This window comes from Theobroma cacao, chromosome 2 (genome assembly GCF_000208745.1).
Source record: "Theobroma cacao cultivar B97-61/B2 chromosome 2, Criollo_cocoa_genome_V2, whole genome shotgun sequence".
NCBI lineage: Eukaryota > Viridiplantae > Streptophyta > Magnoliopsida > Malvales > Malvaceae > Theobroma > Theobroma cacao.
Window position 1 is genome coordinate 32,705,715 of NC_030851.1, and position 71,442 is coordinate 32,777,156.

Consider the following 71,442-nt stretch of genomic DNA (forward strand, 5'->3'; position numbering starts at 1 on the left):
CCGTAGCTCTCCTAAGGAGCACCGGAGCTCTCCTGGAGAGCTCGATTAAGGCTCCCCAGGGAGCACCGATATAGTGCTCTCCATAAGTGGTCGACTGGTGTAAGGACATTGCCGGTTGGTTTGAGAGAAAGAAAATATTAAAAAAATGATATTTTAAACATTTTATACTAAATATTAAGGTCATTTAAATTTTTAAGTTGGAATATTCATTTTAAAAACAAAAAAATTTTTGTGTAATTTCAAATAAAACTTAAATGATGAAAATATTTTACTTTATTTTTTGTTGTAGGTTACTGAAACTTTGTTTCTGAGCTTCTGTTTACAGCTGAGTTTGATTGGTGTTGAGCTGAATTTGGTTTGATGCTATTCTTCGTACTAATCTTACTAAGCTTACTGCATCGCTGCTGCATATCCATTAGAACCCGAAGGTAAAAGTACACAGCATGGAAATTAAGCATGCTTCAATAGGAACATTTCTTTTCACAAACAGTTGAAACAATTACATTATTGAATATGATGACAATTTCTGAACGGCCCAATCCCTAATGCATAGCAAACTACCGGACAAAGCTACGAGCACATCTGAGAAATATTTCTCTTTGACTAACACTCCATCTCTATCCTACACTGTGGGGACGGCTAGAACAGCACAATTTGATATTCTCATTCGATTTGATTAGTCAAATCGAAATACATCACCATGTGATCTTTTAGGATATAATATTAACGTACATGTCCTTGTTAATCGGTGATTCATTATTTAAGTTGTTAATCTAAGTTCAAGCCTTTTTTTTTATTTTACGTTTTTGAATCTAATAAGGTTAATTTAAGCGAGAGAATGTAAATTCTAGAGCTCAAGTTTAACAAATTTGTTGGCACGATTAGATTTAGGCTATTTATGTAGTGCTATTCACTTGCTAGATAATCAAACGGTTTCTGTTAAGTTGTGGTCTAAGGATCTTGTCAAAAGAGGAAAAAAGAGAATGAAAAAGAGAAAGGTAAAAGATTCTTGTCTTAATTCATGGGGATGAATTAGAGAGACATGAATTCCGCAAAGCAAAGCAGCTTTAACTGTTCCATGGTATAGGCAGATTTACTTCTTTAAATCTAGGGTGTCCCGACGAGGGCATTTTGTTTTTTTGATAATCGCATTTAAAAGCTCAATCAAAGGGCTTAATTAATTAAGGATTGGTGCTTATAAATACTTGTTAATGTGAGAAAATATATGCTAATCGAATGCACTGTTTTCATTATATTCAAATGAGATAATTTATTAATCACTTATAATTTTTTTGAAATATCAATAAACACCTTTTTACATTTTCAATTAATTATTGCATTAAAAAATCAACGCAAAAAGAAAAATCTAGATGTTAAACATGGTCCATGTTTTGTCTCGTGATAAGAAGAGGAAGCTGGAAGCTTATCAAAAAGGTACGTAAAAAAGAGATAAAGAATCGCTTGCTTGGTGGGGAACTTGTCGTTTACTCTTCTCCAGTTTTGTTCAATGATTTCATTGAGCCTTTAAGTATCCATCGTTAATTTTTCTTTTTTGTTTTGTAGTGAGGTACCCTGTATTTTGAAAGATCCCTTTCGTTACCTTCACACCTCCGGTCCCCAAGTTGGATGATATTTATTTTTGGAATTATGTAAAGTCCATGGTTCAGGGTTGAAATCCCTTGCCATTCCAAATACATGTTAAGTGGGAAGGTATTGAACAAGAGCTAGATAGGAGATATTTGGGTGTTGGAACCGACCTCCCAATCCCATCTCTATCTTAAAACACAAAATCAATCTCAGATATTATTATTATTATATTTTATTTTTATACCAATAATAATTATCACGATGGTGTTTAAATTAATGAGAATCTTGGATCTATCAATGAGTACAGCCGCATGCATTTTAAAGTTGCTACACCCCAATTTACCTACGAACATAGAATGGTTAAAATAAATGACAAGCTGGGGATCTTTTATTTGCGTCTTCATGGGCTTTTGGCTTTTTTTTCTTTCTCTTTCTTCTTTCATGCTCCCTGTCTTTTCGCTCCGCTCCATGCTAATCTAATCTTATGGAGACTCTATCCTCTAGTCTTTCGATTAATGATTAATTCAAGTTGTTTATTATAGATAAGTATTATGTGAGTTTTATTCACATCTGTCTTACAATATTATTTATTTTAATAACCGATGAATAATGTGATATTAAAACTTTATTTTATATAATAACCTTATCCAAGTTAATAGTATGTGTGCTGATCTACATCGTAAAAAGGGATCAATCTTCGTAGATTTTATTTATGATAGAAATTAGATTAGATGAATAAATAGTAAATAATTTTGACCTTCAAAAAAAGATCTGAGAAATATCACAAAGAGGAAGGGTAAATCTCGAAATTCCCTCCAATAGCAAGGACAATTAAAGACCAACGATTTAAATATCATAAGTCGTCACCGCTCACGGACCCCATGCGTTCCCTCCCTTCCCTAATATCGCACGTGACAAGCCCCCAATCCTGAACTTTTTCTACGTGTCCTTACTAACAGCCGCCACGCGTCCGCCGATCATGATAAATCGCCGTACAGGACTGCTTGAGGTTAGGCTCCTGATTTCAATAGTTTTGATAGTTTCCACTCACTGGAGCTAAAGCCCATACTCTCAATTTAAATAATCAATTCGCCAATTCGCCAAGTACAGAAAATACTTCAATTCTTCTTGATTCTTCTCTTCTTCCACCCAGAATCTGATCGTATATTCACTCCATCTCTCTCATCCAGATTGCCAACTCTTTCAAGGTAATTTCACGAATTCATTCTCTCAACACTTCATCATTCTTAAAACCTTGGATAGCCAGAATTTTACTTACATATTTAATTTTATAGTTTTTTTTTTGGAAACTATGAAAGAATTAGTATGTTTTATACGTCGAATGCTGTCCTTTTTTTCTTTTTTGGAGCGTCGGTTTCTGTTTTTCTCCGTGTAGTTACTGAGCAGGTGTTAAAGAAAAAAAAGTTGATCATCATGTATTTGGAAATAGCGTTTTAATTTATTTCATCCAGAAAAATGGTTAATAATTATTTTTTTGTATTTTACAGTTTTTACATAAGTGCCGAATTCTGATTGAAGAAATTCTTCAGAGATACGAAGTCTTATCAAGGAAGATGAGTAATACCTTAGGCCATAACTTGATACAGCCGCATTTCCTCCGTCCCACGGTATTAGAGCATCCAAGCAAACTCAAAAATTCTTCTGGCGTCCCTACAAGTACCTTCTGTGCCACTGCTTCCCTGAATCAATCTCCAGCTCAAAGACGCAAGTATCAGATATCTACGAAATTTTATGGTAACAGTTTGAGTAGGAGGAAACAGAAAGTCGCCATGGGAAGCCAACGGCCTGTTACGTTTGTCCCTCGAGCCGTGTTAGCCGCTGATCCAGCTTCTGAGGTAATCTTTCTTTGCTTGTTGCTTGCTTATGCATTCTGTTTCTGAATTTTATAAATCTGCAATGCAACTATAATGGTGAATTTGTTAAAGAATTTATATTCAATTTGATTATTGGACCTATATTTCACGCCTGTAATTTTTTTCTTTAATTTGAATGAAGACTATGCTGAGAAGTATGGTGATAAAATCTGTTAAGACCTAACTTTATACCCCAAGTTTGGCTTTCATACTCAAGTTGCAGCCTATGATATCAACCTTGCCTGGCTTCCAGACTTCCAGTAGATTTTTGAAAATCTTAGTTGTTAACAGTCGTCTTCCTGTTTTTCGATTTCTTTTGTTAAGTTAATGGTCCTTAAAATTTCCAATCAAAGTAGATTTCAATATGCAATAAATAATTTCGTATTGGTTTTCCTCGTGATTGATCTTTGTCAAAGTTGTGTGATTATTCCAGTGAAAGTAAGTCTGGTAAGTAGTAAGCATAAAATCCTGCCTCTCTCTCTCTCTCTCTCTCTCTTTATTTTCCTAAATATTCTCTGGTTATATATTCTTTCACGTAAAGGATTTCCTCAGGCCAATTTTTCTGTCATATTTTAACTCTTTTTGCAGCTTATTGAGGAGGTTAATTTTTTTTTTGTTTTTGTGTTTTTTCCATGGCATAAAGTATCACTTTGCTCCAAAATGTATTGTATTACAGTTTGTCTTTTGTTTTGTTTTTGTGCTTATTATGCTAGTTTTGCTAATCCCTCTATTGAACTTTGTTCACTTTGTTCTTTCAAAGTTAAAGATTAAAGGATTCTTTCACTGGGTCAGTCTCTACTCTTAAAATCTAGGATCAATTTATTGCAACTTTTGTGCTTGAGCATGAAGGCATAAAACCCAGCTATGTCATCTCCCTTAGTGGCAAGCTATTGTAAGTTTGGACAAGCATTGACCATGAATTGCATAAAATAAGATTTCATGATCTGCACAAAAGAAGTTATTTTGTTAAGTATTTTCTTTTTCTGTACTCAGATATCTAAATGTGGCTCCCTGTTTTCTTGAAGATCCTTTTTAAAAATACTGTTTCTGCCTTGCTTGAGAGGAGATGCATTAAGAAGCATGAAATGAATCATATCTTTTTTTTTTTTTCTTGAAGCAAAGTCAGTCATATCTGAATTCAGAAATTTGCATGTGTTGTTAGGTTCATTGGCACACAGTGGTGTTGTTTTATTTATCTAAAAATTTTGACAAATTCTTACTTTGCTGCAGCATCTCGGAAAATTCAAAGTTGATGGGAATATTGAATTGCAGGTAGTAATAGCTTGGTGTTAAATACTTTTAGCTACTTTTAGCTAACCCATATACTCTTTGTAAACCACTAGCTCAATTGAGCTTAGCTTGGTATTTGTAGCTCTTTGTGTCTTATACTAAGACAAGATTCTCCCTTTTTTAACTGAGCAGGTCGATGCTAGTGCTCCCATGTCAGGGTCTATTACACAAGTAAATTTTAGAATCATGTATAACAGTGACTCTTTGCTGTTACACTGGGGTGGGATACGCGGTAGAAATGAGTAAGTTCACTTTTACCAGTTGGTGATTTAGGAAATGACATTTGATTATGATTTTTAAGTGTTGATATTGGGTTTCCTTATTACTGTTTGAGAAACCTTTGTTCCTTTTTTTTTTTTGTGACAGAAAGTGGGTACTTCCTTCACATCAACCAGAAGGGACCAAAAACTACAAGAACAGAGCCCTAAGAACTCCATTCGTGAAGGTTAGTGCCAAAAAGTGACAATTCACATTTCACTAATGCTAACAGACAACCAGTTGTTTATTTTGTCTACATATTGCTTTTCTGTAGTCTGGCTCCAGTTCATATTTAAAATTAGAAATTGATGATCCCCGGATACAAGCTATAGAGTTTCTCATATTTGATGAAGCCCGAAATAAATGGTAAATATCCATTGGTTTTGTTTTTACTACATTCATTGCTTTTCGAAAAGCTATTTAAAATTCATTTGTTGTTTTTTCCCCTATTTTTCATTTGCAGGATAAAAAATAATGGTCAGAACTTTCACGTAAGCTTACCCCGGAGGGAGACATTGGTTTCAAACATCTCACTTCCTGAAGATCTTGTTCAAATTCAAGCATATTTGAGGTGGGAGCGAAAGGGTAAACAGAGGTACACCCCGGAGCAAGAGAAGGCAAGTAATAAGTTTAACAATTTTACATTGTATTTGTTAATATTGTTAAAGTTAAGTCCTGCATCTCAATTTGTTCTTTTTTTTTTCGTCCTTTCTTTTTGTTCCATTATTTCTTCTCTTATCGGGTTGAAGTGAATTAATTGGTGTTTGTTATGCTCTTACATATGTAACTTTCCTGTACGCTCCTTGATTAGCCCTTGGAAATAGGTTTTCAGGGATTATTTTTTGCTTTATCTATTCTGAGCGTTAATGTTCCCTGTTTATGGAATGAATTAACACTTACAACTAATTTTTCTTTATGTACTAGGTTAGAAGCCTCACTGGTGTGGTTTTAACAGAATTTTTTTTATGGAGTGGAGCAATTTATTTTGCAACATTTGATAAAATTTTAAAGCATGCCCCAGTATTGGCTAATGAAAAGTATTGGCTGCAATATATTAACCAACTCTTGTTTAAGAATTCAAGAAATACTTTGCATTCTTGTTTTTATTTCATTTCAGACTTTTCAATAACTATTGGAGCAATCTTAAGAGAAAAGCAGGATTATCTTTTATTAATGTGTATATGTAAAGAATGAATTTGTAGCTTTCTTCCTCCTTCAAGCAATTTGTTTACTAGTATCAAATAACTTTCCCTTATCATAGGAGGAATATGAAGCAGCTCGTGCGGAGCTATTGAAGGAAATAGCCAGGGGTGCTTCTGTGGACGACATCCGAGCAAAACTAACAAAAAGAAATGGCCAAGAATATAAGGAGACTTCTATTCATGAAACAAAGAACAAAATACCTGATGATCTTGTCCAAATACAATCCTATATACGGTGGGAGAAAGCAGGGAAGCCGAATTATTCCCCAGAGCAACAACTTGTAATTTCTGATCTCTTTCTGACTGGATTTTCAGAGTCTTTTTTGTTTCAAGTCCTTATTTATTAAAGCAAATAGGATCAGGTGATACCTCATTTAAATTTTAAAGGTTAATGAGGGTCTCAGCCATTGCTTGTATTGTAAATTTACTGAAGCAATGTTTCAATAATTAGAGGGAATTTGAGGAAGCAAGGAAAGAGTTGCAATCTGAACTAGAGAAAGGTATAACTCTTGATGAAATTCGAATGAAGATTACTGAAGGAGAGATAAAGACTAAGGTCTCAAAGCAACTGCAGACCAAAAGATATTTTAGTGTTGAACGAATTCAGTGCAAGAAGAGGGACTTGATGCAGCTTCTTGATAAGCATGCAGTAAAATCTGTAGAGGAAAGTATATTTGTTGAACCAAAACCATTGACAGCAGTTGAACTCTTTGCTAAGAAAAAGGAACAGGGTGGCAGCTCTGTTCGTAACAAGAAAATTTACAAACTCGGTGGGAAGGAGCTTTTGGTAAGCTAACACATATTTCTTTGATTTTACCTTCCCTAGTTAAGGATGTTCACTTGCAAAAAGTTTTTAAAGTTTCAACTCCTTCCAATTGTTCCAGGTACTTGTAACCAAATCTGCTGGTAGCACAAAGATTCACCTAGCTGCAGATTTTGAAGAACCACTTACCCTTCACTGGGCTCTATCCAAGAAGGCTGGCGAGTGGCTGGTAAGATCCCCTAAACTGTTACACTCCTCAGGTAGACATTGGACTTTGGAATTGAATCACTATTTCTTTCATGTAAATCTGAAGACTACTTTATGTGAACATTTTTCAGCTACCACCTCCTGGTGTTCTCCCTCCTGGTTCAGTTTCTTTAGATGGAGCTGCTGCATCACAATTTTCAACAAGCTCTTTTGCGGATCTTCCTAAACAGGTTCACCGAGTAGATTTCAATCTTATCATGCGTGCCTTAGGGCTGAAGTCTGATAATATACGCAAGTTAGGTTTACTGAGATTTAACATATAATAAGATGCACAAAACTGTCCTTTTATTTCTATCCTGTATCATCTTTAGGTGCAATGCTTGGAGATACAGATTGAGGATGATACTTTTAAAGGGATGCCTTTTGTTCTTCTGTCTGGTGGGAAGTGGATAAAAAATCAAGGCTCCGACTTCTTTGTGGAATTCAGCCAGAGAATTAAGCAAGCTCAAAAGGTTGTTTCTCCCCGTGATTTTTAACCAAGAAATTTTTTGGGTCTATCTATATGTTTTGCATATATTATTTTCAAGTTGGTGGTGCCTCCCTGTATGATTAACTGTATTTTTCTTAAGAAAACAAAAGGATGCTGGTGATGGCAAAGGTACTTCAAAGGTTTTGTTGGATAGAATAGCAGAGAAGGAGAGTGAGGCGCAAAAGTCTTTTATGCACCGGTCAGTGAACTTCTGGGACTATGACTTTATTTTGGTCATCAACTGTATCTCATTTTATGATATTTTGGAGTTTTTTTTGGAATAGTTATCCTTGTAGCATGCAATGTATGTATAGTTTGCCGTTTAGCATCTGAAAGTCTACATGGGAATAGTTCTAAGAGTCCATGCCATTTGGAGCTGTATCCTTCCTGGAAAATGCGGATAATTTGTCCATATTATGCGCATATTATTGATAAAGCTAGTTACTCAAATTCAAATAAATGCAGTTTAATGTGTTCTTTTTGAGCTTTGATCATTCGTTCCTCAGACACCATGCTTTGAGTGTTGATTTATGATTATTTGAATCAGTAGGGCGTGCAAAAAATCCAAAGTGTAATGTGTTTTAGGAAATTTAGATTTACACGGTTCCTTATTTTTTCCGTATCTTCAATATTTGAGTTCTGATCATTAGTTCCTCAAACACCATGCTTTGAGTGTTGCTTTATCATTATTTGAATCAGTAGGGCCTGCAAAAAATCCAAGGTGTAATGTGTTTTAGGAAATTTAGATTTACATGGTTCCTTACTTTTTCCGTATCTTCAATATCATTAAAATATTTCAACTCTTTTCAAATTGGTTGCAAAGTGTATCCAGGTTCTTCAAATGTACTTGAACTGCTGTAGTCTCTGGCAAATGGATGTTTCCCTTAACTATCCCTCTACGTCCCAAAAGGATCTTGCTTAAAGCCTTAGTTGATTCTTCATTATTAGACTCTCTCTCTCTCTCTCTCTCTCTCTTGCTAAAAGCAAGACCATTGTTTTATTAAAATTTAGTTCAAACTGTGATATCTTGCATTGTAAGTTGCCTAGATATATACATGACATATAACTATTCTGATGATCATTGTTTCATTAAAATTTAATTGAAATTACGATATCCTGCATTATAGGTTACCTAGATATATACAGGACAGATAACTATACTTGTGATAGTGGAATGATAGTAAAAAGGAGGCATATAAAGAAAGATGGATGGCAAAGCATATTGTTTTCCAGCCTTACCCGATAGTTAATATTTTCAAAATGCATGCAAACCCATGTTATTTAATATTTTCCCTTCAGTTATGCAATAATGAACATCTTTATGATGCTTTCCATCGTGATGATGGTAGAGCTTTCGAAATCTCTCTCTCTCTCCCTCTCAGGCACACAAGTTGTTGTCATGCATGTCTGTTTTGCTCCTTCATATTTTGTTAATGGTTTCATGCTTAAAATGGAGGTTGCAATTTCACTCCAGCTGATTAGTCAGTTAAGTTTTAAAATCTTTGAAATCTCTCGTAATGTACTCACATTTTACTTCACATGCGATCTTACTAAGTTTTATGCACTGTGATTATGTTCAGTTTTCCATTGTTCTTCAAGGAATAAGCCTTGCTGTTTCCCTTTTTTAGGTTTAATATTGCATCAGACTTAATGGATCAAGCCAAAAATACTGGTGAATTGGGCTTTGCCGGGATCTTAGTGTGGATGAGGTTTATGGCTACAAGACAGCTCATATGGAACAAAAACTACAATGTGAAACCACGGTACGAATTAGATTAAATTTTCTGGGTGGTCATTTTTTTGTTCAAATTTCCTGCTCTCATGCATGATGATGATATGAATGAAAATGTAATTGTTATTTTAATTTGTGCAGCGAGATAAGTAAAGCACAGGACAGGCTCACTGACCTGCTCCAGAGTATCTATGCTACTCATCCACAGCATCGGGAGCTTTTGCGTATGATTATGTCTACTGTTGGTCGTGGAGGTGAAGGGGATGTGGGACAGAGAATTAGAGATGAAATACTGGTTATCCAGGTAAATCTTGAAGAACAGGTTACTTTCTTTTTCACTTTCTTATTTTGTATATACATGAACCGTATCTATCTGTTTCAGAGGAACAATGATTGCAAGGGAGGAATGATGGAGGAATGGCACCAGAAGTTACATAACAATACCAGTCCAGATGATGTTGTAATCTGTCAGGTATCAGATAGGTGAATTCACTGAAAATTCTTTAGTAGTTTGCATCAGCTAACAGAACATTTCTTGCAGGCATTGATTGATTACATTAAAAGTGACTTTGACATCAGCATCTACTGGAAGACTCTAAATGAGAATGGAATAACAAAGGAACGCCTCTTAAGTTATGACCGTGCTATTCATTCTGAACCAAATTTTGGAAGAGATAAGAAGGATGGTCTTTTGCGCGATCTTGGGCATTATATGAGAACCTTGAAGGTCTGTTGCTTGAACCTTTATGGTTGTATACTTGTATTCATTATAATGTTCCTGATTTGCCATCAACACCTTGATGTGTGAAGGCATCTAGTCACACATCGCTTTTAAGGACTGTCATCTTTAGCTGTACTTTTATCTCATTATCCATGAAAGATGGTACATAGAGATTCCTGTTTTCGCTTTTGAGGCACAATTTTATGTTTCTTCTGTGCTCTTCTTATGCTGAAGTAATTGCCATCAATTTTTTTCCTTTGGCTCGTATATGATGCTGCATTATATAGATAATTTCTATCTAATTGTGATTTATGTGTAGGCTGTTCATTCAGGTGCAGATCTTGAGTCTGCCATTTCGAATTGCATGGGCTACAGAGCCAAGGTAATGTGAGAAATAGGCTGAGATTGCCTGGAAAAAGTATTTTTGTCAGCATTTGACAAGAGCTTTGTTTGTGTTCAGGGTGAAGGTTTCATGGTTGGGGTGCAAATAAATCCTGTAGCTGGCTTGCCATCAGGATTTCCAGTAAGTTTGACTTTAACCCTGCTTGATTTTTTTTCCCAAAACGTTGCTCATATATTTGAGATACATTCATGGCAGGAATTGCTACGGTTTGTCCTTGAACACATTGAAGATAGAAATGTAGAAGCCTTGCTTGAGGTATGTGATGTTGGATTGGATATCCATAATCACTATGCCCATTTATTTTCTCTGATATACCTTGCTTAATTTTCCTTCAACCTTCTCTCGCAGGGTTTACTTGAGGCTCGTCAAGAGCTTCGACCAATGTTGTTGAAGTCTAGTGATCGTCTGAAGGATCTTTTGTTTTTAGACATTGCCCTTGACTCTACTGTTAGGACGGCTATTGAAAGAGGTTATGAGGAGCTGAATGATGCTGGACCAGAGGTGAATCTTGTTGTCTTCACCTTATCCTGTTTAGATACATTTAGTATTTCTGTGCAATGCTCTTCACTAATTGGTATCTCTATCACAAGGTTTGGTGGATGATTTTAGTTCCAATTATGATGTATATGAATTCCTGAGTATGGTTTCTTTTGTACCTTGCAGAAAATTATGTATTTCATCACTCTGGTTCTTGAAAACCTTGCCCTTTCATTCAATAATAATGAGGATCTGATCTATTGCTTGAAGGTAAGATACTTTGTCATACAAAATTATGATGGTTCTTATTTCTTAGGGTATCAAAGGATGCTAAGTTTATAAATTTCTTGGGGAAAATTTGATTAATGGTAACATTTACTTATCTTTGTCAAAGGTTCTGTCAAAATTCATTTCAAATTGTATTAGAAGATGATAAAGAATTTAATCCTAAGCTCTGAGTGTAGACTTCAAGATGAATCTTTATAGTTTGAGAAGTTCTCAAATATCTCTGCTGGAAGATAACAACTCTTGATCAAGTACTACGTTGCTTTGTGGAATGAAATGTTGACATAGAATGCTAAACACTGCATTCTAGCTGGAAATTTTTCATGCAGTTTTTTCATAGGGATGGTTTGACAGTCCATTTTCTTCAACTTGCAGAGCAACCTTAGAAACTTAAGGAAATTCACTCTGCTTTTAATACAGGGCCAAATAGATAACAAATTTACTAAGTCACTCTTCCTTCTTCCAGTCACTAATGGTCAGATGCACCATTGAGAAATTAATTAGCATATTCACATTCATGGATTGCCTTTCTTATACTTCGCAAAAGGAGAAAGTTTCAAGAGCTGCATGAAAATGTTTTGATTATTGCATGTCATCGTACAAACGTCTCTCTGTATGTTTAGATTATGGATAATAACTATTACTTCATTACTTATGCAGGGATGGGATCATGCCATAAGCATGTCCAAGAGTAAAAGTGCTCACTGGGCACTTTATGCAAAATCAGTACTAGACAGAACTCGCCTTGCACTGGCTAGCAAGGCTGCGTGGTACCAGCATATTTTGCAACCATCAGCAGCATATCTTGGATCATTGCTTGGAGTGGACGAGCGGGCTGTATGTTATTAATTGTTTTATATCCCAAACTATGTTTGATCACTGTAAATTTTCTGCAGTTACCTTGATGTTTATCTCATTAACCAGAATGGTAAGATAAAGCGCATTCGTTGAATTTTCTTCCAGATCAACATATTTACTGAAGAAATTGTCCGTGCTGGATCAGCTGCAACTTTATCTTTACTTGTTAACCGACTTGATCCTGTTCTTCGGGAGACTGCTCATCTTGGCAGGTTGGTAGATAGTCATTGGCCTTCCAACTGACTCTTAATTAGAAAATATTGGCAGTGAAGCAATTGCTTATGCAATTATATCTATGCTCAATTCATGTAATGAGATTTTGGCATAGGATTAAAGTAATATCAGCCTGTCATTTAGTGGAACTTTCTAATGCAACTTTTCTTGTCCTGCAACAGTTGGCAGATTATCAGTCCAGTTGAAGTTGTTGGATATGTTGATGTTGTAGATGAGCTGCTTGCTGTACAGAATAAGTCTTATGACCGGCCCACTATTTTAGTGGCAAAAAGTGTTAAAGGAGAGGAAGAAATTCCAGATGGTACAGTTGCTGTGTTGACACCTGACATGCCAGATGTTCTATCACATGTTTCTGTCCGAGCAAGAAACTGCAAGGTGATTATTTGGTGCGTGGAGATTTCTGTAGCTGATAATTGACTGTGTATTGACATGGACATTTTATCACCTGCAGGTTTGCTTTGCTACATGCTTTGACCCTGATATTCTGGCTGACGTACAAGCAAACAAAGGGAAATTGTTGCGCCTAAAACCTACATCTGCAGATGTAGTTTATAGGTAGTGCCATGTCTAACTTAATTCTGAATATGTCTAATACATCATGTATCATGATGCGAAATTAAACAAATCCCTTGTTTTCATATAAGCAAAAGTAATTTAAATCTCATTCTCTCTTAGTGAGGTGAAGGAGGGCGAGCTAGCTGATTGGAGTTCAACTAACTTGAAGGGAGATAGTCCATCATCTATTGCTTTGGTCAGAAAACGGTTTGGTGGTAAATATGCCATATCTGCCGAGGAGTTTACACCTGAAATGGTTAGGCTTGTAAAATCAGATTCACTTTATCTCCATAACTTTATTTTGTTCTTCTTTCTCTTAACTTACGGAGTTACAATGCGCTTGAATATTGAACTTTTTAGAACTCTTTGGCATGCTGTAGCTCTTAACTATGTTTATGAATGGTGTATGTCTAATTTATGCATAGGGACATTTTTTTTACTAGGTTGGTGCTAAATCACGCAATATCTCATATCTAAAAGGAAAAGTACCATCTTGGGTTGGGATTCCTACATCAGTTGCCCTACCATTTGGAGTATTTGAGACGGTTCTTGCAGATAAAATAAACAAGGTTATTCTTATCTCTAAGCTTCAATCATGCCTCCCTGTTTTCTTAACGCATGCACAACTGCGATTCGTTCACAATAACCTCATTCAGGGTCAAATTTTTCCATTTTGTTAAGTAGCTTTTGAAACCTACATTGGTATCAAAATCAAGCTCCTGGATTTTTATTGTTGTGTGACCAAATGAGATTTTCTTAACCAGATTTCGCAAGTAAATTGGTGATATCTAAGTTTCTGATTCAGAATACAGGCCAGAAACATCTAAATCCTAATTCCTTTACTGCCTAAATTTATAAGAACAAAAACTCAATTAAGGCAGATATTTTGCTGTTATTTACCTACTTTGGCTTCAGATTGGAGTGTGAAATTTCTTAGAGCACCGGTGCCTCTAGGTCCACTATGTCTGTAACTTAAAAAGGATTGTAAAAAAGATTATTCCAATAATAATAATTATTATAATCAATTTGCTGCTGCAAAATATCTTCACTGGTGTTGTTGGCATTTAGGATCTCTGCTTTACTTGTCACGGTAGCCTTCTTGTCTGACAGGTTCTCTCTCATTATCTCCTCTTTAATTCAGGAAGTGAATGAGAAGTTGCAAATATTGAAGAAAAAGTTAAGAGGAGGAGACTCTGTTGCACTTGGGGAGATTCGTCAGACAGTTCTACAGCTGGCAGCACCACCCCAATTGGTATGTATTTTACTGGTTGAGCCTAAGATGTTTCTTCTGTTAAGCCTTCATTGCCTACCTGATAGCATCATTAGAAGCAGTGATGACAGCTTGAAACGTGTTTTTGTGGAATTATTATCTGGATGGAAAATTTTAATTTGTCTAAATCCTCTGCTTGACCAAAAAACCTCCCTTCTCCCTCTCTATTACCAATATCTCCCATGTGAATCAGAATTTTTACAAGAATTTTGTGCCATTCCTTTCTTGATAATCTGTAAAAAATTGATAGCACTTGAATCAGATTTTTTTTGAGAGGCCATTAGTCAGATATATTTCAATTTCTTATTACCTTTAGGTGCAAGAGCTGAAGACCAAGATGAAGAGTTCTGGAATGCCTTGGCCTGGAGATGAAGGTGACATTAGGTGGGAGCAAGCATGGACTGCTATAAAGAGGGTAAGCAGTTTTTCCTGCATGGAAGAGAGCATATCCTTAAAATTTTGATTTCTACATTGTCATTTTATTTGAAAAGTGTCTAATCAATAATTGTACTCCACTAACTGCAATCATAGGATTAGGACTAGCAATATCATTACATTACCTTTAATGTCCTGTTGGGTCACCTAGGCTAGCACGGTGTGTGCTAGGCAGGCACCAACTTCCTTAATTTTTTGCCAACTGCTATATTCTGTGATTAATTTCACTTTCTCTACACTGAAAATGAATTAATTCTTAGTTTATTTTCTTTCATTAAAAATTGACTACCTTGATTTCCTAAATTATTCTTGTTTTCACATCCAATCCAAAGAGCTGATAACTAGCACAACTTTTACTTGTAACTGGACCTTAAGTGCTTTGCATTAGTCTTTTAGATTTCTAATTTGATGTCTAGCATTGATCTATTTACATCCATTCTGTTTAGGTCTGGGCTTCAAAATGGAATGAGAGAGCATATTCCAGCACCAGGAAAGTCAAACTAGACCATGACTATCTCTGTATGGCTGTACTGGTTCAGGAAGTAATCAATGCTGATTATGCATTTGTTATACATACTACTAATCCATCTTCAGGGGACTCATCAGAGATCTATGCTGAGGTATGTATCTCCATTTATCATTTTTTGTCCTGCTCTCATGTTTTTTCACCTTGAGGAAGAAAAAGTTATTACTGGCACTTCATTTGACATAGGTCGTGAAGGGACTTGGAGAAACTCTCGTTGGAGCTTATCCAGGTCGAGCTTTGAGTTTTGTTTGCAAGAAAAACGATCTCAACTCTCCTCAGGTAAAACATGCCTGCAGATTTAATACGAGATTTTACTTGATTTGGATACTGAAGCATGATATATATGAAGTTGCTATTGTTTATGCTATTAGCAAAGTAATGCAGCATAAGAGAATCATCAGTAATGCCTTTTATCGTATTATTGACAAAATTAGATTAGATCACGAAGCTACTATCATCTCCACTAATGATTTCCAAGATATTTCAGGTATTGGGATATCCTAGCAAACCGATTGGTCTCTTCATAAGGCATTCCATTATCTTCCGATCTGATTCAAATGGTGAAGATCTAGAAGGTTATGCAGGTGCTGGCCTTTATGATAGGTAATCTCCATTCAAACTATCATGCACAAAGAGGGAGATGTAGATATTATTTGATATGTTTAGTTTTGTTTTTCCATTCCTCTGCTGGGGCCCAAAACAGAAATTGGGATTGTGCCATCCTTAATGGATAACTGGTGATCGATGTCTGACATTCATTTTTGCAGAGGTACATTAGAAGCTGTGAACATTTATGGCTGGAGCAACCTCCATCCTTCCTTTTCTTTCAATTCCTAATCTATAATTGTAACTGGTCACCAGCCTTTCATGGATGCGTAAAAACTTTTCAAAAGGCTGTGTTCATGCATGGGGCTTTGGTTATAGATTGTTTGCTAGTAACTGCTTTGCTAGTGCCTAGAGGTACCTATATAGGGCCATTTATTAATTCTTTGAAGATACGTCAGAATCTTTGAACATTTACAGCAGGAGCAACCACCACCCTTCCTTCTTCAACTCCTTAGCTATGCCTGAACACTAATCACCAGCCACTTTATCAACAAATAACGACTTTCCAAAAGGTTGATTTTCATGTATAGATCCTTGATTTAGATTGTTTGCTAGTAGCAAACGTTTATTACACTGAAAATGCCACTCTTGCCTAGTCAAGTACTTTCATATGATTTTGTGCTTCATTTTTTTTGTCAATTACCATGCTCAGTAATACATTTGTTTTTGTGCAGCGTGCCCATGGATGAAGAAGAGAAAGTTGTGCTTGATTATTCATCTGACCCATTGATAAATGATGGCAACTTTCAACAATCAATCCTTTCTAGCATTGCTCGTGCAGGAAATGCCATCGAGGAACTGTATGGTTCTCCACAAGACATTGAAGGTGTCATCAGGGATGGGAAAGTCTATGTTGTCCAGACAAGACCCCAGATGTGATCCCTCTTGTTTCTTTACAATATTTCTTCTTTTGGCAGTGTTTTTGCCCATGCCAAGGTTGTAAAAATGAGAAAAAAAATAACAGACAGCAGCTGAAAGAAAAGGAGAGCCGATGAAAATAAAAAGGAAAATAGTTGAAAATAAGAGTAAAAGAAAATGGGAGGAAAAGAATAAAGACTATTAAACCAGAGAACTAGAAGATCGTACGTAATATTTACCCAGGGTGTGGCCTGCTAGGTGCTTGCTGGCACCCTGCTTCAACGCTTGTAGCAGTAACCTTATAGTGGTAGGGGATGGGAATTGCCTATTTGTTTGGTACCTTCTTCGCCAGGACGTTGTAATATGAAGATACCCTCTTATATACGTACCGCAACTGTTTTCAATTGCATGTTGTTATCGGGTGAGATAATGTTCCGAGGTGAATGGTTCAAAAAGAAAATGCTTTCAGGTCAAATTTAAGTAACAAGTCATAATATGTATTAGCCAGTTTTAACTGTTTAAGATGCTCCGTTGAGAATGATTGGAAAATCGGAACGTAGGAACATTTTAATTTAAAGAAAGCAAGAGTGTGCATGCAATTTTCAACATTTATCAATAAACTACTCTAAAATGAAGTGTTTGAAGTTCATTCATCCTCTCGAACATCAACCTGATACCTGCCAAAATATTAACCTGAAAGGGAAGAGGAATAAGTGTATATTATTTCTTTTTAAATTTTTTGTTTACCATTTAACATTTGTTCAATAAAAAAAATTCAAATCGGTGCACTGTTTTCTACATGCAAGCTTATAAAATAATGCCAAGTAGTACAGAAAAGTGATAATGATTTTGGATTTGTGGTTAAATGACAAGTTCTGCACCTACAGAAAATACATCAATTTCCTAGTAAGAATTACCTCAAGAGTTTGGCGTGCAGCTAAATGACAGCATCTAACCCAAGCTACTACTTTTATTTTCATTTTCTAACTTGTTTTAATATGTTCTCTTTCTTATTTATTTAATTTTTTAATTAAAAAGAAAAAAAAGAAACTCCTTTAAGATGATGAAGTTGCAAAAAGTGAGCCCCTCCAGGGGATCCGCTTTTGATACTGATATTGTACTCTCTCTACTGTTTCTTTATGAAGTATTTGTACCAATTGCAAAGTATAAGAATTTGAGAACAGTGTTGCGGTTAAAGAGCATAATGATCACTCCTCACTTCAGAGTTGAGAAAATCCGATCATGTCCGCTCTGCAGCAGCCTGCAAGGTGTAACTCAAAGACATCTTGGTTGGAAGCAAACCTTACTGAACATTTCATTTATTAAAATCTTTTTAGACAGCGTGGTATTTAAAACATGCTTGAATTTTCTCACACAAATGCTCTGAGATCCCAACGTCAACAAATTTACATTCAAACACAATTATTCATCCCTTCCACAAGCAAATTTATTGATAATTGTTGCTACTAGCTGTTATAGCTAGACTGGACAGCCCTCTGCGGCGAAACCTGATACATCCATCCACACCTCATTTATGCGCCCAGTGGGATGTTTTGAAGCATTGTACTGCGCAATGCTGTAGTTATAGTTGTTTTCCGCTGCTTGCTTTAACCCTGGCAAATGTTTACCAAGGCTAGAAAGCAGAGCATCTTTCTCTTTGTCGACGTTGTCGTCCCTGGCATATCCAGGAAACATTCTGACTGCAATACAGTGACTCTCCCACTTGTCCAACTGCAAATTCAATTCAGCGGAGGGCTGTGGAGGGGACGTTTGGTCAAATGTTGGAGGCAGATAATACCTTACAATATATGCAGACCCGTGGGCTGATGGGGTGACGCTTGTTAAAACAGGAGCAGTCATTAAAAATTGGGTAGCGTTAAGGTTATCCCCATGAATATACTGATACAACCTGAAACAAGCAATACAATGATAAAGAAAGAACAAGGTGAGAATTTAATAGTGTCCACATTTACTAGGGAAAAGTTAGTAGGAGGTGAATATACGAGTAGGAAACCTGTGAAAGCCATCTCTGGTGGAATTCTCAAAGGAAGTCCCATAGACAAGAGCAGACATCCAGGACATTTCTTCGTACAATCTTACTTCAAAATCAGATTCTAAGTGCACCACTCTGAATTGTGGAGATTCAATCGTGTAGGCTGAAATTAGCACGAAACACTTAGCACTTGGATAACTTACTGCCGCTGTCATTGTCACTATCAAGAGAAACAGCTTTTCCATTCTTTGATTGTTTTTTCTTGCTGTATAACGATGAGTGCCTTAGCCCTGGCTTATATAACCAACAGAATGCCACTTGGGATGCCGGTTTTATCCTTCTTTATGCTGTTATTTCACAATACACATAACTGCAGTGTCATTAGTTAAGGCCCCATTGTTTGATTGGCTTTTCTGGTTTGCGCTTCCACCTTTAGTTAATGTTCATTATTCATGTTTTTTAATAGAAAAGGATAGCGATATAGCAGCTATAGCACATTGCTCAGTGAAACTGAAGGAATGATGAACTGAGAAAATTGTGATTTGACCAGTAAGTACTACCACCTTCAGTAAACCGTAGGTATGAGCAAAATCTCAAACAGAAATCTTTCGACTACTAGAGTAAATAGCATTAGTATTGATTTAAATTTCATGTTACAGCAGGGAACAGCTGTTGTAATTGACCAACAACGGATGCCTGCCATGCCACCCCGTTTTCCCCTAGCAGGAAAAAACGGAAGAAAACGTGATGGAATATCTTATTCTTATAATAATCATACTATCGTTTAGTACTTTTTATTTTGGTTGGTGCGAGTGATTCATCAGTACACCAAATATAAATGCAACAATGATAAGGTGACATCTGAGCAGCAATATTTGTCACAGCAGAACAAGTTCTCCCCGTTGGTTTTTTCTTTAGACTGGGAGCGTAAAGCAAATGGAAATGGTGCGCATATAAGAGAGGACAAACTATATATGTTGTTCTCGACATGTAAGAGGAAAAACTCTGTAATTGACACTTGGTCATCCAAGCATCATCCTCCTGATCATGTGACCAAATCACACAAAAATCTGGTATAGATTACTCTTCAAATTAAGACAAGTGAAAGAAGGCAGACAAGGAGAATCAAGATCTGATTTATGGCCAATAATCAAAGCATTAGTGGCCTCTGAGGCTCATGGATTTAACTTTGTCAATTTCTGCCCCCACTTTGCAAAATCTTAAGCAGCTGAGCAAAGTGCAGTCTATCTCTAATCATTGAGGGTACTAATTCATTTAATTGGTCCCTAACAACCTCAAGTTGAGCAACTAAGCAAGTTGATAAGTCATTTTTAGTACGATACTAGGAAGCAAAAACACAAGGGAAACCAAAAACTGGTTAATGATCCACTTAAATGTATATATATATTGCAAATTTCTACGTGGATGGACCAAAGGGATCTAAAGTCTACAGGTTAAAGATGCAGTCAACCAAAAAAACAGATGATGGTATTCATAAGAAACTAGTGGCGAAAACGTGCCTTCAAAATCTACTGATTAATATAAGTTATCTTGGATTAGTGGATGATTTAAAAAATGGCAGAAAATAAATAAAGAAGGAAAAAAGAGGCTGTATATGTACCACCAAAGGAGTGACGTCTGTCTATCGGTGAAGTCCTAGCTGAAAAGTGAGCCTTCATTCCAGGGTTGGATTAGCAACTTGCCACTTGTCATCAGGATAACAATATTATTATTTATTACTTCAGCTTTTATATGTATATATATACATACATATGAGACGGTGAAAAAAAACTTGAAAAATGCAGTTTTGTGATGAAAAAATGGTATTTTTTTCTTATTTATTTCCTACTAAATGAAGGAAAAGAAAAGAAACACTAAATGTTTTTTCACTCCGTTCCCTTCTTACCAAACATATTGTAAATCCAAAGAAGGAACTATTAACTTCCTTAAGCTATTACGTTGTTGAACTTCTCGTAGAACATAATAAATTAGATGGAGTAGACAGCTTTGCTGGTTAAAATTTCATGGGTGTATGTCCTGTACGCATGCATGATTTAATTTGGGCCTCTGGGTTGAAAGTAGTGATTATGAATTCCAACATAATAGTATGCTTGAACTGGCTCTAGTTGTTGGTCTAAGCCCCCTGGCTCAACCCTGCTTGCTTAGTCCCAAAAAAATGAGCTACACTCGGTTCGCTAAGCCCAGAGTCCGAATTCCCAGTCAGTTCGAAGCAAAATGATTAATTGGGACGAGATGGATTCTTCAAGGAAGCCTTTGCTTATCCCATCTGGGCCCAACTGACAGACCCATTAGCAGACAAACGAGAGGATCCTAGCCGGTTACCTCTCAGGCCTTGAATGACAAGAAGGAATGAACTAAGCAAGAGTTTTATACCACGCCACCACTTGGAGGATTGATATGATCAAGTTGCATGTGCAAGTAACATTAGATGAAGCTGATGAGCATGATTAAATATCATTATGTGTCGTCCCCATAACAAAGCAACGTGAAGAGACTGGCAGATGATGTACTTGGTTATACCCAACATCATGATGATGCATTAGCAAATATGGTCCATAAGATGATGCCTTAAGCATGCCTCAGCCCCAAAGAAAACAAGAAAATAAAAAGATCAGATTGGGTGCAAAATCCTCCTTTTTCCCAACAATTTCCACCCTCCCAAATCATGGGTTTTATTTCCTTTTAGGCAAATAAGCATTTTGGGCTAGAGGGGATGTGGTCAGCGACATCTTTCAAGGGGAATGTCTCTTTGTAAGCACTTTTGAGGTTATATTTCTACCTTGATTAAGCTGGGAAAGCTGACCATGCTCCCTTGGACGAAATCATTGCTCAACATCCATGTCCCCATGCTTAAAAGCCTTTTGCAACCCCTCCTTTTATACCCTTTCAAAGAGCTTTTTGTATTTTTTTTTTAAGAAAAAAACAATAGATATTGCTACACACAAATAGAGGATGAGAGAATCAAATGAAGCGCGTATCATATGGTAGAATGCAGATACAGTGTTTGTGAATTGATGAGTTATAAGCTTTAAACAAGTACCACTCTTCCTCATGATTCTATTCTCTTCTTTTCATGTGGGTCTTAAGTGGAATTCGCTTTACTGTTATTCCACTTTTTAACTATTATTCTCAAGCTCGGTTCTTTGATGCTATTCTTCTTACGAAAATTGCCAATTTATTTTGGATTTCTTGTTTCTTCATCTTTATCTTTTGCTTTATGCTTTGGTTGCTTCTGCGAAGATTGAGGAAAAGAGTTTTACAACTACAAAAACCATTTAAATTCCAGTTAAATTTGAGAAAGATTCTAAATTTGTTATGTACCCTCTTAAGAGTAAAAGCATTGTCCGAAGAGTAAAGGGTTCCTCGTCGAATCCCTTATCCTATAGTCTCAGTTTTCCTGTTTTAAGTGGGATGGAATAATTATGTCATAGCTTGTGAAGGTTCCTTTAGGACTTAATTTGAAATGAAAGATGAGGCTGACCAAAGCTTTGTCATCCCATCTTACAAGTCAAGAAATTACAACAATGTCATCATTACAAAGCGCCCTTTTTTTCCTTTGGAGAGTTAGCCAACAGCCAGCAGCCCACTACATTTGTGGAGTTAAACCTTACATTCGCTTTCACATTCTATGGTCATGAGTCCTTTTTCGAGGCTTCCAGGGTTGGAATTCTGTCCTAAAAAGCTCACCTTTGGTTCTTTGTGGGGTTCTTAAAGAATCCAGTCCTAGTCATGTTGTCTCTAAATCTAAGCCATCGTTGCAATGAAAGGTCTTGGTCAACTGGCTTGTAAAAACCATAACAAAAAAGAAAATGGGTCTTTGGTCAATTGGATCTCTCAGCTTTTAGACAGGACCCATGTTGCTACATGGACACAAGATAAAAATGGGTTTTCACTGGGCCGGGGCTGCCGACAGGGAAACCTGTAGCACCAGCTTAAAGGGAAATTTGCCAGATCAATATGAAACGTAGTGTACTGATTTTACATTATTATTGAATATCTTTAATGAAACATGAACAAAGGAAAAAATATATGTGTATATTATATCTTTTTCTTTTGAAGTGACCTTACATGTCATTCACTCATCATCTAGAGTCAATGCAAACCCAATTACATAGCCACTTGAAATGTCAAAAAAGGGGACCTTTGGCTTCCACTCTCAAGTGTCTATTTAACTGTGGAATGTGGACCTTGTTTGAATACTTAAACATCCTTCTTTCCTTTTCATGTATTCGCCTTGAACCCCCATTTCATTCTCAACATGGCGACACCATCATTATATCTTGCTATATTTTTCCATATAAAAAAAAAATGAACAGTAGAGAGATAAGTATTCATGGACAAAAATCAATGCTGCTGCTGCTCAGGTCTTCCAAGTTACTACGTTGGGAAATTTCTACATCTTTCAATGCTTCCTTTCTTTAAAATATTTTTTTGATTATCCATTAAATCTAAATATTTTAACATGATCACTAAAAACGTAACCAATCAAATTATATAATTGGCAATCTAAAACCTTTCAGCTCAAACACCACTAAACTTTTCTAAATCTTGGACCATTTCTTATGGACAATAAAAACTAGTAAGGCTGACCTAAGTCTACAACCATAACAATGATGACTATATGTGCTTTATTTTTTTAATAGTATTTAAAGAATAATAATCTGAGTACCCAAATCAAGGCAATCTCTTAATTTGACAAATTGGGCTTGTTTATACCATCTTTTGGGGTGTTTCTAACAATTTCAGGTTCAGCTTTTTTCTTCTCTGAAGATGATGAAAAGGGTAACACTGAATTTTAGTGTAAAGATTACATCACATGGCTCTTCGGAACACAATCACCATCAGCCCTCTTCTCCCCTCGAAAGAGGCAATTATAAATTCCATATGCACTCGTCTAACTTCAATGGTTCAATTTCCTCTGCCTCAGAACTCGGAAGGTTTCTGAAATCAATTAATTAAGTTACATAAACGGAGGGGAAAAGAAGATACTTGCTTCAGTTTATCTAGATTCCTGTCGTGAGGCCCTTTATATATATATATATATATATATTAAAGAATTAATTACTGTTTAAGAGTTTGTATTGATTTCTTCTTTTTTTTGTTCTTTGGGGAAGGAATTGAATCATAGTTTAAGAAAGAGGTTGGCCATGCAGGAGAAGGCAAATCTAAGAATAATAAGGTCACCTTCGGCATAAGCTAATTAATCAAAACTGAGAGAGTCCCAGTTACAAAAAGATAAAGCATTAGGGACACAGCGTGCTAATTAACGTTTTGTTTTGCTTATAATTGTATGCCAAAAAAATATTGTATATACAAAGTGTTGAACCTAATAATTGTATTCATCTAATAATTACTGTAAGTTAAACTTTTTCTTTATAAAGAAATTTTCATGTGCATGATGTGCCCCCGTCAAAAAAGCAGCTGCATGTTGCTTTAGCAGCCTTTTGGTGTCAACTTTCAAAGGATTTTGACATGCTTAGTTTCTTGTGTTTTGATCCCACATTACAGCTTTAAAAAGCATGTTTTCGAATTATGCCACTGGGGTAAATCACATTTCTTAAGTTGAGTTCGGTACATTAAATTTTAAATTTCTTTGGTTCATATAAAATTTTAGAGAAATATATATATATATATATATATATATATATATATATATTAAAATCCTGTTTGGTTCAAGGAAAATTTGAAAGGAAAACAATATATATTTTTCTTAGATTTTATTTTCTCCTGTTTGATGGCCGGGAAAATACGAAGGGAAAAATCTGCAATAACTTTTTGCTCCAACTTTCATTCAAAAAACATGACGAAATTGGGGGAAACATTTTCCAGCCCATCGCGCCTAAAGATCTGACTTTTCTATTCAATACCCCGTTTCTATTAACGACCAGGTAGTCTTGCCACATGTCCATATTTTATTGGTTCGACTTTTTTATTTTGTCTAGATCTCACTTCTGTTAAGCCCACGGCATAACAGCGAGCTCATTTTCCTCGCTCTTTTCCGGTGAAAGTGAGAGAAAATAGTTAACTATTTTAAATTTTAGTCCATAGAATTTTCACTAAGAAAATTACGTATCAATTTTTCCGTTTAGGAATTTTAGATTTACAATATAAAATTTTAAGCATTAATTGTCGAAACACCAAAATAGTTTAAATTTAACTTTTTTAAATAAAAATATATGTAATTATTATAAAGTTTAAAGTATTTTAATTTGTACAAGTCTTTTTAGTGTGAACATAATGGTGGTTCCAAACTTTTGAGTTGCAGTGCCTACAACTTTGATCGATGAATTTAATTGCCGCAGCTGGAAAACGAAGGCATAGTGGATAGCTGCACTGAGATATCTTCATTATTTAGCCAATTGAGACAATGTGGGCCAAATTTTCCATTTACTTTGTTTGCAATGGTGGGTGAGTGAGTCTAAGAAAGGATTTATTGCAACAAAATGTAGAGAAAACTTAAAATAAGAAACTAATTGACTGCTAGGCATCATTGCCAGAGCCCCTAAAAAGGGGATAGATATGTAGGGGAACGCTGGGAAAGGCAAACGCTGCCTTTGTGCCCTTACCACTCACCATCCGTCTAAGTATTTACATTCATGTATTCCTAATCAACAGTCTAGAACTTTATTATTTTGTTTTTTTGAAAGTTAATCTAGCACTTTATTTATCAACAATATTATATATATATATATATATATATATATATATATTGAATTACTATTTGAAAGAATAAAATAATACTATAGTAAATAACTTTGGAATTGTACCCTCCGGTACTCCTCCTCCACTTTGGCATTACCTCTGAATCTGATTAATGCTTTTCAGAAGGAAGAAAAAAAAATAAAAGAAAATCGATTTTACGATGGACTAATGGCTTTGACCATGACATCATTGTTTTAATCTAACAGCCTTCGATCGGTTTACCTTTGCAAATGTTCTTTTCATCTTAGAGGTAGCATAGCTCGATGTCTTGTCCCTTATTCAAATTATTGGGATGATTGTTTTCCTTGCAATTCTTTTGACATCTCTGTATCTTTAGGAAGGAGCAAAATACAGCAATCTATAGCAGCATTAGCAAACAAATCAAAGTCGAGCCCCTAAATACAAACACAAACGAGACATGGGTGGAACCATAATCAAATTGAGCATGCAATGCATTTGCATGGGTGTCTGCATAGGCATGCAGTGGCAGTGCACATAACCGAGTGCGCGTGCCAACACAGTAGCCCCCAACACATTAACAAATTGGCTCTCTCTCTCTCTCTGAAAACGACACTTTTAAAAGTTGTTGTCACGTAACCGAAGAGAAAGAAAATTCCATTGGTTTTAAGACGACACACTAAAACCACGGATAGTGATGATTTATCTTATTTATGTTTGACTGTCTATGAGTTGACCCACCAAATCTGCAATCCTCCATCTCAGGCACATGTTGATTACTGTAGTGTTGGCAACAACTGATAATTTTTATTTTTATTTTTATTTTTTTGTTGAGAGGGTTCTAATTATCCAAATCCTAGGAAATTAATGTTAATCTAAATTAAACAATCTTAGGGAAATTAAAGTGGGTAAGCTTTAGCTTGTTAAATCTTTATAATGGTTTATTTGGGAGATAATAAAAACAGAGTAGCTGACACAAGGAACATCTAGGGAAGTGAGAAAGGGAACACCCTAAAGCAAAGAACTTTGGAAACCCAGAATCCAGTGTAATTCCTGTCCTCAGAAACCAAAGTAAAGAATAACAGAAATCAGTGCCATTTTTCCCTATAAAATTAACACAAAAGCTAAAGTTTCAGTCCTTGTATTGGAGACTGGAAACACAACCCTTCACCTCTCTCTCTCTCCAAAATTCTTTTTTAAAATATTTAAATCCTAAGCATGATTTCATCACTTCTTAGTATTTATATCGCCACACCCACATGGGCAAAACTTTAAGAAAACTCAACCCCATTTGTGTGTTTTTCTAATCAGGCAAATGCTTAGAAGTTCAAGCCAAGGTGTCAGAACATAAAAACCGAGACATTAGAAGCTGTGAGAGAAGAAAGAAGAAGAAGAAGAAGAGATTTTTTTTTTTTCAATTCCTGGGTGTTTTCAAGAGCTTTGGAAATGGTGAGAGAGTGAAGTGCTCGACGAAGTTTTCTTACAACGGTGATCTTGTGTTGGATGGATTTGGAGGGAGCTTCATTTCTAAAGGAAAAAACTAGAAATAGATGGTGCTGTTTCGGTCACAGAAGAAGACAACACCAATGTACACAAACGGAAACCGATATAGCGCAAGAACCAACAAGAGGAAATTTCTCAAAAATGGCTTCTTGCTGTTGTAAGATCTCACCAATCATTCCCATTTTTGTATTCTTTCTTCTTGTTTCTTCTTCAATTTGTCCTGTCTATGCGTCGGAAACCGGCAATCTCCATGCAAGCAATCAAACTTTCCGGCCAGAAGAAGAGTTACAAAAGTTGACAATAATAAGAAAACGTCTCAAAAAGATCAACAAGCCAGCAGTCAAGACAATTCAGGCAATTCCCCTTAATTTGCCTCAGCTATTGATCCCTCATTAGGCATTGACTTCCTCTGTTTTTCGTTCTGTTTTTCTCTAAATAGTTTGGCTTTCTTCTTTTTCATATTCTTCGGTTTGTTGGTGCAGAGTCCAGATGGTGATTTCATAGATTGTGTTTTATTACATCATCAACCAGCCTTTGATCATCCTGAATTAAAAGGACAAAAACCATTGGTAATTAAAATCTTTCTTATATGCATTTATTTTTGGTTTTTATGACAAATGAACTTCTATGGAATTTAACAGCTTCAGATATTCTTGAATTTGCAGGATCCACCAGAAAGACCAAGTGGTCATAACCCAAATGGGATGGCGGCGGAAGATTTTCAGCTGTGGAGCATGTCTGGTGAATCATGTCCGGAAGGAACAATTCCAATCAGAAGAACAACTGAACAAGACATGTTAAGGGCCAGTTCTGTAAGAAGATTTGGAAGGAAACCGAGAAGACGTGTTAGAAGAGACTCAACTAGCAATGGCCATGAGGTAGGTACCTTAACAAATACTACCTTGGAATACAGAAATTAGTCCTACAATGCTTTTTTCTTTGCTTTCCTTTTGTCCTTTTTTTATTCTTTTTTGTCCCACAAGAGTTTATAAAAACAGCACCAACAATCAGCTAAGGCCATTCAGAAGACGGTAAACAAAGTAGTCAAAGTGAATAGCAAAACGAGGCTTGCCCATTGTCTCCTTTTCCATGCCTACTTAATTAAAGATGACAAACTTATTGAACTTATCAAAGAAAAAGAAAGAGGAAGAGGATACCCGAAAACGGCTTTTTCAATTTTCTTTTATGTATTTTCTACTGCTAAAACCGAAAAGCTCATTTGTTGCTTCCTTCTCTTGTTTTCAGTTGGTTTTTCAGTCTGTATTTCTCTAAACCCTAACTGAAATCAGTGGAGAAGAAAAATTCTCTGTGGTAGAAAGAGAGCTAACAACAGTCCATGAAGTGCTAATCATTCTTTTTGGAAAGTAAATTAAAAGCAGGAACAGGTGTAACATGGCTCAAACCATGACCAAAATAGTACAGCGTGATCAATTTTGTAGTCCTCTTTAGCAGAAAATGGAATCTTTGGTAAATAGCTTCTTCTTTAATTCTAGTTCGGTGTTTAAACGCAGCAGTGAAATTCCTATTTGTAGTCACTGCAGACTTTCATGGTTTCCCCGGCTAACTGTATCAGACTTCACTTATTTCTACGTACACTGATTTTTTCTTCTTTGTTAAGTCATCTGCAATTCTCTATTTTCTTTTACCCTTAGCTGTCACAGCCCGCATTTACAAATTTCTTTTTTTTTTTCCTGAAAGATTATAATATTTAACTTTTAAATACACCTATAAAAGTGAATTTAATAAATTTCTGTGAAAAAAAAAAAAGGATTTAATTATGATGGTATTGGGATACAGCATGCAGTTGGGTATGTGAGCGGAGATCAATATTATGGAGCAAAAGCAAGCATAAATGTGTGGGCACCTCGTGTCTCCAATCAATATGAATTCAGCTTATCACAACTGTGGGTCATCTCTGGTTCATTTGGCGACGATCTCAACACCATTGAAGCTGGCTGGCAGGCATGTATAATTACCCCTATATATTTAACTAGCTTTGGCGTCTTTTAACAACAAAATCTTCAATATTAAACTTGTTTCTTTTTTAGCAAAAATTTGTCTATAAAAGGTTCAGCTACCAAATACTTGGAGATTCAAAGTGTTTTTAGAAATGAATTATTATTTTATAAAATTCAATAAATAAGATTTGAAGGTTATCACATATTTTATTAAGATATATTTAAAACATTAATAAATTAATGTAATAAATAATAAAGAGACACCATAATCCCGTTTGTAAAATTTAAAACTTCTATTATAATGTAATTAGCAAGTTTAAAAGTATTTTTAACCACTCGTTAACATTTCTTAAATATTGGTATCCTAGTAATATATTAATTAAAGCTAGGTGTAAGCAGAAAACATCAATTATAGCCGCAAAGTAGTATTTGTACACATTGAATTCTATGCACTTAATGGGTTTTCACATTTAGGGCATTTATCACAGTTCAACGACCTCTCCCTTTCGTTGTAGTTTTAATTTTGTATTTGTAGCAATAGATGCTAAATTGCCAATTCATTCCTTTGTTTTTTTGAATGCAGGTAAGCCCAGAGCTATATGGGGACAATTATGCTAGATTCTTCACTTATTGGACCGTAAGTATTCTAAAATTATTTGGAAAAAATTCTTTGCTTTATTAAGCTCTATCTTAAAGCATAAGATAAATCATTTCAAATTAATGCTTTAGCATGATTTTTTGCAGACGGACGCATACCAAGCAACTGGTTGCTATAATTTGCTCTGCTCCGGATTTGTTCAAACTAATAATAGAATAGCAATTGGAGCTGCAATCTCCCCAACATCATCATACAATGGCGGACAATTTGATATCAGCCTCTTGGTTTGGAAGGTAAATACTAACTTGCAATTGCTATATAATTTCAAAAGAAGAGAAAAGTTTGAACTATATTGGTGGTATTTGGTAAAGTAAAGCTTGGGTTCAACATTTATGCGACACACGTGCGCTGTGATTTTGCATCATGGATTTGGTCGTGGATGTCCCCAAACTCTGGACCATAGGATCTCAATACTTTTCTTCAACTTAGAAAACGTCCATGAAAAGACGCAAGGGCGGCTTGTACAAGTAATAACGTAGTATAAGTAATACACACCATAAATATTTCCTTTGGTACCAAGCATTATGATATGTGAGAACTTTATTCATGGCTAGCTCTATTCAAGCACTACAATGGTGCGCTTCCCCGCGTGCACTGTTAAACCGGAATAATGCCCTTAATTCCCAACTGCTTTTTTGCTTTGCAAGATTCTATTCTTTTCCAAGTAAAAGAGCTTCTTGTGCCCGACCCCCTTCAACCTTTTTTCATTTTTCTTTTGGGGAGGGGAGGGGATAATTTTACGATCAACTTTGTGAATAAGAGAATCATTAATTCTACCATGAAACTTGCTTTTCGTAACCTTTACTTTTAACACACTAATTAACTCAACCTGTATTGCAATTAATGCAACATCCTTAATGCGTGCGAAAAGGAGAAAACTTAACAGCTTTTAAAATACCGTATTTGGTGTAGGATCCAAAGCATGGAAATTGGTGGCTGGAATTCGGATCGGGGATCCTGGTAGGATACTGGCCATCATTCTTGTTCACTCACCTAAGGGATCACGCAAGCATGGTACAATTTGGTGGAGAAATTGTGAACTCAAGGCCAGGAGGCTTTCACACCTCAACAGAAATGGGCAGTGGTCATTTTGCAGGGGAAGGCTTTGGAAAGGCATCGTATTTTCGAAATTTGCAAGTCGTTGATTGGGATAATAACTTAATCCCATTGGCAAATCTCCGGGTCCTGGCAGATCATCCAAACTGCTATGATATCCAAGGAGGGATTAATAGAGTGTGGGGGAATTACTTTTACTATGGAGGACCTGGAAGAAATGTTAGGTGTCCCTAAAGGGATGGGTATAGGATGGAAAATATTTTTCTTTTCTCTTTTTAATATATAGTTTTTTTTTTCTTCAATACTTGTTGGGTGATATTGGGTTTCTGCTGGAGATCATCCAGTGAGTTTGGGCCTATGGGGTATTCTTATAATTATTTTTCCTTGTTAATCCAAATTTTTTTCGATTGTTCTTTTTTCTTTCAACTAACAGGTGTCCATTAATTATACCACCTTTTGGGACTGTTGTGTAAATGTGGAAAAAATGATGGAATATAATGAATACAGTATGGGTTGTGGTTCCTCTCTTCCTTCTCTTGTCCCTGTTGGGAAGATTTTCAAGGGTGCAAAGGTTTAGATTAGAAAACTGGCACTTCGTATTCAACATTGGCAACTAAATGATTAAACAAGGCATCTAATAAATACCCCAATATGGACCACTGAAATGGAAGGAAATCTAACCACATTGTTTTATATAGTTAGATGCATTAACCATGCACATGCATTTTCCTTCACCATTGCTTCAGCTCATACAATATCACATCTCTCTGTAATGTCGTTTTCTTATGTTAAGATAATGTTTTGGATTAATGTTGGCAGCCATTATTGCCCCGCTTATGATATCTCTAGATTACTACTTAAATTACTCAATAGCATTTTGCCTTTTAGTTTACTCTGTAATGAAGTCAAGCCACTAGCGACAGGAAACTACATACTGGTTTGCAGTTGAAAGTGTGCCATGCATTGATTTTATGCGCACTAACCATGTTAAATGCTTAAGCACTAATATCTGTGTTGTGTGGTCACATAGCTAAATGACTAATTATCTTAATTACTATGTGTTTTCCTTATCATCTTTTTTTTCCTTTATATTTATGTTTATTATTAGTCAATTATAATTTGCAAAGACCAGAAAGGGTTACAAGCTGGAAATCAAGATTACATACTCTGTAATTGCTTTCATACCAAGGGAAAGTCAAAGAAAGTGTAAAGGACAACCTCAGGTGCAATTTCGACGTGAACAAGTAGAGCTAGAGTTTTCAGTTAATGGGCGAAAATCTTATATAAAATTAAGTGTTTAATTTTTTTTTTATACTAAACAATGAATCCATATCCAATATATCAAGTAATTTAATACAATAAGCATAAAATTATAAAAAAAAAAAACATAACTTAAAAAAAATAATTATTTGAGCTGAACATAAAAGTTCGTGTTTGTGATGCTGTAGCATATTAAAAGTTTAAACTGCATGTTAATTTTTACACAAGTTTAAGTTAAGAGCTTTAATATAGGAGTAACAAGTTATACAAATTAAAATTGATACAATAAATATTGGTATTTTCTCTTTAAGAGACTTCATCAATAAATTTGTCTTTCAAAAAATAAATATTGGTATTTCAAATAATTTAAATTGTTAAGAAAACAACCTATAAAAAGTATACTAGAATAAATTCTAATGGAAATTGAAGAGGAATTGGTGATTAGTTAATTTCGAATGTTTTTGAAAAAGTTTTGACTCGACACACACGATTCTTTTTTCAAATTGATTTTTACATAAGTAAATTAAATTATTTAAGAGGAGAAATGAACTTTGTATGTAGTTGAGTCAAAAACCTATATACATATACTATATATATATATATATATATATATATATATATANAACTAATATATATATATATATATATATATATATATATATATATATATAATACAGTTAAGATTTGTTATTGATTATTTAATTATTGATTAATGAGAAGCATTAATTCAACGTTAATTACTTTTCTAATTTAACAAAAAATAGTATATAAAATTATCAATATAATACAGACATAAAACAGCCCGCGCGTACTCCTTTTCCAGTGCTCGAGGTCAATATATAGCATACCAAAAATCATGGATGAGTCATTAATGATCATTATCTCAACTTAACAAAATTAGAGCATTACTCGATCATTTCTTTAACGCCTAGTGGCTACAACAACTTTTAGAACCGAAAGCTTCTCAACCCTTCAATCTTCAAAGGATAAACACCTAGAATAGTTTGCATTCATTTTTAAGATTAATTAAGGATGCTTTCGGCTTTGGATGATGGATTAATCCTACCAACCGGCAAATGGTGCAACGCGCATATATTCGGAAATTCAATGCATCCTTTCTAGGGACAAGATTATTTTTCTATGCTCCCCTTTTGTAAATTTCTCTTATTAAAAACAACAATTTCATGAGCTCCTTATTATCACTTGCACTACATAATCCTTGTTATTCAATATTCTGCTAAATAATTATATTATAAAAATTTATAATTTCTTAATTCAATTCACTAGGTAAAAACGTTCTTTCTTTCTTTGCCATTATATGTATCCAGTGCCTAAACTTAGATCTTTCCCCATGCACTTTTGGTAAATGTAAAAGGTTTATGCATGATGTAGAACTATATTTACAGCCTGTCGAAAATGAACAGTACCCATCTAAGGCAGCAAGGAATCATGGTGTAGACAAAAAATGATTTTACTTAGACGCAAAGCTGGCGTTCCTATATAATAATGCAAGCATTCATTCAAACCAAAATACTAACTTTACTTGTACCACAAGCATATACATAAATATGTATACATAGGAAGAGGATCAAAAAGGAGAGCATGGACCGACAACAAATCCAGAGAGGCAGCATTGTTAAGCTGAGTTTGGCAAAGCTTTCAATGGCAGATATGCAATCTAGCCGATGGATCCCAGTAGCTGCAATGTGCTCCCTCTTTAATTCAGCTTACCGAACCTTCACCAATACTGACAATGACTTTTGTAAGCAGCAAGGTGATTACTGTTTTCAATTAAACCGCCTCAGAATTAGAATAATTGGAATGTGGGTCCTTCCATGATCTTGTACTATCGTTCACACAATGCTAGATTAGTGTTTTTGATGGAATAATGGATGTGAGGGAATAAAAGGACGGGACAAGCCAACCATTGAGTAGAGACGTGTACAAACTTGAAACTCACTCATGACTCGAATTAGTAGTCTATTCCCCACTCTTTACGATCTCTGTCAAACAAGGCGAAGCCAATTGGACCACTGGGCTTAAGTAGAAAAATAGAAAGATCAATGTATCAGAAAACATGCATACAGTATGTTTGCCTCATTGCCTGACCTTTGAATTTGATGATCTGTATTCTGAAATGCCAGCTGCCTTGACCTCGTGGCCAGGGCTACTAAGTGGTTTATAAAGTCTGGGCTTAAAAATCCAATTTAGCCCCATCCCATTATCTCACCAAGCTAAATCAATGTGCAAGATGGTTGGAATATTGAAACAAGTTGCCATTTTGAAGGGATGGCTTTAAAAACTTTACTCATCCACTAGACAATTAAGATTCTAAGAAGGAAGCTTCTGCTTTTTTGCAGCAGCCCTTTTGGTGGTCCAAGATAAAATTGAGCATCATGCCAGTCATGGACCCAATATACATTCTCAGCACTTCCCACCAGAACAAGTATAAAAACTTATCCCACTTTTTGATATAATCCAACAGGGGCTTTAGATATTAGAAGACAGGACGACATGGCAGCTTTAAGACGGTCTTGGTAAGGACCAGCTAGTCATAGGCCGAGAGCAGTGCTACAAGGCCCACAACACGCACCAATTGGCTGAAGTACATCTGCATGCAGTTCTATTGCGTCAACCCATTTATCTATTTTGACTGATCTTGCAGTGACGGTCGGGTCACGGGTTATAAAATCTTCAATAAAGAACACCAAGCAAAGAAGCTGAATGTCATGGACCATGTGAGAAATAGAAACTGCTACATAGGACACCATTGAGGCACAACCATTTTGACAGTAATGCAACACAATGCCCTGCCAGACAATATAACCGTGGGCTTAGACAGCTCCATTCATCACACCCTTAGTTATTTCGCGAAATCTAGGGATGATCTAGCCAGTGTAGAACTGCAACTTGAAGTGCACCCTCGTTGGCAGTAGCATTTGGCAGGACACACATAATTGAACCTAATAGTCTAAATAAACATTACAAGAAAGTACATTATATGGTCTCCTAATCTATTACAACTCAACTGCCATGCAGCAATAGTGAATCTAAATTTTGTTACACATTGCCTGCAACTACAGAGATGAACAAATAGATCCTATCTGATAACATAACTTATGAGTCAACACACCTTTTCTCAAACAAAAAAAAAAACTAAATGAAAGGAGCATTCTTGGATGGACTATACCGTATTACTATGTATTGGCTCAACATGATAATTACCAATTAAATTTTATTAAAAAAAAACAGATAATTAAAGCTATTCAATATCATTTCACCAGGAATTGAAATTTCAGAACCCAACAAAATTGAGAAAACTCACTCCACAGAAATCACTTCAACCAATTTCTTACTTGCCTCACTCACTTCCACCTTTTCCATCTTCAAACGGTGATGCATCACAGGACTTGTCCTTCCAGCAGCTGCATAAGTTCTGATCAATGATTCAAACACTTCCTCTCCTACATGATCTACAGCTTTCTTCAAAATCTCCAGAAAACCTTCAGCCCCATCAACATCTTTCTCTTGCTCAAAGTGCCACATAACTGTCCCAATAGTTTTAGATGATGGCACCCACTTTCCACCATCTCCTCTGCCGGTAGATATAGCATTGGCCACACAATCAACTGCCAGCTTGATGTCCCCATTTTTCAAATAATAATCCAAAAAGATCTCCCAAGTTTTGGCATTAGGCTTCACCCCTCTCTTGCGAGCCCTCTCCTTCAGCTCTTGAGCTTTCTCTAGCAAACCCTCCTTGGCATAAGCTCCAATTAAGGCATTTGCAATCCGGATATCATAAGTAGAGCAACCTGATTCCCATTCTCTAAAGCATTTCTCTGCTCCTGGTAAATCTTTCAAGTTGACTAGTACCTGAATCATATTCAGAAAGCTTACATTGGCTGTTTTGTGAAAAGACAGCCTCAATGAACGCCATATTCGATAAACTTCAAGCAAATTTCCCACTTGGCCATACAATGTAATTAGAAAATGGAAAGCAGAAAGGTCTCTGCGGGAATTTCTCTTTTCCAATTCCTTAAGTGCCTCTTCTGCCTTTTTAAACAAGCCAGCATCCACATAAACAGATGCTATATTGCTATATGTTGTCCAATCATCATCATCTTCAGCATCTCTCTTCATTTCGTCAATAACTCTTTCAAACCCAGAAATATCATTCATAGCAGCCAGAGCCCTCATCCAAACATTGTATGTATAGGAATCTGGCATGATACCACACGACTTCATTTCCTGTATAACATCTGGGACCCTTTCCGGCTGGCCAATTTTTGTGTATAGAGTCATGAGACTGTTGTAAGACATGGAGCCTAACGGAAGGTTATGTTCCTTCATCTTTTCCATTAGAGCTTCTGCTTTTTCAGTCATCAATTCCTTACAGTAACAGTTGAGAAGGGCACCATAAGTGAGATGGTTCTTCAATGCTTCAGGAAGGTCAATAAAGTAATTTTCTGCAGCAGGAATCCCTTGAGCTTTGGCAACCAAATCAAGATGGATAGCCTGATCGCTAACTGTCTTATTCATGCCCCGCTTAGTGACCATTGTTTCAGAGAGCTGTAAAGTCAAACATCATGACATACTTAATCCATTCTGCAATTGAACCAAGGAAATCAAACAGAAAAACATCTATTCATAAAAACGAATCTGGAGCCAAGCATTAGCAACAATTATATACAAAATTGGACATTGGTTTCCACATGCTTGGACATCTTTACTTCTAAAAACAGGCCGAGCAGCTGTGTCTAAAGAAACTAGGAACAAAATCCTACAAACTACAAGCTGGAACTCAACCAGAGGCACAGTATAGTGAGATAAGATCATTTTCACTTATCTCTCTCAAAACGCTGCTACGTCTCCATTAATCCAATTATGACTTCATTTTACACTTGAAAAGTTCAAATTACTTTGCCAAGTCTACGTCTCCATTAATCACCCAATTCTACCTTTTAAGCAACTACGTCAAGTTACCTACAGTCAAACGAATAAATGGCTGGGAAGAAAAAAAGAGCCAAGATTGACATTGCTACATTAGCCGATTACCATTCATTAATCATTACCGAAGCTTCTTGCCCATTAGAAAATTAGATTAAAAAAATAGAATAAAACCCCTGATAAACCCCAAGCTTTCATCTAATAAAATAAAAAATGCACCTTGAGAGCAGGGTAATAGAGCTTGCGATGGCGAAGCTTCTTGAGAGTGTCGTCAACTTCCCATTTGTAGACGCGCTTGGAGCTCTTGAGGAACTGATTCAGCTGCTGCCGCACGCTGATTTCCGAGCTGCCGTCCTTAAAAAGCCTGTGGTAAAGTGCCTCTTCTAAGTACTTCTTCGACCTTCTGGTCACATTCTTGGTCCGTCCCAACTGTTGCATTAACGCCATTGCTTTGTTTCTGCTCGAGGGGTTAGGGTTTTAGGCTTTTTGTTTTGGATTTGGGGAAATCTTTTAGAAATGAAAGAAACCCTGAAGCGAAAGGAATAGTTGAGAGGGCGATCGCTTAGGTTTTGTGATTGGGGCGGCATGAACTTAAGTTAATATGGGCTTCCGATAAGGATTGCAAACAATATTGGCCAGATCTGTGTTCCACCCAAATATACACACACTTCCGCCTAGCGCATATTCTAAATTGAAAATGGGCCTTCCTACTTCATTGTTGGATTATATGTAACCTCTTTAGGGCCTGTTGGCCTGACTTATTTTTAGTTTAAAAATTATTATCAAGTTCATATAAAAATAATAATATTTAAAATTATATTAAAATTGTTTAATAAGTTGTTTGGTAAAATTAATTATTTAAACTTTAATTTTTTATTAAAATTACTATAAAGAGTATCATATCATGTTAAATCACTTCATAAATCAAAGTAGAACAAATCTATTTTGAGTTTATATTCGATTTTAGATATTAAACTAAAAAAATCCATAAAGCAACGAAACAATTATCGACCATGTATAGTAGTTCTAGTATTAGATTTTTTGGTAAAGAAGAGAGAAACCTTTTAAATAGTACCTAAATGCAACTTTGAATTTTGAGTTATCTTTTCTCTTAATTTTTGCAAGAACAAAAAAAACCATAATTTTGTTATTTAGTTGTTAAATCTTTTGTTTGGTTTTAGTAGTTTTTATAGAGAGATAGAGGAGAGGGATATTACGATTTTGCTTTGGAGAATGGTGATTTGCAATAAGAGAAGAAAAGAAGATTAATTGAGAAAAAGGAGTATTTTCTAAAAAGCTGTTTTGTTTTAAAAAGAAAAGAAAAGTAAACTCTTCTCTAGAGCTTTTCTTTAAGCTTTTTTTTTTAAAAAAAAATTCTTTAAAAAAAGTTATTTCTTTTTAAAGCTTCTCAAAAATCCTGTTTAATTTTGTTTTTACTTTTAAGAAATAGATAAGTAGAAAAAAATAAGTTAAATAGGCACTTAATATTATTTATTTATACAAATTGAGCCAATATATTTTCTTTTTCTTTTTTGAAAGATACAAGTCTGAAAGAAAGTTAAAAAGTCTAATCTATATATTTTCTTTTAATTATTAATATTGATCCAAACTTTAAAATTCTTCTGTCAATATGTTGCTGTGTCTCAACTATGTTGAATGATGTTGACATGGCCCATAACATAGCATCGATCATGTTGTTTAATGTTAGTGTGGTGTTTATTTTTATTTTTCTATTTTTACAATTTTTTTTAAAGTTATGAAAGAAAAAAATAGCACTAAATATTTTTTATTTCTACAAAAAGAATTTGAAAACAATTTTTTAAATACTCAAATATTATAAAAATTTAAAAGAAATTAGAATATTTTATGTTTTTTAAAAGATTGATTAAATTAAAAAATCCACAAAAAGAAATTTTTTAAAAAATGAAAAATTAAAAACCAAAATATATTTTTACTTTTTAAAAGTTCTAAAAATAAAAAATTATAATTTTTTTTAAAAATATTTCTTATTTTTTTAAAGAAATAAAGATTATTTTTGTGTTATTTCATATTCCTAGAAATTTATAAAAAAGAAACAAAATTCTAATCTTTTATAAGTGTAAAAATATAAAAAATATTTTTTTTCATTTTATATTTTGAGAGCTTTTAAAAATAAAAAATTATTTCTTCTTTTTTAATTTTATAAAACAAAAGTAATATTTCTATTTTTCAAAATTTTCTAAATTTTTCAAAATAAAATTTTATTTTTTATTTTTAATGTTTTTGAATATTTCATAAAAAATAAAAAGTTATTTTTATTATTTTATCTTTTAAATTTTAAAAAATAAAAAAAATATCTTTAATCAACATCAACTCAACATTAATAACACATTGAATGATATGTCATCAATCACATCGGTTAACATCATATCATCAACCACAGAAGCATTAGCCAACTTGGCTAATCTCTTTTTTACCCCTTAGATTTGGAAAGAAATATTCTGATCATATTTTTTAATAAAGGAATTATACATCAATTAATGATTTAAATGTTTGGATGTGCGAACTTAACTAACTTTATATCAACTTATTTAACAAAAAATATCTTAAGAACATTGATAGGAACTAAATTAAGATTAACAATTATTAAAAATACAAAAATCAATTTATATAAATAACAATAAATAGATTAAATCTAATATTTTTTTATGTAAAACGAGAATTACATTTAAAATTTGACCGATAGATTTAGGTTGATATACATACATGTGCAATGATACAAACATATATATATATAATCAAGATTTTTCTTTTTAAGGATGCATCTTTCTATTGTAGGTAAAAATAAAATGTCACGCTTAAAGGATAGTTCATGATTAAAATTATAGTTTTTAAAATTAGAGATATCATGTTGGAATCTTGAGAAAAGAAGGGATCTTTGATCTCTATGTCTTTAAGGCTGGAGACATCACAACGGTTAAAATTTACGATTTCATCCAATAAGTTTCCGAAAGGAGGTCAAGAGATTTATGAACGTCAAAAAAAGTTACTTTCTCTTCTTATAAATGATGTGTTATAACAAAAAAAAAATACTAAAAATGAATATATATATATATATAATTAATTTTGTATAATATTAATTAAAAATGTTAACCGGTGTTTATTGACACTAATTAAAGTGATATTTAGAGAAAAAATGTTGAAATTAATGCATTTTTTCACTTTTGATTTTTGTGAAAATAATGCGTTAAATGAAAAAAAAAACTTTTTTGAGATAATAATTTAACTAACCTTAACTATTATTACCTATAAACAATAACCATTGCGTATCATTTTTTTAAATCTTTAAGTAACATTTAATTAAATAAAATTTGAAACAGAAGTTGGTGTCCATTGCAGTACCAGGCTACCCCACAAACAGAAGATTAGGCACTTCTAAGTTCTAACAGGAGCTTTAATTTCAGTACCTATCAGCTTCACAACTACATTTGCCTCAGAGTCAGAGAGAAGGTTCTGGAATTCTACCTATGAATCCTCCACTCTCCCCATTATCTTTTTCCTTTTCCAAAAAGAAGGGATAAGTAAATCAGTGAACGTGTAATGCAGGCTTGGTCAACTCCCGAACCAGGAAGGAAAAAAAGATGCCGAATTTAATGTAGAATAGAGGACGGCATAAAGCGTCCATTAACGGAGCTTCGTTTGACTTGTTAGTTCTTTTAAGGTGTAGGTGAGTAGTTGAAGAAACTGCTGGTCACTCACAACTTTAAAAGCATATAGGAATAGGACAGCTTTTCTTTGACACCCCAATGCAAAAGATCTTCAATCTTCATGCATGCCTAAAGCATGTTTCGTCCTCATATGTATGGCCTTCATGGACTTTGTTTCCAGTTTCTAGTCACCAGTCGGCCCATTCTGTACCTAATGAATAATGATGGAGGCAACCCCCATAAACAATGGAAACAGAAAACACAAAGGATATAAATGCTCCAAGCCAATGTCAATGTCCAACTAAAACATTGTACCTCCAAGAAATTGAGTTTATTTAATGATATCAGAGGAATGCTTTTACAAAGATTAAATAGTATTTTAACTAATTTTAAAATAGAATGTCTCTCAATTTTAAAATTTATTGTAATTAAATGTGTAACAATCATGCTTTTCTTTTCTTTTTCTTTCACCTATATGATACAAAATATAAAGAAAGATATACTAAGAAAATAATTGAGAGAAGAATTTAGAGAAAAATTGAGAAAAAAAACTTCTGGTTCATTTCTCATGAGAGAATAACTTCTGGTTCATTTCTCACTATTTTTTATTATTCTTGATTGTAATTTTTCATCAAGTAGAAAGCCCTATTTATAGGGTTACATAGATGTGAGGGTTACATAGTATTAATGAAGATATTGATGAACCATCATAAATATATATATTGATTATGAATGGAACTTGAAAGGTAGGGAGATTCAATGGACACATTCATTTATTCATAACACTTCTCCTTGAATGTCCATTGTATCATGAAAACAGTGCTTTAAAATTCTACCACATAAAAAACCTTAAGCCAGAAAAACCTAGTGAGACAAAAACCAGACAGAAGGAAAAAAAAATACAAAGCACTTAATAATTTCTCCCCCTTAGATGAAGCACCATTTCAAGGGCTTCACAAGACATGCTTTAAGCTACATCGTTAAAAACCTTAAGCAAGAAAAACTCAGTGGGACAAAAATCAGACATAAAGGAAAGAGAGTACAGTGCATAGTCCATAATATGTTCCCCCTCAATTGAGCCATATTGCCACTTTTGGGGCATTTGATATTTTGCCATTTCAAGGGCAAATTAATCTTGCATCCTATTAACTCGCAACATTCTAATGCCATATACTAATTTCTCAAATGTTGACGTTCACAATGATTTGGTAAAAAGATCTGCAAGATTATTGGAGGAGCGAATCTGTTTAATGCCAACTTGTCGACTTTCTTGAAGTTTATGAGTATAGAAAAATTTCAGTGAGATATGTTTGGTCTTATCTCCTTTAATATGTCCTCCCTTGACTTATGCAACACAAGCAGCATTGTCTTCATAAATTATAGTGAGATAATTTATAATCGGTGTTAAACAACAAGAATTATGAATATTTGCTATAACGGATCTCAACCAAACACACTCTTTTCCAGCTACATATGCAACGATAATCTCATAGTGGTTGGAGGATGTAGCTACTAACGATTGCTTAATAAAGCGTCAAGAAATGGCGGTGCCGTTATAGCAAAATAAATAACTAGTTTGGGAGCGAGCCTTGTGCGGATCAGATTTATATCCCGTATCAGCATATCCAACTAAACCAGAGTTAGTGGAATCCTTGGAATGATATAACCCCAAATCCATGGTTTCTCGGAGATAGCGGAAGATATGTTTTATCTCATTCCAATATCTCCAGGTTGGTTTAGAATTAAAGCAGGTAACAAATTTACTGCAAAAGCAATATATGATCTCGTGCATTGTGCCAAATACATCAAAGCCCCAATAACATTGAGATATGGTGCTTTAGGACCAAGTATTTCCTCATTAAATTCTCTAGGACGAAACGGGTCCTTTTGGGGATTAAGAAACCTTACAACCATAGGAGTGCTCAATAGGTGAGCTTTATCCATGTTAAAATGTCTAAGCAATCTCTCAATATATACTGACTGATGGACAAGTATTCCATTTGTTTTGTGCTCAAGCTCTAGACCAAGACAAAGTTTGGTTTTATCCAAATCTTTAACTTCAAATTCACGTTTCAAGTATTCAGCAATTTTAGATAACTTTTCTGGAGTTCCAATCAAATTCGTATCGTTGACATAAACTACTATTATAGCAAATTCGATTTTTGATTTCTTAATAAACACGTATAAGTAGATAGGATCATTATTGTACCATTCCTTAATTAGGTACTCGTTTAAACGTTGATACCGCATGCAGTCGGATTGTTTTAACTCGTACAAAGACCTTTGCTAATTTATTGAGAATAAGTTACGGGGAGTGTATGCTTCAGGCATTTTTAATTCCTTAAGAATTTTCATATAAATATCAGAGTCTAATGAACTATATAAATATGTCGTCACAACATCCATAAGATGCATTTTCAATTTTACGAAAATTGCTAGGCTAATAAGGAAACAAAAAGTAATCATATCCATCACAGGTGAATATGTCTCATCATAATCAATCACAGGTCTTTGAGAGAATCCTTAGGCAATGAGTCAGGCTTTATATCTCACGACCTCGTTTTTCTCATTTCATTTCTAGACAAAAACCCATTTATATCCAACATGCTTTACACTGTCAAGGGTTCGAGCTACAAGCCCAAAAACCTCTCGTTTACCTAAGGAAGCCAATTCAACTTGGATTGCTTCCTCCCACTTATGCCAATCTTACCTTTGACGACATTCGATAATATATCGTAGTTCATAATCTCATAAGCAACTGAGAATGCAAATGCATCATCGATGATTATCTCATTTCGATCTGAAATCTCATTACAATATGTAATAGAAATCTCAGTATTCCCGAGGTCAGTGATCTTTTCATGGGTTTGTGCCTTTTCAAGGGCAACAAGCTTTTCTAGAGCAATACGTGCCTTTTTAGGGGCAATGGGCTCTTTTCGAACGGATTCATGATTCTTCCCCTTTCGTTTTCAAGGAATGGTGTCTTTTGTAACTATTGGTCTTTCACGCTTCAAGCGTGGACCATTTTGATCCATTTCAACTTGTTCTTCAGGAACAACAATCCTAGTTGGGGTATTCATAGCTGCAATATGAGATTTCGTAACCTTTGTAACATCATTAAATGCATCGAGAAGTCTATCGGTAATATCCTGTAAATGGATTATATGTTGCACCTCATTTTCACATTCATGAGTTTTTGGGTTTAAATGGGATAAATTTTTCTCATTCTAGGAGAAAATCTCAATTGGTTTCTACTTCTTAGTCATGGAAGCCTTAGTTATCTCAATCGATGGAAACACTGTCTCATCGAAATGACAATCCGTAAATCTGGCGGTAAAAATATCACCCGTCATTGGTTCCATGAACTTGATAATGGACGGTGAATCAAACCCAACATAAATTCCCAAACGATGTTGGGGACCCATTTTAATCCTTTTTGGCGGTGCTATAGGTACCTGCACAAGGTAACTAAAGGTGCGTAAATGTGAAATATCTAGTTCATAACCAAAAACCAATTGCATGGGGGATTGTAAGAGAGCAACAGTGGGGCGTAATTTAATTAATGCTGCTGCATGCAAAACAACATGACCCCACGCTGTGTAATTGAAATTTGTTCTCAATAATAGAGTAAGAGCGATAATTTGGATGCGTTTTATCAAGTATTCTGTCAATCCGTTCTGAGTATGAACATGTGGAACTGGATGCTCAACCTCGATTCCTAATGAAGTACAATACGCATCAAAGCTCTTTGATGTAAATTCACTAGCATTATCCATCCTTATGCTCTTAATTGAATAATCAAGGAAATGTGCTTGGAGCTTTATAATTTGCGCAAGTAAATGTGCAAATGCAACATTGCGTGTAGATAACAGACAAACATGGGACCATCTGCAGGATGCATCCATTAATACCATAAAATATTGAAACGACCCATTTGCTGGTTGTATTGGTCCACAAATATCACATTGGATTCTTTGCAAGAATGAAAGGGATTCAAGATTAACCTTTGTCATAGAAGTTTTAGTAATGAGCTTTCATTGTGAACATGCTTCACAAGTATAATCCTTAGACAACAAAACCTTTTTATCCTTTAAAAGGTGTCTTCTAGTATTTTGGATTATCCTACGCATCATCGTAGCTCCCGGGTGACCTAGGCGATCATGCCAAAGGTCAAACTCATTAGGATTTACCAGTCTCCAGGACATAGTAGCGTAAACTTCAATAGCTCTAATAGGGATACAACACAATCCTTTAGTTAAAGCTTCCAACTTCTCATGGATGGTCTTTTGGCCTATCTTATAAGAGGTGATGCAAAGAAATTCTTTATTTTGCTCATCAATTGTCTCAAAATGGTAATTACGACATACATCTTTGTAACTAAGTAGATTACTCTTCGATCTACTACTCAGCAATGCATCCTCAATATTCAAAGTGGTGCCATTCGATGGAACAATTGTGGCATTCCCTAAACCATCAACAATCCCAACAGGACCTAATATTGTATGGACATTTGCCTTACGTAATGTCATACTCGAGAAAAAGTGCTTACCACGAAAAATGGTATGTGTCGCTGTATTATCAAGCAAACAGACATCTTTCTTTTTCTCGATGGTTTCCATTTGTACTTATATTGATAACTTCAGGTATCACTTGCATTAACAACTTCAAGTGTCAAGCAAAAATTCACAAATCAGTTATAGGATAATAATTTTATTTATGAACAATCAAGTAAAAGTAATACATTGAAAATAACATCAAAATTCTTAGATCCTAAGTCTAACTTGACTTCCACTAATCTAATGCCTTTTTAAAGTCATTGAAAAAATCAAAGACATCTAATGATGTTTTTACTTCTACAGGAGCGGGAGGAGTCATTTCAACGAAGGTATTATTAGCCTTGACGTTAGTCATAACGTTTTTAATGGCATGAGTTTCAACTTGTTTGCCTTTATCCTTTAGGGATGCCTGGTATAAATCAACAAAATGCTTTGGCATACGACATGTACACGACCAGTGTCTAGTCATGCCATGATTCAAATACTTTCATCATGTTCCTTCTTAGGCTTTTTGCCCTGACCATGATTCAAGCCAAGATTCATTTGCCTAGGGTGCTTATATTTTCCGCCACCCTTTCATGGGTTATGCACTAGCCTGTGCTCACAGCCCTTAAATTGGCCAATACTTTTACCAGAGCAAGCATTTGCTTTAGGCAATGCTTTTGAGCCAGCAAGTCTTATATCATGATTTTTTAGCAATAGTTCATTAGTTTGCTCGGCAGTTAGGAGGACAAAAATCAACTTTAAGTACGTCGTAAATTGATGCTGCCGGTATTGCTGCTACAATACAATATTTGAAGCATGAAAAGTAGAGAAAGTTTTCTCTAATAGCTTTGATTCATTGAGCTCAACACCATATAACTCTAGCTGTGAAACTATATCAAATAAGGCTGAGTTGTAATCAGACATTGATTTAAAGTCTTGCAGCTTGAGATGTTGCCAATCATATTATGCTTAAGGAAGAATACTGTGCTTAAGGGAGAATACCTCTATCTTAATCTCGTCCACAGTATCCTAGAATCTCGGACGGATAAATATTGAATCTTCAGGCTCTCATGTAAATGACGACAAATGAAAATTAGAGCATTCGCTTTATTTTTTTCATTTACATTTTCGTCTATAATAATTGCATTAGCAAGACCTTACGCTTGAAGATGTATCTCTACATCAAGGCACTAGGACAGATAATTGTTTCCACTCACTTCCATGATGTGGAACTTAAGCTTTTCAATATTTGCCATAATATTGCATGCAGAAAATTGGACCTTTAGATTGGGATTCTCAAAGGTATATCACTACTTTAGGGGGATAGTTTATCACCACTTTAGGGGGACAGAGATATATTCTAAATCTGTAGTTGGCTTTAGGCTGTTTAGACCATGCACAAAAAAACTAAAATCTAATTGAAAAAAATATCTTCTCATTACCTTTAGAGACTTGTGCTAATAACGTGATACAAAATATAAAGAAAGATATACTAAGAAAATAATTGAGAGAAGAATTGAGAAAAAAACTTCTGGTTCATTTTTTATAAAAGAAAAACTTTTTGTTAATTTCTTATTATTTCTGATTATTATTGATTGTAATTTTTCATCAACTACAAAGCTCTATTTATAGGGTTACATAGATGTGAGGGTTACTTAGTATTAACGAAGATAGTGATGGACCATCATAAATATATACATTGATTATGAATGGAATTTGAAAGGTTGAGAGATTCAATGGACACATTCATTTACTCATAATACTATATACTTTTTTATCCCATAATATTATATTAACTATCAACTACTGTATTAAATACAAATATATTGTTATAAATAATATCTTAACTAATTTTAGAGAGTTCTTGACTTAACAATTTGTTACGAAGAGAGAATGAGAAAGAGTGTTAGAAAGAGAAAAAGTGAGTATGGGACTATGCTCAGAAGGGATAGTTGATTAGATGTCATGGTTCCAACAAAAGGATTTGGAATCCAAGAGTTGCTAAAAGCAGTGAGTTATGGTGATCAAATCTTTTCACCGTCTACGTTGACAATATTTGTGCGAAAGTGCCATGGAGTGTGCTAAAAGTGATTTTCAATGATTATGGTGTAGTTATGGATGTATTCATTTCTCCATCAAAGGGGAATTCCAAAAGAAAAGATGTCAAATTTGCTTTTGTCCATTACAAAAATGTGAAGGAGATTAAAAGGGAAATCATGCATGACAATAGAACGAAGGTGGACAGTAGAAACATTTGGTTAAAAAAGCTATTTGCAACAAGTTGGATAAAATCAACAAAGATGTGGGTAATAATAGACCTACAGTGGTAAGAGATTTTCACTTAGCAGATGATAATGAACCTTTCATGATGTTATCATGAAAAATGTTGAAAGACCTCAAATGATGTTAACTAGAATCTAGGCAAAGACTCAATAACTAATGGTAATCCACAGAGTAATATCACTGGTAATTAGGATAAAGTTACAAATAAAGGTAACGGTGTGGTTAATCTGATTAGTGATGATTCAAAAGTTTTTAGTGTTTGTAGTGATTTTGATCTTTTTGCTTATGATTTGGAGTGGATTAAGAAAAGTGATATAGAAGTCTCGAGATAAGATTTCTTGCTCAATAGTGTCTAATCTGGCATGTTAATCAATGATATATCGATGAGAGTTAGAAGAATTAAAGATTTGTGGGTCCTAGTTATGTTTAATGATTTAAGGGATTTGCAAAGAATTCTTCAACGTCACAAAAACCTTTTTAATCTTTGGTTTTGTTCTTTGATTATTAGATCTTGTTTTGATAGTGCTATGTTATTAGTTAAAGTTTTTGAGGGGAATGATATCCTTGATAAAATTCGTGCTTCCAAAAATGGAGAAACGATGATTATTGATGTGAAAATATTACCAACCAATTATGCCGGGGAAAATGTCTTAAGCTTTGATAGGTGGAGAATAATGTGCAAGGATGATGATAGTTTAGATGTCTTGTATTGTAGCTTCAGCTATAACTGGCCAAACAACAACAACAACAATGAGATTCAAGAATTAGTTTCAGATGGGAATTAGGGTAATCGGTTTTTAGATTTCAAAGATGGGAGAAAGTTTAGTGCTTCTAACTTAGATTGTAGGTCTAGCCAGATGGAGGGCTATAATTCTTCACATGGCAGACCATAGTGAGAAAGTGCTAGAATCTGAAGAAGAAAGGTTTGGTTGTATGGTTAGAAATAAGTTATTCAAGGTTACAAATTCCCAAGAAAGAATACAGGTTAACAAATCAGATTTTTTGAAGCATTCCAAGAATTTGGAAAATGTTGATAAAGTGAACCAGGCCTTTTTGAACTTAGAAGAGTTTTAACAAATTAATAGGCCACTTATGGGTTGTGTACTCAATAATGATCTTACATTTAAAGTGAGCCATGTCCATCACTGATTGTTGGGGAAAGAGGCCTGTGCGTGTCCCTTGATGGAAATATGTGTTTAGGTAAAGAGTTGAGTTATGGTGGGCCATCTAATTCGATTTGGTCTGTTGGTGATAAGGACTAAATAGCCTAAAAAAATGATCCAAGTCTGGTTAACCCAAATCTCATTGGTAGTTTTTCTAAAGAATAACTTGAGTAGAGGCCTATGGAGAGCAATTTTCTAAATCTTTAATCTAGACCAAATGGTGGCAACAATGATATAGAGGGTTTTGCAACAAATAATGAAAATAAGGTGGATTTGACTCTAATAGAATCCAAAGGTGGTCGAAATGGGAAAAAATCTAAGAAGAAAAGTACTGATGGTATTGCAATAAAGAAAAAAAAAAGGTTATGCTACTACAAAAAAGGAAAAAAGAAAGCTTGCAAACTAGGTGACAGTTTCCATTATCCGTTTGTTGTTATCTTCTAACACTTGCATCATTTCTTAGGAAACTTGAAGCATTTTCTTGAGCCTTTAAACATAAGTGAGCATTTCATGGTTGTCAGGAAAATTCTCCATATCTTCTAACAAAGAAATTTTTTGATAACTTTTTTACTTAATGCAATCACTCCTCCCTAACGAAGTCGCCAGATTGTAGAGAGTTCTTCTGGTAAAAAGAAAGGACGTGTTGGAATAAGTAAAATAGAATGCACTAAAGGCTATAACGAGGAAAATTGGAGCAGTCTTTGAAGTATAAGTGCTTTGATGGCAAATAGTGAGGGATAAGTAAAAGTGGATAAAGCGGTGGAGCATGGTGGAAAGAGTTGAGTAAAGAGAGTTTTGAGAGTAATCTCTACTGAGTTTTGTGATTATTTAACTTTCCAAACTCTTATATTTATACTAAATAAGATCGACAATTGGTATAAAGAAAGTACTTTTAAGAGAACACTTTTTTCTCATGGAAGAACATGTTTATTAAGGGAAAAGCACGTTCATTGTGAGAATAATGTCTTATGAGAAGAGCATGTAATTGAGTAGTGGGCAAGTTTTGGGTAGTGGAGTAGTGACACTTAATAATGCTTCACGTGTACTTTTAAGAAAGAAGAAAAAAATAAAGCACATGTATTTCAAGAAAACGTTGAGAGAAGTTCTCTTAACTACTTTCATATCTGAGCCATCAAGCCAAACTTTCTAAAACATCCCAAACGTGAAGATAACTTAATGAACCATACCATTTGTTCTGAATTACTTTCACTTTCTTGTGTGACATAGTTGTTCGATGTTGTTTTCATATTGTAAGACAATATTTAAAAAAATAATGGTTAACTAAAATTAGACATTTACACTACGTATGTTGTGTCCTTTCCAAAAAATCAACAAGTTGATTGCTCTCTACTTGATGTTATGTTGACTTTTGTTTTTGTGTGGAATAACTTTCTTTAGCTGGTGTTGCTTATTTATTTTTTCTTTTGAGATGTTTCTTTTTGCTCTTTATGTTGGGTTGTTCTTTGATTATATATCAGGTGGTGGTTGTCTTTGTGAATATTTCCTAGTTGTATAACTCAAAGGAACTATTGTTTGTATAGTGGTGGGCTCTTTATTTCTAGGTTGTTTAGTCCTTGTTCATTACAACTTAGAATGGGAGCTTTTGATTTTATATAATGTCAAGTAACTTCTTTTCCCTAATGATATTTAAAAAAAAAATTATCAATTTCATTGAAAGTAGAGGGAATAGAGTTCACCATTTGGATAGTTACAAGAGGATTTTAGCCATAAGAACAAAACCAACACAAAATCCCCATACAACCATCTCACCCCTAAATACAATATCAACATCCATCAACCATAAATTTTCACAATAAGCTAAATCCACCCTAGACAACACCAAATCCTTACCACCTGTACAACACAATTTTCGCAATTAGCCATCAATTTGATTTAATCCAAAATCCCCACAAAAATGAAACTCTAACCAAAGCTCCAAAAACCAAAAGCTTTGGGAGTATTTCCTTTTTGGCATCTTGTACAAACAAGAAATATTATTAACCATTCACTTAGAGTAAAATATCCAGAACAACAGATTCCCACCAAACACAACTAGACACACATCCATACATCCATAGGACAAATCAAAATATCACTCAGCCCAAGACGATTAATCACGGATATAGACATAGTCCTTACTGTGTCGGACTCTTGCCTTGGTCAGGTTATCCACCTCTTGGTTGCATTATCTATAAATGTGGTTGATTTTCCATCCTTTCACTTTCTATTGTAATATTTTAATGTGCAAAACCCATTTTCTCATCCTCTAGGGGGCCTTTATTAGATTGTTTGTCCACTTCACAACATTGTGTGAATCACTTTTGACAATCAAAACATGTGATTGACACCATTTTGAGGCTGCAAACATCAGGTAAGCTTCTTTATTGCTCTAGTTTTTGCCATATTTAAGTCTTCACTGTTGATTTCTTTAGAGAAGATGATTTTGACAATGCCATTCTCATTTCTCAAAACCCCCTAATTCCAGCCTCACTCGGGCAGCAACTTGAACTTCATTTATCCTTTAGGTGGTTTTGTCCACTGTTTTTCATTGTGAATTTGTGTGGCTTTGTTAGTGATAGCTCTTAGAGTGGGAAATCTGTAAGTATCCATGACCACAACAAAGTCTAAGGGCCATTTGGCCTTTGCCAACATGCCTACTCTTAATTTGCTTATCTTAAAAACCTGGCCGACTTTCCACATCACTCCCCTGAAAGTCGTCTCATTTCTAGCAATCCACATGGACCATACAATAGTATAGAAGGCCATATTCCAAAGTTTAATTTCTCCCTTTCTAACTAAGACAACATTCCACAATTTGAAGAAGCCGATCATTTCTTTATGAACCATCAGATTAACACTCCATTCCAAGCTCCACCTTTGAAATTCCTTATCTTTCAAATAAAATTTTAAAGAGTTCTTGTTAATTGTTTGCAAAAACAATATATTTATAAATCTAGTTAACAAGAGTCTATAGTCATTGGATACAAATAGGTAAAATACTTATTAGAAAATATTTTTATATTTATTGTGTCATTCGTACCAACATTATTTTAAAAATGACAATATATTAATTACAAATTTTTTTATAAATTAAGAGATGATTTTACTATTTGTTTTTTTTTTCTGACATTTTCTTTAGACATTGGTTTTAGTTCAATATATATTGTTGTTATATTGTTTTTTATTGTCTAGGTGTGTAGCTGTTGTGATCAGTTTTGGTTGTTGGTGGCTTGAGTTTGTTTAGAGGCTTTTTTGATCTTTTGGCTTTTCTTACTCTAAAGTGGATTGGTGGAGGTACATGTTGTGATGGGGATCTATAGTTTTTCTTTTCTACAGGTCTTTTTATTTTGTTATAGGCTATGACTGTTACAAGCAGGAAGGCATTAAATTGTTCTTCTTTGTTCTTTTTTACTAATAAATTATGTTCTATTTAAAAAAAAAAAAAACTTATTGTATTCTCACCATACGAATAAACTTGTGAATACAACCCTAGGGGTGTTTGGTAGATGGGAAGTGAAGGACATTCCTTGCAATTAAAATGCAGGGAATCACATTGCAGCATTTAGTTGATGTTTTGGGGATGGGAAAGTAATCCCTCAGCAATGTCATTGTAATGAAAGAAGGGAATGCCATTCCCTTCTCTCCTAGAGGGAAAGTTACTTTCCCTTAGCAAATGGAAAGTAAAAAAAAATTTGTTCCCTAACTTAACCTTCTGACCCTTTCTCTCCTTCCTTCCTTCTTCACCACTTTCTTCCTTCTTGCCTTCTGGCTTTTTCTCCTTCTTCTCATCTTGCTTTTTCCTTCTTCTTTTCACTGCCTGTAAGAAGGGTAGCTTGTCACTAACACATTTGGGTCAAATTTCATTACCAAATCTGAAATTTGGAGAGACAAGTTTTATGAAACCCTAATTTAAATTTTCAAGAATGTATAAGTGTTTTGAGAAAAATTTATGTTTTTGATATCGAAAATTAAGAAAGAAACATTTAAATGGTTTAGAATGGAGGAAATTTACTAAAAAATTTAGAGAATTTGAGAGGAAAATGTGTTTAGGTGCCACTGTTTGAGAAAAAGAAAGCGTCAGGAATGCTTAAAATAATACACTATCGATAGATGAGAACATCTATCATTAGATTATATTCAAACTTTTAGTAGCAGATATCTATCTATCGATAGATAGTATAATCTATTGATAGATTATGTGATTTATCGGTAGAATTTTCTATCTATTGATAGATTTTTTTTGGATAATGTTTCTTATTTTTAATTTTTATAAGTTTAAGGTAAAATTTAAAATTTAGTAATTTTATATATGTTAATATTTAAATAATTAATATAAAAATATTATATTATTTTTTCATATTATTATTTATTATTTTAGTTACTGAAAGTTGAAAAGTCAAATTTTATATTAAAAATTATAAATATATTCAATTTATAAATTTTTTTATACATAAAAGTAATTTTATCAATTTATATTATATATTTAGTAAAATGATTACAAACCAAATACTACAATATAATGCTCTAAGCAATCACATTTCTTATAATCATTACTTTTTCTTATTATATCAAACATTATAAAATTATATTCTCAATAATTATATATCTAACAATCACATTTCTAACAATTATATTTTCAACAACATATTAAAAGTAACTTATTAGTACCTATCAGTCTCATAAGTGACCGTTGTGAACCCAGACCCAATTTATAGGCAAAGGCACGTTTTAAAGATGCCATTTTGGAAAAAAAAAAAAGAAAGTCGTTTAAGCCATCACATCAATCGTCATAAACAAGAACGCTCGGCTTGATTTTCTAACACACAAAAATATGCTCTTCCAGAGGTTTCTAAAGCCAAAGTGTGATTCTCCTTAAAGTTACGTGCACTAAAAACTTGGCAGTACTGTATAGCTTTCACGTGACCTCATACAATCCATACAATTTTCCCTATATTCTTTCCTTTACTATTTTTCTGTTTTTTTTCATGAATCAAATATGTTTCCAATCGGTATATATTGCTGTTTTCTTGTTTTTCATTGTCTAGGTGTGAAGCTGTTTGGTTCATTTTGGTTGCTGGTGGCTTCAGTTTGTTTAGAGGCTTTTTGATCTTATGGCTTTTCGTACTCCAGGGTGGATTGGTGGAGGTCATGCTAACCTCCGGGTTGTTTTGGGAATGTTCATGTTGTGATGGGGGATCTAGAGTTTTTCTTTCTCACAGATCTTTTTGTTTTGCCATAGGCTGTGATAGTTATAAGTAGGAAGACATTAATTTGCTTCTTTTTGTTCTTTTTGACTAATAAAGTCTATTCTATTTTTTTAAAAAAACTTATTATATTCTCACCTTAGGAATAAACTTGTTGATACAGCCCCATTAGTACCGATCAGTTCCCAAAGTGAACGTTGTGAATCTAGACCCAACTTATAGGCAAAGGCACGTTTTAAACAGGAGCGAAGCCTTCTTAATTGATGGCCCCCTTAAAATTTTTATATATTTTTTTCATTACATATAAAATTTTTAAATTTTTTTATATATTTTCTTAATGGCTCTTTCAAAATAATTTTTTATTTAATAATTAACACAAATAAAAAATAATAAAATGATTTTACATATCTCATTCAACTTTAATTTTTTTTATTTTTTAATTTATATTATTATTATTTATTTTTATTTTATTTGCTCATATATTTTAAGTTTCTATAGAGTTTTTTTTTTCAAATTTTTACAAACCATCAACCATATTTTTTTTGTTATGTCATATGTGGTAACTTCTACTTATCATGTTCTTCTTTTTTCTATTACGTAAATTTTATTTTCTATAATTTTAATTTTTAAAAATTAATAAATTATTATATAGTTCTCAAATATAAATTGTAGTATTACATTGTTATTTAAAATTTTATTAATGTATTTTTTTTATTAATCTTGATTATATAAGAGAAAATTAACTTGAGTATATTTTTTTATATACTTTACGTTTTATATTTAGTTGAAATGAAATTATTTTGAATATATAGTGCTTGTTTGGCCTGATTTTTTTTCAGCTTATCTACCTCTTAAAAGCAAAAGTCAAGCCAAATATAAAATTTGAAAAACTCTAAAAAAATAATTTTTTTAAAAATAAAATTTTTAAAAAAAGAGCTTCAAAAAAAGCTCCTATGAGGAGCTTTTTCTTATTTTTTTTTAAATACAAGAAATTTTTATTTTTGTTTTGAAAATATTCTCATTTGTTAAAAATAATTACAATATTACCCTTTCAAAAAAAATACCCTTTACAATAATTTTAACTAAAATTATAACTTATAAAAAAAATTTATCAAACAACTTCAACTTAATTCTAAAAACTATTATTTTTCATAAAAATTTTATAATAACTTTTAAATTAAAAAAAATCAAGTCAAATAAGCTCAACAATTTTGATTACATAAGAAGAAATTATTAATTTTATATATTGAATTTAATTATTTATATTTTACATATTATAATTTTTTATTTAATTTTATATTTCAATTATCAATTTTTTTATTTTTGATTGAATTTAATATATTAATTTTTAAAATTTTTAATCTTTATTTTTTTGTGTTTGATCCGGCCCTAATTATAAAGATGCCATTTTGATAAAAAAGTGGTTTAAGCCATCGCATCAATCGTCGGAAACAAGAACGCTCGGCTTGTTTACGTATATGCTCTTCTAGAGGTTTCTGAAGCCAAAGTTTGACTCTCCTTAAGGTTACGTGCACTAAAAGCTTGGCCGTAATCAATAGCTTTTACGTGACCTCATATCATCCATACAATTTTCCTTATATTGTTTCCTTTACTATTTTTCTGTTATTTTTCATGAATCAAATATGTTTCCAATCAGTGTACGGCCATTCACCAATTCACCATCCAAGTCTATGGTCTGGTCCCTAACCGTCGCACGTAGTTCCAAAGTAGGAACTTTGTGGGTCTGTAGTTGAGCAGCGCCATCATAGATTTTAACATCAACAATCATCGTTGATATACTTGAAATAAATAAATAAATGTAACTTTGATGACTGGAATATTTTGTTAGAAAAAGAAAAATAATACTCCTAGTATATATAATAATTTCCCAAGTCTCAAAAAATTATAGGTATCATCACATGAGATCTTTGGACATAGGATCTTGCTCCAATCTTTGCCCAATAAGCATCATGTGCTGGTGCAAAGCTTTAAAAGGGCAAAATATTCTTGCAATTACAAATTTGTCAAAATCAAAGCGTGATGGCATCTACAATATCACACTTTTCGACATATCTTATGCCGTTCTTTTATTTATGATAAAAAGAATGACTTGGATTCCCCTCTAAAACTGATGCTACCATTAACACCTGGAAATCGCTATTAATAGCAACCATTTGTTGGTGAGACCCATTGAGTCTAAGAGATTAGCGGGGGGGTTGAACAACTTTGGCTGCGTGGCAAATATAATCTTGCTGTTGGAGATTATGTATGTATATTATATATGTTGAAAGTTCACCAAACGCATTTTCTTTATGAGTTATTCCTTCCTCTTTTTTATCTTGTAAAGGGGACAAACACATTAGACTGGCAAAAAATGAAGACAAAAAGATTAATTAATTAAATATTAGTAACCAACAGAGACGTGCATGGGCCACGCCGACACACTGATTACATTCCCCGCTAGCACATGTCAAAATTCAAAAACCAACACCGCTGCTGTTCTACCAACACGTCTACTATGTATACGCGCTTTCAAAGTTTCAAGTTTCAACTCTTTTACTGCTTCTTAATATTTACTAAACGACATTTCTTATGCCCAATCTGAGGAAGACGCAAAATGTATTACAAACAACTAACAAGTTACGTATAACAATCTAATGATAATTCTTCATGAAATTAAAAAAAATTTATCATAATGATTAAAGAACTATACATTTATCTATCGATAAAAGTAATTTTATTATAATAATAGATAAATGTTTTTTTATTTAATATGAATAATTATTATTCTTTACATTAGTGCTAGAGTTTTTAACTTTACAAATAAAGTTTGAATTTAATCACATATCTATTCAATTTCTAATAATTATATTAATTTATTGATATATTCAAGATCAAATTTGCAATTAGTCTTTATATTCTATCAAAGTGGTGAATTTAGTCTTTATATAACAATTTATAAAAATTGAATCTATACACTTTTTAAAATTGACAATATCAGTCTAATATGTTAAAAATTTTATATTAACTATATTGATATGACATTTAATTATATTAATATGATATTTTTTATTGATGTGATATTAAATTTAATGACAGGACAATAATAAAGTGACATTTCATGAATGCTACAATAATACTACTCATATAATATGACGCAATTAAGCATTGGCATGCAATTTATAATTATAGACATGAAATTATTCAATGTGAGTTAATAATTTTAAATGGGATTAGAAAAGAAACATATTAAAAATATGAATTGATTTTTGGAATTTAGGAAAAAATGTTAACAATTCGATTGACATCGTGAATTTTAAAAAGCGTAAGAATTTAATTTTTACAAATTATTGTATAAACACTAAATCTAGCACTTTAATAAAATACACTAATTTCATAATTTAACCTATATTTAAATATAATCTAAAGGGACGTATTACAACTTTAAAACTATTTGTAAAATTTAAAAACTCTACTAATAGCATATAAGATAATTTTTTTTTAAAATTAAGTATGAATTAAATATTATTATTTTAAGATGGACAATTGAACATTATCCTTGAGTGTCCCACAAAAAATTTAAAAAACTCATAAGATAATTTAAACATTATCCGAAAGATTGTTTTTTTTCAAATAAAACGTCACATACATTACATATCTCAAAGCCCTGTTAAAGGAAATGGGATAAGTAACAAGATTAAGGTTGTAATTGAACTTTTATTATAATGCAAAATTGAGCATTACGAATCCATGATGAGAATGAGCGTGCGGTTGACACATTCGTTAAAAGGCGCCTGGTTTACAACGTTGTACAATCAATAGAAAGAGAAAGAAAGGACATGATTAAACTGGACAAGGGCAGTGCAGTTGGGCGTTTGGCTCGATGGGGAACCTTCCAGCTCTGCTCCAGCGCACGCCAGTCTTGGAAAGAATCGCCTGGAATAATCTTTTACCTAAAAATCAAATTTCTATCTTCTTTTTTTAATTTCATTTGGTTTTTAGATTTTACCAAACCACCAGCCTCCAAATTCCAACCCATTCACTAATAAAAAGGCCCTTTTTTTGGGATTCTCTTTTAATTTTATCAGTAAAAACAGACGCAGAGATTTTGGGATTTTTTTCCCAAAGGATTATATTTTATATGTTTTCCCACAATTTAGTGGACCCCTTAATCCATCCTTTAGAAAACGATGGGGCATAATCACTTGTATTATAATCAATTAATTAGTGAATTACAATTTAAAATTGAATAACATTACCGTGAAGTCTATATTTATAAATGATTAAATTTTTACAAAATTAATCATTATGATTAGATAATTGAAAGTTGTAGTACAAAAATTAGAGAAGAAATTATTCCAAAGATATTAGATGCAAATTTAAGAGCGTGAGAGTGGGGGCACTTACCGGTTACCTCTAGGACACATGGCATGAACCCACACCAAAGTTTTCTTTGGTCCACCTTCCGGATAAAAGGACAAAGCAAATGCATAAACAGTAGGGCTTTTCATTCGTCACGCCTTATGTATGTTAGGAAATGAGAAATTTGTGGGAAACCATTTTCAAAGTCTGAAACCCAGAACAAAGTGCTGACAAAAGAAAACAAAACCAAATAGACAAAAAAAAAAAGGGTAACCTGTTTCATCTGCCCCTTTTATGGTAGCAGCATATATAATAGAAGGGCTTTAGCCTTTCTTTTCTTCTTTTTGTTATTTTTCTTATGCAAAGGAGAGCCTTCTTTTTCTCGTTTTGGCTTTGAAGAAGAAGGCTCTGTTTTGGAATTTCTTTTTTTATTTGTTTTCTTTGGGGGGAAGGTATTTGAGAAGATGATAAGATGGTGGATATCTGCCTTGCAATTAGCCGAGCTGTTTGTTAGCTCTATGGTACATTTGCTATACGGGTTTTACATATTTAGCACGGCGGTGGCTGGTGACCTTTCTCAGGCTTTGAATGAATGGTTTATTAAGCCTAATGCAAATATAGAGGTGAAAAGAGAAGACCCAAGTGGGACCAATGTTGATGCTCTGCCCCCTATTGTGTTGGTTCATGGCATTTTTGGATTTGGCAAAGGGGTATGTTTACATATATATGTTTTTTCATTTTTTACATTTATTGATATGGGCTTTCGGTTTTAAGCTGGACTTTTGACCTTGTTGTTGGCAGCGATTGGGAGGTTTATCATACTTTGCAGGGGCAGAGAAGAAAGATGAGAGGGTTCTTGTGCCTGATTTGGGATCTCTTACCAGCATATACGATAGGTAGGCTGCTTAATGCAATATGTGCTAGCCATTTAGTTTTGATTTTTGTATCTTTATGTGGGATTTTGACAGGGTTTTGGGTGGCTTCAGGGCGCGTGAATTGTTCTATTATTTGAAAGGAGGGCAAGTTGATTATGGTGAAGAACACAGCAAGGCTTGTGGGCACTCGCAGTTTGGGCGAATTTATGAGCAAGGCAAGCAGAAATTTCCCAGCTCTTTATTGACTATTATTATTGCTGTTTCTTTGTTTTAATTGGGCAAAATTGCCCATGTTGTAGGCCTAATTAAGTGTTTAATTTGTTTACTGTGATATTGGGATGCAGGACATTACCCGGAATGGGATGAAGATCACCCTATTCACTTTGTTGGCCATTCAGCTGGTGCTCAGGTTGTGCGAGTCTTGCAGCAAATGCTTGCTGATAAGGTTAGTCCATTTCCAATTCATATCAACAATGATCTCTTATAGCCTTTTTTTTAACTCCCAAGTCCAGATTATATGATTTATTTTTCCAGGCATTCAAGGGATATGAGAGTACTTCTGAGAACTGGGTATTGAGCATAACATCCTTATCCGGGGCTTTCAATGGGACTACAAGAACCTATTTAGACGGCATGCAGTGAGTTCCTTTAAACTCATTTCCATTATGCTTTACCATAGATATTCATGGCATCTTCCTTGGACTTTTCTTCAACTCAGCCATGTTAAGAGTTTCTGATTCTTGGTTGCTGTGATTTCCGTTGATTTCAGGCCAGAGGATGGGAGAATGATGAAACCTATATGTCTACTGCAGCTGTGCCGCTTAGGAGTCATAATTTATGATTGGTTGGATATCCCCTGGCTAAAGGCCTACTACAATTTTGGGTTCGATCACTTTAGCACGTCATGGAAAAAAATGGGTCTTTGGGGTCTTGTTGACTGCCTCTTGGGGAATGCGGGGCCGTTTGCTACGGGAGACTGGATCCTTCCTGATCTTACAATTCAAGGGTCAATAAGACAGAACTGCCATCTACAAACATTTCCTAACACGTTCTACTTCAGCTATGCTACCAAGCGTACAAGGAAGATCCTGGGTGTCACAGTTCCTTCCGGCATTCTTGGTATACACCCTTTGCTTTTTATACGAGTACTACAGATGAGCCAGTGGCGTCATCCTCCAGATGTTTCTCCCCCTTATAAAGGCTACAGGTGCGTCTAAACAGCATCTTTTGGTACATCAGCTTCTTCATATAAAAATTCTGTGGTTGCTTTTATTTGATTGCTCAAGGCTTTAAGTTTGACAGCATGTTAATGTCTTTGAAGAGGATCCTGAATAAATTTTTATTTTATTAGACATAGGAACTTGGACCACATGTCCACTTGCCCTAAAAATATTGTCATTGTATCACCAAGAGTGCCTTGCAAAATCTCTAAATTTTCCAAATATCGCTTTCCTCCACAGATTGCATATATATTCAAAATTTTAGAAATTAGAATTGTTATATTGATTTGAAACTATTGTTTTCGGATAAAGTTTGAACAATTGTTTTGAGTATGAAAGTTTTGGGAACTTTTAGCTTGAATCTACTGACATCCTACTCATGTCTCATAAATAAAATGTGCAGGGATGAAGATTGGCAGGACAATGATGGAGCTCTCAACATGATATCCATGACTCACCCTCGTCTTCCGATTGAGCATCCAAGCCATTTTGTTGTGAATGATTCGGAGTGCCTACCCTTGCAGCCAGGCATATGGTTAGTATTGCTCATTTCCAATAAATTAACTTGCTCGAGGTACCAATAAAATGGTGATGATGAATTTGATTATAAATTTTAATTGTAAAACTGTTCTCTTTAACAATTTGCTTTGATTGGATTAGTTGTTCCTACCTGATTAGAGATGGTCCATCCTCGTGCATTAATATAATTGCTATCATGGAATTATAGTACAGGTACTTGCATTGGTACAATGTTGTTTAAATCAGAAAGTTGATAGTTCTACACTGATAGTTATAAACATAAAGATTTTTGAACTAGATGCCTTTGGGGGATGACTGAATTTATTGTTCAAACTTGCCCAAAACCACTTGCGTATCAGGCAGATGGTTTCAATTCCAGTAATTTCTGTTGATAAATTGTATGCTCTTTTGACAGTGCCTTTTCGTTACTCTTGTCTTGAATTCAGAATGTTTCATTCTTTGTTGCTAGTGTTAAACAAAACAAATGATAACAAACATGCAAGGCCTGAGTAAGGTAGGATCACCAATTATGTCTTACAGAATCATTTTGAAGAAAACCATCTAGTTAATGTGGAAAATTTAGAAGCAGCATCCAGAAAATAGCCAAATTTTAATAATAAACCTATTGACAGATAATGGCTTTTATTGGCATTAAAAATGTTAGCTCCCTTTTGCTATTGTTAAAATGCGTCTCTAAATTGACTTACAATTGCATTGATCATTGCAGGTATTACAAGATTGTAGAGGCAGATCACATATTGTTCATTGTGAATAGGGAAAGAGCAGGCTTTCAATATGATCTGATATATGACAGCATTTTTGAACGTTGCAGAAAACATGTAGTTAGAAAGACTCTACTAACTTTACCAAATCAAGCTCCCGAATAGTCTAGCACCCGTTATTCTCACACATACACTACACTACAAGTCTACTTCTGGAAGAGGAAATCATAACAGCTCTCATTATGTTCCACCCCACAAATTCTCTTCTCATCTGTTTCTTTATTTTTCCCGACTTTTCCACCCTTTTTATCCCTGCTGTAATTGTAAAATTTCCATTTCATTTCTCTTTATGATTCCACATACCAATTCACTAGGTTGTAGCTATGTGCGGGGATATCAGAAGCTTAGGCTGTACACCAATGTTTTATCTTCACTAAATTTGGATGCATCTTGGAAGAGATATTCTCAAAGCATATAGAATCGTTCAAGTTGGGAAGGCCACATCTTTATGGTTCCTATGTTTTTACCTTTTCTTTTGGGCCAATTTTTCGGACTGAAATCGATTTTCTCGGACTGGCATAATGTGTTTGGGAAGTGGATATTGATGACCGGTTCCCTCCCACAAAATTCAGGAGGAATTTTGTTTCGGTTAAACAAAATTCTATTTATCCAAGCATGCCAGTAGTTCCAAGAGAATAAAGTACAAAATCACAGCAAATGGATCGAAACTTCAGTTTAATCTCATGCGGTAAGTTTATAAATCACAGGTTTATATTTTCAATTCAAAAGATATATGTGATAAGTGGTGGAAGATTAATGTTTTATATATTTAAGATTTATTTTATCTTTTACGGATGTGAGATCTGTGATATTTTATCTTACTTAATTGTACAATGTTTTCGTTGTACTAACTCTTCACTCATAGACGAGAGAAACTCTTATACTATTGGTTTTATTTCGACTTTTATATCTCTCATGAGGCTTTACATCAATGAAGATCCAAGTTTGCTTTGATATTATTTGCTATAATTGTGAAACTCAAAAATTTTCCGAAAAGAAAACAAGAGAAAACTTGAACAAAGATAAATAAATTGTAAATTGTTTTTCACACTCATTTTCATTTCAGTCTGAGTATTTATACTTCAATGACACACAACTAACTAGGCCCCATGAATCGCGGTTGTTAAAGAATCTAACAACTGAATTGAATAACATAAAACACCAAATCCAAGTCTGTAGAAGTAAACAGACATTTGAAGGACTTAAACGACAATGTAACAAATGACAAAGTAACAAACGTTTCATTATGGCACATTTACAGCTAAACAAACTGACTTTCAAGCACTAATGCATCCCAGGTTTGCTTTGATGCATCGTAAATCTATAAATTAGAGGTTCACATTTTTAATTCAAAAGACATATCTGATAGGTGGTGGAAGACTCGTGTTTTATATATTTAAGATTGATTTCATCTCTTATTGATGTGGGATCCGTGATATAGAAACCTATTATATTGAGCTACAAAATATATGTAAAAATAGCTTTGCTGTAGAAACATAAAAAATGTTCTGAAACACTAACGAGCCTCCTGAAGAGATTAGATATTGGAGATGAAATACAAGTTGATCATAGGTTTCTTTGAGGTACAAATATCATCCCATTGTGCTTAAAGTTGCTGTACAGTGTTCCTGTATTTTGTACTTGTAATTATTTTACCATGCAATCACTCTCACCCATCAAAATTAGATCGTTCAGTTTCCAATTTCCTACACTCTGTTCTCAACTTTTATCGATTCCTTGGGAGACCAGTTCCGCAAAAGAGAGCGATGGAGCAGTAATATAAGTATTTGAGTAAATGAACGTGGTTGCACGAGAGGGTTATAATCCCTTGAAGAAGCAAGACAATTGTTGTTGCATATATCCAATAACATCGTTTCTTACTACCATAACATCCCTTCGAAGCGACATCGCATGTTCGGTTGATAATTGCAGAATCTAAGTAGTATTATGGTACATGGAAGTGGGCAGACATTGGAAATACGAAGATGCAACTCCCACCTCTGATTTATGCAAAGTACATTTGCAAGTGGGACTAGCTGACAATTTTAAGAATGTATATCTAGATATCCTGCTTCCCTGGTAAAGGAGTGCAACAAGTACCCTTACTTAACATATTCGCTATGGGTCCATGCATTTTACCCACTTTGAATTTAAAGCGTTTACAACTAGTTATTCTTGCTCTCCATTTTCATACAAATATTATAGCATTGTCAAGGATTTTTTCTTATCCTCCATAGCAATTTCAATAAGGTTTTCATCCTGTTGAAGCGTGCTTAATATATATATATCTCAAGCACCACAAGCCAAGCAACAACCTAGAATTATCCGATGCAGGGAACTCTCTTATTCCATAAACTTCAACTTCACTTTCAAAATTGAATTATAAATAGAAAACCTACTATCTATGCATATATAAAAATTATAAAGGAAAGGGGAAGGCTTCGGGGCGATGGCCTGTACCTTCCTCTTCACTACGGCTCACATATGGAGTAAATAGTGTAGTTCTATAAATGAGTAAATAATAATAAAAATAACCAGTTATAAGTTTGAACATGATGCCAATAGTGTTGGTTATCTTTTTTCTTTTCATAGTAAAAAAGTTCACTGACATTGTCATAAACTTGTTTTTATTTTTTCAAAGTAAAGGATATTTGTTACGATTTAATGGAATGTGTTCATTTTATGTATTCAAAATTATTTGATTCATGATTAATTACTTTATCGAATATGATAAGTGTTTCTTAAAGCATGATTCATAAGCATCTGAACATTTGTACAACGTTCATTTACATTTGATGAATTTACACGTATTAAAAAAGAAACAAAAAATTAAACAATTTGTCATACTTAAATAGACCCATGATGTAAAAGATTTTTGTGAACTTATTAAATTTCATCAAGTGTAAATGAAAAAACTCCTGTTATACCTATGATAGTTGCGAAAGTAGATCGATGCCGATGTTATAAGTACTTATTTGTCTGTAAAGTATTCATTAGTATTTGTCGAATTTAAATATATGAAAAATTAATAACAAAATTAAATATTTAATTTGTCATATTTAAATAGACGCGTAATATTTAAACTTCCCGCGAAATTTTTAAATTTCATCACTTGTGAATGAAAAATTGTCTACCTCGGATGCATATATGATAGATGCATTAAAACTAGATGGTGAAATGATTTTAAAGCTGATTTATTAACTCCTAACATTTGCTAGAATACAGGACACCTGAGCAACAATGGGATACCAAAGTAAACAGATTGAAAATCCAGTAGTCTAGCCGTTTAGGAACAGGCAATAAGCAATAGCATGATTCCACACGGTCACTTGGTTTTATTAACGGAGCCACCATCTACCGCGGTCACGAGAACTGAGAGAGCAAAAGTCGAAAGCAACAACTTCCCTGCCGAGTTCAGAATCCAATCGGGCTGGGGCTACAGAACCTCGGCAAAGGGGACACGTAGCGTTCCAGTATCCGACCCATGTCTCTAAGCAAAGCCTGTGAAAAACATGACTGCATCTCAACTGACCAATCTCCTCGCCTTCTTGAACCTTGAATAGGCAGACGGGGCATTCACCAGCATCGGTCGGCGCTGCTCGCTTCCACTCGTAGTCGCGTGCACTGGGCCTCCCTGCACCAATTTCTGGCATGTTTGGAGCGAAATTGTACCTTGGGAATAGGCAATAGCGAAGCATGAAATCAAGTGCCCATTCCAAACGCGTTGCGATGAGAATTACATGGCTGCATATGGTTGATTCACGAATGAAAGAGGGCAGACAGCGACGGAGATGGTAAACGAAATAGACTGGGAAGGAAAAGAGCAAGAGAATTGCGAAAGCTAGCGCGATCACCATGGTGTGAAGCTGAATATATTATGCAAGCAAATGAACGAGATGGGTGGTATTTATATAGGCCTAGGCAATTTTACATCAACGACTATTGTTTCACTTTTTTCTTCTTGTTATATGATTTCAGGGTAGAAAAAGAAGAGTAAGAGGTAAAAAAATTCAAGATAATATTAAAAAGAAATTTTACAGAAAATTGAATAGGTTTTGGAAAATAATCTATACCTTTGATACCATTTTAAGTATTCCATAAAAAGAAAATAATGATGAAGTAATTTATTGCAATGTAAAAGCAGCAAATCAAGCACAAAAAAAACCAAAACAATTTAAAGAAATCTGACGTGGACGTAACTGCTAACCAAATATTGCCTTAACCTTTAAAGAAAACTTAAGGCCAATGCCATAAATTACAAATAAAAGGCTTGTCTTCTTGACACTCACTTAAAAGGCAAATACATTTATTATTTGCCAACATTCACTTTAAGATTTAGTGTTAAATTAATCTTATCTTTTTTTGTTCAATTAAAATCCAACTTCAATTTGAATAAAAAGGGATAATGAATAATAGAATCTAACTTGTATCGATATGCACTATTATTTTATTAAGGATAATATATATGTACATATATTTCTCAATTAATATAATAATTTTATGGATAAAATTTAAACTTTACAAGATTACACATCTCATTATGGTATCAAAAGCGTCACCTCAATATAAGCACCAATCATATCAAAGGAAATGTGCAAGCTTAACTTCAACGGACAATACAAACAAAATCCAAATCTTCTGTTCCCATTTCCTGTCCCACTCTCTACCTCAATTCTCACAAATTGTCACGTGTCCTTTTTAATCATTATTAATTAATACGTGTTTGGTTTCTTTTTTCTCTCTTTCTTTCTCATAATTTTTCCCGACAGTCTACACCAAAATAACTCTAAAATTAGGGTTTCTCTGCATTAGAACCAGGGGAAGATGCAGTCCTCACTAAGCTATCTACACAGGGGGAGGGTCATATTGTTATGGGGTCACAGCCCCTCCAAAATTTTTGAAAATTTTTAATTATTATATATATATATATTTTAATAATCTTGGAGAGTAGTATTGTTATGGAGGTTGTGGCTCTCTAAAAATTTTGAAATTATTTATTTATTATATATATATTTTAATTCTCCTCAAAATAAATTTTTTATTTAATAATTAATATAAATAATAAATATTAAAATAACCTTACAAACCTTAATCAACTTTACCCTAATTAAGTTTATTCACACCTCTTTCTCCCTCTCTTTTTTTTTTCTCTTTTATTTTTTTTTTACTCTCTTCTATGTAACTCACCACTGAAACATACTTTATTCTTTAAAATAAATTTATAAGCTTGTAGGCTTGAACAAGAACTATTGACCACTATTTGGCGGGTCTAGATATGATAGTTTACAATTGAATATAGGACACTTTTAAATAAGTGGATTTGGAGCTTTGGAGGGGAATAAAATAATTTTTAGAGATTTTTGATTGTCAAGAAGATTGGTGATGACCTAATGAAACTTTTATCAGAGGCTAGTGGAAGTAGAAAGCTTGAAACAAGTGGACAAACAAGTTTGCTTTGCCTGACAAATAAATTTTTTCAACATCTATCATCAAGTTTAGGAATGGTAGTTGGTAATGGCAAAAAATACTATTTTGGATAGCGGAATAGATTAATGGGATGGTGCGAAAAAATAAGTTCCCTAGATATACACTTTGGCAACTAACAAAGTCAGAATGATTAAGGAGTTTGGGGAATAGGTTAACAACACTTGGCATTGGAAGATAGAGCTATGTAGAAACACTTTTGGATGTGGGGAAAATTAATGGAACAACTTGTTCATGGTCCTTAAGGATCATGCCATTGGAACTAACTTCCAAGATCAGATAGTTTGGAAAAAGTCGACCAGTGGCAAATATTCAATGAGCTCTTTCTTATAAGAGTGTTCTCAGCTCAAATAGTGTCAAAGCACAATATTGGAAGCGGGTGTGGGCAAGTTCCACACCTTATAAAGTCAAAATCTTTTGCTAGTAATTTTAAAAGGGAAAAATAACAATCAAAGAGGAATAAGTGAAGAAAAGATTGTTAAATGGGATTACTATTGCATGTCTACTATGTGACAAAGAGTTGAAAATGTTAGGAATTTGAGAATATAATGTCTTGGAAAGCAAGTATATTCTCATGTTTAAATTTTATTTAATTTATTTGTATTGAAAGTACATTTTGATAATAAAACGAAGAATTTGTTTTAAGTAAGCATTCATTATTTAATTATAAAAGTACCATGATTCTATTAAGACATTAAAATACATTTGTGTGAAGTGTCATACATAGAAGATATGTATTTTAATTGAGTCCAAAAATAGTTCAAAGTTAAATAATAAAGCTGGTTATTTTATTATGTTAAGATTATAGTGTTCAGATTACTTCCAACGAAAATCACTTCAAGGGAATGATGAGTCTTAAATTATCAGAGTAGTTGATTTTGAGTGCTAACACTATAAAGTGAATTAGATGTGAGACCTAAGTTTAAGTTAGGCTGTTTCCTTAAATCTTAATTTCATACTTATGCATTCGCTTATGGTAGAACCGGTAATTTTGATGGATGGTGGACTCATGTTTTATCTCCTTATAATCTTTAATATACCATGGGCATGATCATTTTAATGCGTTGATAGTATTAGTATCACTTCTAGTGATTTCAAGAAGATTGATGATTTAATCTAGATCTAGTAGATTGATGAATTAGCTACTTATCATATCTTAATACTCAAAATATTAAATCTTGAGTATTGGCTCATCAATTGGATGAAATTTGATACTATGAGACAAAATTGACATAAAGGGTAATGGCAAATTCACCTTTTGTCAATGGATGGTTATGAGGATTTACAACATAAGGTTTGTAATTGGACAAACCAATATTAAATTTTACATATTGGATACTTCTCGTAATTGTAGATAATTCAAGAGTGCAACTGCGAATCTATGGTGGATTGATTTCATGGTTAATAAATTAGAATTATTTTTAATGAGATTAAGAGATAATTCGATGTATACTGGAGCTTGAAATATCTATGTTCAATGCGATTCCCCACTTAGTTTCATAGAATTTAACTTGTTTAAGATGAAATACGTGATTAATTATTTATGCAAATTAATGTTCAAATTTGGTAACTAAATGTTGTTTTAATTAAGATAAGAGTTGTCTTAATTTAGACAAGGTGCATGTAATGTCTTAATTATACACATGAGTATTTGTGGGTTGATTGAGACATGAGTTGTCTTAATCATATTATTTTTAGTAAATCAAAATTGTCTTAATATAGAAATATATTTTAAGACAAGAGTTGGCTTCAATAGAAAATATTTATTAAGATAATTATTGACTTGTAAATAAAAATAATAGTGGATGATATTTAATTATAAATATAAGAATTAAAATTATTAATTCTTTATTTATAATTAATTATAATTATGAGTAATTATAATGTGATTAGGATTTCCTTATTTTATTATTAATTCTTTTTAATTAAAGATGGATAATAATAAAATAGAATAATCCTAATTTGACATGAACTAGAAATTATAATTAATAAATTATTTATGAATTTAATTATGGATGACAAATATTAATTAATTAAATTAATAAAAATGAGTTTTAAGAGAGAAATAACTCTCTCACAGTATTGGTAGAAAATCACATATCTAAATATGTGATTTTAGCCAAAACCTTAGCCATCCCTATTTTGAGATAGCCAAACTCCGCCATCTCTCACTAGGTTTTCTTCTTACTCCAACAATTTTCTACAAGCCTCACGCAAATAAAAATTGCCAAAGAAGAAATTGTGAAAAAACTATCTAGTTACCATATGAAAAAGTATTCCCCACATAACCACTCTAGGTTTGACTTTGAAATATTCTTGAAAAATAAGTGATAATTCAAATTGGTTGAGAATTCCAACAATTGGTGTGGTGGTAAATTTAGTACAATTCACTAGGAGAGAAGAATCAAATATATTCTTAGCACGGAGTAAGTAATATTTCTTGCTTTTGATTCTTTTATATTGATGTGATTATTATTTAATTTACATGATGTATGTTTGTGATTTTCCGTTGTGTAAATTGAATAAATTGCTTCCATAGTTAAATTTTTTTTGAAATCCATAGGTTACATAATCACGAGCATACACTACAATCTAAATCCAACAGAAAATAGTATAACTCTTCTTTACGTGTGATGAAGTGTAAAAGATTTGGTATTAGTGGTGCAATCAATGGGGTTCAAATTGGTTTGGGCAATGTGAGGCCTTTGCATACTTCCTTGCACGGAATGAGGTGAGCTTGCCAAGTAACAAAGGACAGATATGGTGAATGGCTTTTTTTTTTTTTTTTCATTACTTGGTCTATTTGGTTTTTTAGAAATGAGGTGGTATTTAGATTTTAAAAAATCATGAGATTTTATGCAAGTTGTTGATACTATTAAATTAAGAATTATGTGGTGGGCCAAGATAAAGTAGCCGAAAGAGAGAAGCTTGATTAAAGATTGGTTTATGAGGCGAAAGAGCAGCCACCCCCTAATAGAATTCTCAAATTCAATGTGCAGAATTCTCAAATTCAATATGGATGGGGTGGCAAGGGGTTGCCTAAGAAAGGCTAGTATTAGGGGAATAGAGTTGATTTAGGAGACATCAAAATCCTTTTCTCGAAGTCAATTGGTGTGGGTGATTCAAACTTCATTGATTGGCTATCGAAGAAACATTTTTAGTTTTCTTTTTAGGTTCCAAATAGGCCAAAACTCATGCTCTTTTTTGTGGAAAGTGATTCGGCAAATGTAATGAAGTGGGTGAAGTTCTTGCATATCTCCTAGAAGCTACGAAGAATCATTATTCAAATTGAAAATCTCAAATAGTAGTTGAGGACATGGGCGGAACCTTGTATATTGATGGAGGTATATATTTTTTATGTTTTTTTAAAAGTATATATTTTTTATTTTAATGGTCCTCTAAAAATTGTTTAACTTTTTTTTTTTTTTAATCTTTGACCCTTGAATAAAAATTGCCTAACTCTGTCCTTGGTTAGGGAGATGGAGTATAGTTCACAGTCCTAGATCGACCAATGATATGGTAGACAATTTGGCCAATAATGGGGTCCGAAGAGTCCATGAACATTCCCTTGTGTTCGGTGAAGAATCACACACTCATCTTCAGGAGTTGGAAGGTGGTGAACATGCGAGGCCTTGAGGAGGCAAATCTTGGGAATGAGTCGAGATGTTACAGATCTAGGATAAAAGGCATGTTGAAGAATTGGGGTGCGAAACAAGTATTATAGGTCTGGTGTAAATATTTTCTGTTTGTGAGATTGGCAGATTGTTGCAAGGTATGACTGGGTCTTTTTTTATTGTTCCTGTGAGGGATATGTGAGATGATGACATTAAGGTGTACATTTTGTGTTTTTTTGTTGATGGGTCTAAGTGGCTGATCATGCTATAGTAAGTAGACCCTTTTGATGCTACAATATCGCTTGAAAATCAGTATAACTCAATTTTTCAAAGAGAAAATCCTTGTTAAGTCATATATGATAAAAACCATTAGAATAATTTTTGTTGTTTGTATAAAAATGAATTATTGAACCAAACCTTATCCTTACAATTCAGGGAAAAAGCTCAAGACTATTAAGGCATATATTAAGGCAATATATGGATAAGTAATCTTTCGTCCAAGCTCCATCAAAATGATTGACGCATAAAGAAATCAAAAGCATAAGAAGTTACAACGTGTTATGCATGTAAAATATTTTTGTTATGAGAAACCAAAAGGAAATGGCATGTACTGGTTAAGGGTTTGTGTATCTCATTTTGGTACTAGTATATTTTACGGTCCAGTAACATGAGAGACTTTTTTAGTGTCGTATGTTTATGGGAAATAAAAGACGGTCACTACCGGACAAGGCAACTTTTTTCGAAAATATTCCTCACAGCTTTTTAAACTAATTAAAAATTAGCATGAAAATATGTCGTTTTCCATAGGGACATTGCGTTCATATTTTTGCTGTCAAATCCCAGTCAAACTAAGATTTTTTTGACAATTTTGGAGTAAAAGAGTCCGGCTTGATTTTAAAACTTTTTTCTGTATCTGATCACTTCGCGTTTTCATTGCTTGATATATGGAGTGGCATTACATTGACAAACCTTGGCAGTCATTA

General features: G+C 33.9%; 6 protein-coding genes across 11 annotated transcripts; 3 read left to right on the forward strand and 3 right to left on the reverse strand.

The window, feature by feature from the left end:
* Nucleotides 2,600–17,081, forward strand: LOC18609523 (alpha-glucan water dikinase, chloroplastic). Of its 5 annotated transcripts, none has more exons than XM_007044669.2 (34): nucleotides 2,600–2,795; nucleotides 3,096–3,443; nucleotides 4,692–4,733; nucleotides 4,884–4,993; nucleotides 5,118–5,196; nucleotides 5,284–5,375; nucleotides 5,473–5,626; nucleotides 6,271–6,492; nucleotides 6,663–6,998; nucleotides 7,096–7,203; nucleotides 7,313–7,411; nucleotides 7,553–7,693; nucleotides 7,821–7,909; nucleotides 9,339–9,473; nucleotides 9,584–9,746; nucleotides 9,825–9,914; nucleotides 9,984–10,169; nucleotides 10,483–10,545; nucleotides 10,624–10,686; nucleotides 10,762–10,821; nucleotides 10,915–11,067; nucleotides 11,230–11,313; nucleotides 11,989–12,165; nucleotides 12,292–12,398; nucleotides 12,582–12,795; nucleotides 12,872–12,975; nucleotides 13,096–13,231; nucleotides 13,419–13,544; nucleotides 14,117–14,227; nucleotides 14,562–14,660; nucleotides 15,127–15,300; nucleotides 15,393–15,485; nucleotides 15,694–15,809; nucleotides 16,487–17,081. In XM_007044669.2, the coding sequence occupies exons 2-34, from the start codon at nucleotides 3,162–3,164 to the stop codon at nucleotides 16,689–16,691; spliced, it is 4,413 nt and encodes a 1,470-aa protein (XP_007044731.2). In that variant the 5' UTR covers nucleotides 2,600–2,795; nucleotides 3,096–3,161; the 3' UTR covers nucleotides 16,692–17,081. The 5 variants fall into 5 exon arrangements, with proteins under 5 accessions (XP_007044731.2, XP_007044732.2, XP_017971325.1 ...); XM_007044670.2 differs by having other exon boundaries at nucleotides 15,220–15,300; XM_018115836.1 differs by lacking the exon at nucleotides 16,487–17,081 and adding an exon at nucleotides 15,910–16,014.
* On the reverse strand, nucleotides 18,108–18,908 carry LOC18609524 (heme-binding protein 2). The gene is made up of 2 exons (XM_007044673.2): nucleotides 18,685–18,908; nucleotides 18,108–18,579 (listed from the first exon to the last, which is right to left on the reverse strand). Exons 1-2 carry the CDS (start codon nucleotides 18,906–18,908, stop codon nucleotides 18,150–18,152), a joined length of 654 nt encoding a protein of 217 aa, XP_007044735.1. The 3' UTR covers nucleotides 18,108–18,149.
* Nucleotides 26,330–31,044, forward strand: LOC18609522. The gene is made up of 7 exons (XM_018116576.1): nucleotides 26,330–27,201; nucleotides 27,330–27,416; nucleotides 27,513–27,725; nucleotides 28,645–28,809; nucleotides 29,389–29,442; nucleotides 29,550–29,696; nucleotides 30,376–31,044. Exons 1-7 carry the CDS (start codon nucleotides 26,848–26,850, stop codon nucleotides 30,751–30,753), a joined length of 1,398 nt encoding a protein of 465 aa, XP_017972065.1. The 5' UTR covers nucleotides 26,330–26,847; the 3' UTR covers nucleotides 30,754–31,044.
* Nucleotides 34,737–37,303, reverse strand: LOC18609525 (pentatricopeptide repeat-containing protein At1g60770). The gene is made up of 2 exons (XM_007044674.2): nucleotides 36,946–37,303; nucleotides 34,737–36,348 (listed from the first exon to the last, which is right to left on the reverse strand). The coding sequence occupies exons 1-2, from the start codon at nucleotides 37,171–37,173 to the stop codon at nucleotides 35,101–35,103; spliced, it is 1,476 nt and encodes a 491-aa protein (XP_007044736.2). The 5' UTR covers nucleotides 37,174–37,303; the 3' UTR covers nucleotides 34,737–35,100.
* LOC18609526 (lipase) lies at nucleotides 58,115–61,802 on the forward strand. 2 transcript variants are annotated; one of them, XM_007044676.2, is made up of 8 exons: nucleotides 58,115–58,675; nucleotides 58,767–58,861; nucleotides 58,934–59,055; nucleotides 59,185–59,285; nucleotides 59,375–59,478; nucleotides 59,610–60,047; nucleotides 60,464–60,595; nucleotides 61,307–61,802. In XM_007044676.2, exons 1-8 carry the CDS (start codon nucleotides 58,430–58,432, stop codon nucleotides 61,464–61,466), a joined length of 1,398 nt encoding a protein of 465 aa, XP_007044738.2. In that variant the 5' UTR covers nucleotides 58,115–58,429; the 3' UTR covers nucleotides 61,467–61,802. The 2 variants fall into 2 exon arrangements, with proteins under 2 accessions (XP_007044738.2, XP_017971947.1); XM_018116458.1 differs by having other exon boundaries at nucleotides 58,952–59,055.
* LOC18609527 (RING-H2 finger protein ATL73) lies at nucleotides 64,547–65,278 on the reverse strand. Its single transcript, XM_007044679.2, has one exon. It carries the CDS (start codon nucleotides 65,216–65,218, stop codon nucleotides 64,700–64,702), a length of 519 nt encoding a protein of 172 aa, XP_007044741.2. The 5' UTR covers nucleotides 65,219–65,278; the 3' UTR covers nucleotides 64,547–64,699.

Bases quoted from the DNA above. Each gene is read 5' to 3' on its own strand.
- LOC18609523 (XM_007044669.2), top strand. From the start codon at position 3,162: ATGAGTAATACCTTAGGCCATAACTTGATACAGCCGCATTTCCTCCGT. The intron at 10,822-10,914 runs GTATGTGATGTT...CTTCTCTCGCAG, and splicing joins ATGTAGAAGCCTTGCTTGAG to GGTTTACTTGAGGCTCGTCA. The intron at 15,301-15,392 runs GTATGTATCTCC...CATTTGACATAG, and splicing joins CATCAGAGATCTATGCTGAG to GTCGTGAAGGGACTTGGAGA.
- LOC18609524 (XM_007044673.2), bottom strand. From the start codon at position 18,908: ATGGAAAAGCTGTTTCTCTTGATAGTGACAATGACAGCGGCAGTAAGT. The intron at 18,580-18,684 runs GTTTCCTACTCG...TGCTTGTTTCAG, and splicing joins ACCAGAGATGGCTTTCACAG to GTTGTATCAGTATATTCATG.
- LOC18609522 (XM_018116576.1), top strand. From the start codon at position 26,848: ATGGATTTGGAGGGAGCTTCATTTCTAAAGGAAAAAACTAGAAATAGA. The intron at 27,417-27,512 runs GTAATTAAAATC...TTGAATTTGCAG, and splicing joins TAAAAGGACAAAAACCATTG to GATCCACCAGAAAGACCAAG. The intron at 29,443-29,549 runs GTAAGTATTCTA...GATTTTTTGCAG, and splicing joins GATTCTTCACTTATTGGACC to ACGGACGCATACCAAGCAAC.
- LOC18609525 (XM_007044674.2), bottom strand. From the start codon at position 37,173: ATGGCGTTAATGCAACAGTTGGGACGGACCAAGAATGTGACCAGAAGG. The intron at 36,349-36,945 runs GTGCATTTTTTA...TTGACTTTACAG, and splicing joins TCTATTACCCTGCTCTCAAG to CTCTCTGAAACAATGGTCAC.
- LOC18609526 (XM_007044676.2), top strand. From the start codon at position 58,430: ATGATAAGATGGTGGATATCTGCCTTGCAATTAGCCGAGCTGTTTGTT. The intron at 58,676-58,766 runs GTATGTTTACAT...TGTTGTTGGCAG, and splicing joins TTTTTGGATTTGGCAAAGGG to CGATTGGGAGGTTTATCATA. The intron at 59,286-59,374 runs GTTAGTCCATTT...TTATTTTTCCAG, and splicing joins AGCAAATGCTTGCTGATAAG to GCATTCAAGGGATATGAGAG.
- LOC18609527 (XM_007044679.2), bottom strand. From the start codon at position 65,218: ATGGTGATCGCGCTAGCTTTCGCAATTCTCTTGCTCTTTTCCTTCCCA.